Below are 72,089 nucleotides of genomic sequence, written 5' to 3'. Positions count from 1 at the left end.
TGTGTATGTGGCTGACGTTTAAACCAAATTTGACACCTAATTGTAGTTTGTAAAGATCTATAATAGCATCACAGTCGGAGCTATAGAGAGTGTGAAATTAATAAACTATCTCTACTGTTAATTAATAACACACAGTCCGTTCTACAAGTTGTTTAGGCTTCACGACACACTACCACGTGTCTTGACATGTGAACCTTATAACTACATAGAAAAGTTTTAATTCTAGAATAAAAATACAGATCGATAAGATCAATGAGTGATGAATGCACCAAACAGAATGTTTAGTAGAGCAATGTTAATCGATAAGATCAATGAATGATGAGTGCACCAAACAGGATGTTTGGTAGAGCAATGTTAATCGATAAGATCAATGAGTGATGAGTGCACCAAACAGGATGTTTGGTAGAGTAATGTTAAACCATTCTTCTAAGTGGAAACTTTTACTGGAATGTTAAGGAGTGTTGTGTTTGAAACCATTACATTGGTTGTTGTGTTGTGACATCACACTTGTAACGTTAAAATGTTTGTATCCATCATATGGATACATCATATAATACTCATTCACCTCGACCTTGTTGTTCTGTAACCTGTTCAAACTGATGAGCTTTGGAAAGTGGACTAATAAAGAAGAGTAATTACATCAAAATTCGGTGTAAAAAATGAGACGAATAATGTTTTTGTTTGTTAGTGTTTAATTATAAAACGACACAATGGGCTACTTGTGCTGTGTAAATAAACGGGTATCAACACCTTATTTATAATGTTATAAGTCTTCAGACTTACTGCTAAGTCGCTGGGGGTCTGGGCCAATAAAGGTAAAAGCTAGGATATATGGCATAGAGAGAAAGACACCAGTTGTACCTTTCAGTAGTTAAAGTAAATTAAATATTATAATATACTAGCTCTTCTATTGGACCCATAAATAATTACTTGATTATAACTATTGTCAGTGCTATTAAGCTATATTCTCGCAATTATAATTATTGACTATTAAGAAATGATTGGCAAGCTTAAGAATTAAACACCGACACATTGTGTGAATTAGTAACATACTATTCATTAAGAATTTACTTATAGGATCCTAGAAATTTCGTCATATTATATAGGATTTTTTAAAATAAAATAAATAAATGGCGTATATTTGTCTTTATATATTAAATGATCCAATAAGCGCATTATTTCATTAATAAAAGTACCGATACATCACAGTGTGTCTGAGAACCACAAGGATATTGTAAGTTAGTTAAAATCATTTTCAAATTCATTCATGACAAGTGTAACACACGTAACATCACGTATAATTCACTTTGATTATTCATCAAAACGCTGAAAATGCCTTGTTAGTGCAAGAGAACTGATGTTTGTTCTTTATTAAAAGTGCAAGGATTTGAAAATTAATCAAAATGTAATCACAAAAATATAAACAAATAAAAAAACAGATCTGTACTCCAAGAAAAACGTTCTTAACAATGTAAACTGTTTGGTAATTATTATATGGAAAAATCAGTTAGCTTTTAAAATACAAAAACACCTGTTTTTAAATTCCCACATACCTTTCAGATATTATATTTACATTTTACATAATCAAATTATTATTATTCAGGGGAAGAAAATTTACAAATTACATTTTTCTAAAGTGCATTTCCATAAACCTGATAATGACCGAAGAAGGTCGAAACGTTGTTCGTTCCTCTACAAAAAAAAATTTCTCAACCCAAACCAGACGTTTTTGCACATATATATTTCTTTACAAGTGGGTTTTCTCGTCATCACTGATTAATATTTATTTTCATTAATAAGTTTCTATTGTTTTTTTCTAAAAATATGTTTAATGTATAATTTTTTTTTCAATCTGAATTATATTTATGGTTCGTTTTTTGGGGATAATGGATGTATTTTTCAACAAAAATATATTTTGATTTAAACAATCACTATATCGACGTACATTCATATATGCTACTAGTCGAACTACCACATAGTAGTTTTCAAATTTTAATCTGGGGGTCACGGGTTCGAATCTCTGTCACACCAAAATTCTCGCCCTTTCAGCCGTGGGGGCATTATAATGTGAAAGTCAATCCCACTATTCGTTGATAAAAGAGTAGTCTAAGAATTGGCGGTGGGTGGTGACGACTAGCTGCTAAATTAGGGACGGCTAGCGCAGATAGTTCTCGTGTAGCTTTGCGCGAAATTCGAAACAAACCAAATCAAATTTTAAAATTGAATTACTATGAATTCTACGTACATTAACAGTTTATAAAAATAATTAAAATAAACAATTCAGGTAAAGATAATTTATTTCTACCGTAACAAGCATTATTATAATTAGTGGCTAAAGGACCTAGACACGAGTCATGCTTAAATTAGGCTGATTTGGACTCCACAAAGGATGCTATTATTTCAAAGCAGGAACAATCTAAAAAACAAACAAACAAATATCAAAGCTAGATTTTCATGTCACAGACTCCGCATTACTACGTATCACCTATAAATGAAGAGTTATTATTCTTTGACGTTTCTACACAAGGACTTTACTGTGGAATGGAAGTGGCAAGGAAAATAAGTTCGTGCCCTCAAATATTTGATGTAACTATTAACCAATTGCTTGCAGGACGTTGCCAGTAGGGGACCATCTAATACATATTGACATGTGAGTAAAAATACAATTAACTTTGAAATGAATCACGAATTATATGAGGATGTGCAAATAGCTAGAAAGGTGTAGTTAAAAAAAAAGACCTATTACAAAATAATAAACATAGAAACGTCAGGAAATAATCAAAATTTTGTCCTGGGCAGAGGTGTCGCTAGGCACAGGCAAACGGAGCCCATACCTTAACCCTTTTTGATGTAGCCCCGAATCTCAGTTAGTGTGTTAGAAAATCGGAATAGAAAATAACGGTCGATATCGTAACGAAATGACAAAAATTCCAACGCTATTGGACCCGAGCCATGGATTTTTTATGCACACACGAAACAGGATATATGACGATATAATGTAAACCAGTTTTGTTATTACTTAATTTACACAGTATACAGTGTTTCAATAAATATACGTATTGTAAGGTCAACATTATTTTCAAAAGTTTCAGTAATAGGGCATTTGTTAATAGATGTACCTGAAAAGTGTGTAGTTGAAGCGAATTAGGTAATAAATAAGTCTCTCTGAGCAAACGCAGGCACACACATATAATAATAAATAAAGTTAGCTACCTTCTACAACATAGTACATTGAAACAAATTCATGGCCCGGCATGGCCAGGTGATTAAGGCACTCGACTCGTAACAGGGTCGCGGGTTCGAATTCCCGTCACATCAAACATGCTCTCCCCTTCAGCCATGGGGCTTTATAATGCGACGATCAAGCCCACTATTCGTTGGAAAAGAGTAGCCCAAGCGTTGGCAGTGGGTGGCGATGACTAGCTGCTTTCTTTCTGGTTTTACACTTCTAAATTAGGGACGGCTAACGCAGATAACCCTTGTGTAGCTTTGCACAAAATTAAAACAAACAAATTCTAACGTACTTCTATCAATTATTCCAAGGATAGATTTTTTTCTTTAGAACTGATAGTATTTAAGATGTCAGCAAGTTAAACTGTCAATGAATTCCTTTAATCCTTGGTCGTAACAAATGCCTAAGATTTAACTTGCCTTATTTTCATTGCCAGGTGATCCAATATTTGCCTGAAAGCTCAAAATTTTAATGAAGATTAGCAAATCGTTTTGTACGTCATCAGTTACTTGATAAATTAAAGACGTAATGTTCTTATTGCCGTTGTTTTACGTTGAATATTATGCTGAATTGGTGTGTCAGAACAATTACTGGTGTCTCGACTTGACTACCTGATATTTATGGTCACCAGGCATAAACACTAGCGCTAACTACTGTGTTAGTCTTCAAGAGATTAAATTAGGGGGGTGATCTATATTTGTAAGCAGGATATAAATATTCCCGAACATGCTTTAGTCAATGCTTGAGACTAATTTAAGATATTGTACTTGTTTGGTCAAGCATCAGTATCGTCTCTACATTGAGGTAGAGGTAGAGTAGTCAGTGAAATTCAAGAGTTGTACCGAGGTTTTTAGGAGTTGGTTGGCATGAGATATACGTTAATCTCCCATAGAATTCGTGTAATGAGAATTATTACTAACCTGGGCAGTCTAGAGTTAATATAGAATTTTAAAATGACTTAAAAGTATGACATAGTTATAATCAGTTCTGGTTTACTGAGTGAGGAGTTGTTGTTGTTTTATATCCTTTATTCTGCAGGAAGGGTTTAAACCAAACCGTTAAAACTAGACAGCGTGACTATGCAATATTGAGGAAACTAACATCAGACTGTGCAATAAATAAATAAATATATTTTTTGTTTCACTGTGCTTGTTGTCCATGTTGGCCTTCTTCTTCTTTAAGTACGCTTACCGTAATAGTGGACTTGTTATTTAACTGATCCAGTGATTCAATTTTACATATGAAGACAGTATAACAACCACAAAACTCTCTTTCGTCAGATAGTTCTCAGTTATGGAAAATAATAACAGCATAAAGTAGAATATGGAAAACGTTCTGATATTATAACACATAAATTGAATAAATTACATTAAGTCATCAGTTGAATGCCCTTGTTCTTAACAAGGTGGAAAACGGTAAACTTATCACGTATTCTAAAGACGGCTGTCTTGTATGGGTGTTAAAACATCAACATTTCACAAGGTCTGGACATGCTTGGCAGATGCGAATTAAGCCTATTACTAAATATTAAAATAAAATAATACTGAGTCTATCGTCGTCTTGGTTATTATGTCTATGACTGTTGTCAAAGCTTCTATGTTTAAGATGGTAGTTTGTTTGTTTTTTAAAACTTGACAAGAACTTGACAGATGGTAACATTTCCAATGACTGATGTGAAGCTATTTCTAACCTGACAGCAAGAGCTGAGACCGCCTTAAAACTTGCATGTAAGGAATTTGTGTATGGTCAAAGCTAGTAATGTTTTTCTTTGTTTTGTTTTTAAATTTCGCGCAAAGCAACATTAGGACTATCTGCGCTGACCATCCCGAATTTAGCAGCATAAGACTAGATGGAAGATGGCTAATCATCATCTCCGAGCCAGTCATGAACCACAACAGATTTGATGTAATGTTACGTACATTTCTGAAACTTTAAGGAGCCTTGTGTTGTGTTTATCACTTGCTGTCAACTCTTGGGCTTCTCTTTTACCAACGAATAGTGAGATTGACAGTCACATTATAAGGCCCCCACGGATAAAAGAGCGAGCATGTTTAGGGGGATTTGAACCTGCGATCCTCAGATTACGACTCAAAGCCAATAAATACTTACCAGAAATTCCTTTTTTAATAGACTGTAACTGATGGAAATCCCTTTTAAACTTTATAAAACAGTGTTGCAAGCACTTTTGACGGCTAAACTTACGCAGTTTTAATAAAATTGTAGCCAAGTTTATACTTCATGGAGAAAGAGAGAGATTTCCATTACATAAGAGGTAATTAAAAACAATATAGTGGAAATGAAAAATTAAAATAAGCGAATGTACGAATTAATTACATTTTTAACAGAGAAATCAGTGATTTTTAAAACAGAGAAGTGTATGTGCAAGTTGTTGTTATAATCAAGTCGTAGGTTGTTTTGTTGAAATGTATAGTGATGAAACTAGTTTCACTTATTTCATCAGATCATTTGCGTATACTTTGGTGGGAAAACTTTCAAAATGTCAAAAGAAAAAATCAATTGTGAAAGAGCCATTATCGATCAATGCACAAGATCACAACAAATTCAGGTTTGAACCTAAATCCTTTGTAGAATACTAAATAAGGTACCGCAAAGATTGTAGGAGTGTTGAAAAGCTAATTTGTTTCTTTTGCTCTTTTACGTAGGCTAAAAAGTCATAATTCTAGTGTAAACGATGTTGTCGTAACCCCTTGAATTTAGCTTTTGTACAAATATTTGTTATTCCTTTAAGAAACCTAAATACAGGGGATGAAACAGGAATCACCAGCCAATAATAGATGAACTTTAGATGACTGTAACACGTAGATGCTTTGTGCTCTGTACAATCGATGTCTTTAGGCAGCTAACGTCTATGTTATGTATAATGTGAAGGAGTAAAAAAAAACAATGCACATAATATTAAATTTTATTACACACAATCGTAGAATTATTACTTTAAAGACACAAAGGTTTATAAAAGAGTTGTTTCAGACATATATGTTTTATTTGAAAAGACTGCTTTCTTATTTATATAGAGAAAATGTAGTACACAGAAGATATAAATGCTCATTATACTCTTACACAAATCCCAATGATAATCTCCAGCTAAAGCTTAACATTTTACGTCTTCAATTAATGTGATAAAATAGTCAATAGCTACAGTAAATCATCATGAACCATATCAGCTAGCTACTAGCTATGTTTATTATCATCACAATGTATAAAGTTAGCTACCATACCAAGTAATCCTTTGTCAATAGCTGAGCATCAAAAAGCCAACAAACAGGATAAATAAAAAATTGGAAATTTAAAAACATGTAAATAGAGATCACAGAAAGTAAGAAAACAAGGCTGAAGATCTCGATTAATGATATAAAACACTACGAACCCTCCAATGTTACAGCGGTATGTTTTGTTTTTGTTTTTAATTTCGCGCAAAGCTACACGAGGACTATCTGCGCTAGCCGTCCCTAATTTAACAGTGTAAGACGAGAGGGAAGGCATCTAGTCATCACCACTCACCGCCAACTCTTGGGCTACTCTTTTAACAACGAATAGGGGGATTAATCGTCATATTATAACGCTTACACGGCTGAAGGGGCGAGCATATTTGATGTGACGGGGATTAGGATCTGCGACCCTCAGATTACGAGTCAAACGCCTTAACCCACCTGGCCATGCCGGGCCACAGCGGTATGTCTGCGGACTCACACTGCTAGAAACCGAGTTTCGATATACGTGGTGAATAGAGCACAGATAGCCCATTGTTTAGCATTGTGCTTACTCTGAATACTCACCTGAAACACTACGATTTCTTCAACGAAACCTTATATGTTGACGACTGGAACCACTTATTGAAAAATAACTAGGACTAACCATGGCTTTAAAAACAATGATAGCTTACATTTTGGCCAATGTCTGAACAATAACGTGAGTTTGGTCCAAGAAAAACATTTGTTTCTAAAATTACAAAAGCTGAACCTCATAAAACATACCAGTTAAAAGTGGCATTCTTATAATTCCAATTTTTGTAATTTCAGAAATAAATGTTATTCTTCGGCTATATTAGTGTAATGTTAAGACACTGATTAAAGTGTAAAGTATCAGTTAGTCAAACATGATAAATTTGGAACTAAACATTTCTATTCAACCGCATGTTTCAGAGAAAACACTACTTAGTCACTCACTACTTGATGCCAAGAGAGCAAACAGGTAAAGATGCAATAAATTAGAAAACTTAATATGTTTTTTTTAAATGAAAGATATGTTTTTATAATGTTTGTACAAACTATTCAGGTTTTTCTAAGTGCTGTAATGGACAAACATAGTATATTGAATAAATATAAAGCAAGTCTTCGGTCAGTATTTAAATAACTAACGATTTATTTCTCCTATAACTGAAAGAAAAGGTTACGAACACATGACTTGCTTTAGTTGGTTTTTATAAAAGACTTGGATTGAATTAATAATGTGAAGAAATACAGGCATTGGAATATTTTAAACTTAAGTACATGAAAAATAGAAACTACAGGTTTGATAAATCCACTGAAGTTCCATTGAAATAAACATGGATCACGACATCCAGAAACGCATCTTAAGACAAAACAGGTTCCGTAGTGGTCATACTGTTTGAAAAGTTGACTCTACGGTACTCCATAATAAACCCGTAATACACTAAAGTCACTTAAGAGAAATTTATGTTTAAATGATTGACAACTAATGAGCAAGACAAGGTTGTGTACTTTATACCATTAAAAAACAAGACAGATTTATCAAAGCAAACAAGTTTGGAGGGATATCATTTACCTAATATTAATAAAAATGCTCGAAGAACGTCATTCTTCGTTATTAAACCCAGTACTACATAATGTGTTGTACTCGCAGTAGGGACTGAGTCCCACTGTTTAGCGTAATAAACTACCGACCTTACTACTAAACTAACGAACGCACTGTTAGAATGTAAACTTGGTTTAAGTGTCGAATAATATTGTCAGTAGGTGATTAAAACACTGAGACATTAATTATGGAAGGAAAAATCTACCAATACGTCAATATTTGAATCGAGTACTTTATGAACTTTTGATACGATCCACAATATGAACTGGAACAACAGATACAACGTGCGTTTAATTGGGTTACAATATCTCAACTGTTGTACGGTTTTGGTTTTCTTAGTTATAGTATTTGACTTAATTGTGTGCTATCCTTGTCGTCATATAGACTTACTGTAGATTTAGGCTTCCGATCCAAATATATTTCTCTCATTACAGTATACTGTCCGTGATTTATGACATTGTTTTACTTTAACTTCCTACTTCTAACCATATCTTAATTTGTAATTTTATTACTAGACTACTATTAGTTTTACTTATAGTATTGGTGAGTATTTATGAAATTTTCCACCAGCTGGTAAATTACTGACCAATTATACTCCAGATAATTTGTATTATAATCAAGAGTTTCTGGGCACACTCTGTGTCACATTTACACTCTACTTTCATGTATCACTTAAAAAAACAACAACACGATAATTACTAGTATTTGTGAATCTGTTTATGTAAGTAACGTTTTGTGAACATTTCATACTCATTTTTTTAAATGCATAGAAATAATTTTCTCTCATTCAAAGTTATGTTAACAACATTCCAAAGGTAGGTTATTATAATCCCGGATCATGGACTGGTTTCGAAACGACACATACAATTAAAGAGAATGTGGAAACTTCACTGCTGTATTTGTTGTGTGATTCGACGTGTTGTAGACAAAATGCATTTTTATAAATTTTAATAATGTACATATATATATTGTCACGTGTAAGTCTGCTGAGTTAAGGAAATACCTAAGTTTAGCTCCGTATTATCACCTCTAATTTTAGTGATCGCTACTGTTATCACTTTTAACCGCAGCAGTGACTACTAAACCAAACATTATCTTCACTTTATCTCATTTAGGCTAGTATTCTCTACAGTAATCGACAACGTATGTTGACTTAACCATTATCAACAATTTATGTGTATACATTAGCGTTATAATTGCAAACGTCAATAACACATTCAACAATGTCGAGTAGGCTTGAAACGGAATGCTATAAAAATGTATTGTAACAGAAACTGAAAACAAATCTACCATTCAACAGTCATCAGGAAATGGATTTACACGATTTTACAAATGGTCGAGCAAAACCGTCACTAGTCCCAGTTCAGAATTTTCTTTGAACTTTAGATACAACATAGATAATTCAACTTTTTTTGTACAGTGAAAGAGACAAGTTTATTACAACTTTTGTTTCGTAATTATGATTTTATTTCTTCGTATTATGAACGCACTCAACACTTTCTGAAGCATATTGCAAGAAACTAGAATCTTTTTACACGTGACTTTTGGGAACCATAAACAAAATACGATTACGCAATGAAGAAAGAATCAACAGTAGTATTTCGGAACAAAGACCAGAGTCAACTTTGTGACTAAACCAGTTTACTATTTACATGGAAACAAAATTACCTTAGTATGAAGGATATATTTATCACGCTATGTGTAATCTCCTTACGGTTGTAAAACATTTCGCAGTATAAAAATGGGACACTTCCAATACCTGTTGAAAACAGTTTTAAAAACTATCGATGATTTCGCTTAAATGGCTGATAAGATTCGCAGTGAAGGTTAGCATTCTGGCCCGGCATGGCCAGGTGGGTTAAGGCTTTCGACTCCTAATCCGAGGGTCGCGGGTTCGAATCCCCGTAACATTCGCAGTGAAGGTTAGCATTCTGGTCCGGCATGGCCAGGTGGGTTAAGGCTTTCGACTCCTAATGCGAGGGTCGCGGGTTCGAATCCCCGTAACAAACATGCTCGCTCTTTCAGGCGTGAGGTCGTTATAATGTTTCGGTCTATCCTATTATTAGTTGGTAAAACTTACACTGCTAAATTAGGGACGGCTAGCGCAGATAGCCCTCGAATAGCTTTGCGCGAAATAAAAAAAAAAACGCAAACAAATTGCTATAATCTGGAATATTGGTTAATAAGAGTTATATTCCAAGTCTGCTCTGATGATGAAAGTCTAACTTTCAAAGGTTTTTTGCATTATAAGATTTCTTATTTTTTCATCTTTATTTGAGTTTTCGAGCCTGCCTATTTTCATAATTAAAAGTTCAATATTTATCAACAATAGATAGTGAAGAACTCTGAGGGGTTAAAGCATTATAATTATAGCAAATTAATTGGTAAAAGCTAGTAATCAATTTCAAGATGTTAAAAGACTCGACATGACCAAGTAGTAAGGGCTCTCACTCGTAATCTGATGGTCGCGAGTTTGAACCAAACCAAAAATGCTCGCTCTTTCAGCCATGTGAGCGTTATAATGTGACGGTCAATCACATTGTTTGTTGGTAAAAGAGCTAAAGGGGATGGTGATGACTAGCTGCCTTCCCTCTAGTCTTACAATGCTAAATTAAGGACGGCTAGCGCAGATAGCCTTTGTGTAGCTTTGCGTGAAATTCAAAACAAACCAAACCAAGGTGTTAAATCATTATGATTAATACCAATACACTTGATAAAAGCTAATCAATAACTTCGAGATTTAAGTCTTTGCAATTAATAGCAAGTATCTCAATGAAGTCTAGTTAATAATTTTATGGTGTTAAATATTTATAATTAGTAGAAAAGAAAACCCCAGCAACATCTATTTAATAACGTTAAGGTGTTAAATCTAAATAATTAGTATCAATAAATTTACGAAAAGTTAGTTAATAACATTAATGTGTCAAATGTTTATAATTAATATTAATAAACATAGGAAAAGCTAATTAATACCTTTTAGGTGTTAAATTTTTGTAGTTAATATCCGGGCACTTAGAAAAAGATAGCAAACAGATTAAGATGTTAATTATTTAAATTGCTATTAAGTTACTAAGTAAAAGCTAATAATCAACTTTAAGGCATTAAATCTTTATAATTAATTGCAACAAATTTAGTATAAACCAGTAAACAATATTAATATGTTAAATCTTTGTAATTAATATCAAGATATTTAGTAAAAGTTATATAATAACTTTAAGGTGTTAAATATTTGTAATTAATAAAGACATTTAGTAAAAGTTATTTAATAACTTTAAGATGTTAAGTCTTTTTAATTATTATCAAAACAATTAGTAAAAGTTAGTAAATAACTTTAATATCAGATCTTTATAATTAATATCAGGACATTTCGTAAAAAGTAGTAAACAGATAAAAAATACTAAATCTTTGTAATTAGTGACAAACGCTAATTAGAAGCTGGTAAGTAACTCGATAGTGTTAAATATTTATCACTTTTGTCAGGGTAAAAATGTGTAATTATCTCCCATGGGTTAAAGTGGTGAAGATGGTTTGGTTTACGAAGATCATGCACTTTTTGGAATTGACGTCCATTTCTATAGACTTCCCTTGCCATCCACCCCCAAACATTTTCAATGGGATTCAGTTCGGGCGAACACGCTGGATGGTCCAGAAAGAGTAACGTTATTCGCCATAAAAAGGTCCTTCGTCCGGCGGGCATTGTGGATTACAGCGTTGTCCTGCTGAAAGATCCAGTCATTTCCACACAAGCGAGGGCCTTCAGTCAATAAGAATGCTCTCTCCAACATGCCAATGTAGCCAGCCGCTGTTTGACGCCCCTGTATAACCTGAAGCTACATTATTCCATGGAAGGAGAAAGCACCTCAGATCATGATGGAACTTCCTCCACTGTGTCGTGTAGAAAATGTCTCTGGTGGGATATTCTTATCGTGCCAGTAATGTTGGAAGCCATCTGGACCATCCAGGCTAATATTTTTTCTCATCAGAGAACAAAACCTTCGTCCACTTTTCTACGTCCCATGTTTGGTGCTTCTCAGCACAGTTTAACCGAGCTGTTTCGTGGTGTGGAAGGAGGCGTGGCCTTTGAAGACGTTTACGGTTTTTAAAGCCTTTCTCTCGTAGATGCCGTCTTATTGTTCTTGAGCTGCATTCTGCGTCCGTAAGGACCTTAACCTGGTTCGACGATCGGCTGGTGTCTTGCTGGACACTCCGTCGAATCCTCCTTCTCAACGCTGGCGAAATTTTCTTGGACCGACCACTTGAAATTCTCGTTCCGTATCCCTCAGGGTCTTTTAAGAAATTTGCAACAGCAGTTTTACTACGCCCAATCTCACCAGTGATGGCACGTTGAGAGGGACCTTGCTTTTGCAGCTCGACAATTCTTCCACGTTAAAACTCTGTCAACTTTTTAGTCTTTGCCATGTTTTTACCCAATGTAACACAGGAGATGTCAGTAAGAGATGTTGACAACGCTAGTGCTTGAACACAAATGACTGAATTTCGTTGCGTGTTTACCGATTAACGCTTCGTTTCAGAATGGTCTTAAACATTTGACTAGCTAGTATTTAGGCTAATTTCATAGTGTTCACATTTTCCCTGTTAAACGCTAAAAAGGTTTTTTTATTTTTCCTTTTCTTATTTTCATCTTTCGAAGCTCTACTCAAATAAGTATTTGAGTCTCATAACGCAAAATGCATATTTTTTTCTTTATGTTCATTGGCCTTAAGATTTTGGCCAGCAGTGTATATATCTAAATTTTTACGTGTATTTACACAATAGAGCGATAACATCTGTTAGCAACTTTTATGACATTTTTAAAAAATATATGTAAACTTTATTTTGTGATAACTTCAAAAATTTTATCTTACACATAGTTGAACCTTGATCTCTTAAATCTCATATTTCTACTTGTACTTACTTATAAGCTATACACATAACCTAAACATTTTTATAAAGCTGTCAATAGGATCAAATACACACACGTTCTTGAGTAATAATACGCACATCTTGTAGAACTAATAATCAGTGTCTGTGTGTAGGTCTTAAATTATATTAATTTTAAAATATTCTGGTTTATATTATATCAGATAAAAATATAACATTTATTTCTAACATAAATGGAGTTAACAAATCCAACCTAGAACTCAACGTTTAATGCGTGTTTTTTAATAATAAAAATGTGAAATGTAAACAAGAATCTAACGCCTTACCCAAAAAAATGTTTGTTTTCACAGCAACTCACATTGATTAACGTCATACTGAGGAAATACTTCAATAACCAGTAATATTTCGGTAACATTGTTGACAGAATAAACTATAAAAAAGAATAGGTTTCCGTCATTGTTTGTTTAAACAATACATTTGAATAAGCAGTAAACTTGCGTTAGTGTTTCTTGAAAGACATACTCTACCAATTCTGAAGTTTTCCTTTATGTTACTGTAAGAATATAAACCAATAAGCTTTCACCAACATTTTAGTACAAGGCTAATTAGTTATAACTGAATTTGGTTGTATTAACAGTAAACGAGTACTCAACCGAATAATACAAATGTTGGGTCATTGTAAATATTTGCTTGCTACAAGTGTGTGTTAAGGTTCAACTCTCTATATTAATAAAATACACAGAAATGTTTAATAATTGTATATAATATCGACAATTGGTTACTTCTTATATATCATGTCGTTCTTTATTGTGAAATCAACCATTTAATGTTCTTAGACGTTCATTTTGAGATACTGTTTCTCCGACAAAAAGTGTGCATTATGACAATCGTTAGGATTACAAATAAAGTTAACATAAGTATTGACTGATACACGTTACACTTGGAAGACGGAAAGATATTAGTTAGTATATGCTACACTTGAAGGACAGGAAAATATTAATTGGTACATGTTACACTTGGAAGACGGGAAGATGTTAGTTTGTACATGTTGTATTTAGAGGACAGGAAGATATTAGCTGGTACATGCTACACTTGTAAGGCTGGAAGATATTAGTTGCTACATGTTACACTTGGAAGATTGGAAGATATTGGTTGGTACATGCTACACGTGGAAGACTGGAAGATATTAGTTGGTACATGCTACACTTGGAAGGCTAGAAGATATTAGTTGGTACATGCTACACTTGGAAGGCTAAAAGATATTAGTTGGTATATGCTACACTTGAAGGACAGGAAAATATTACAAACTTTGTTTAGTGCCGAAAAAGAGAGAACGAAACGTAACTTTTTTAGAACTAATTTAGTAGCAATCCAGAAATCTCCCAACTTAGACAACATTAAAAGGAATTCAAACATATCGAGACAGTGGTAATACATAACAATAATTTATACAAATACAACACTGCTTATTCATTGACATTTTTCAGTATTAATGATTTTTCTATATATATATATAAACCTATATATATATAAATATGTGATATACATGCAAAACTTGTGTTACCACTAATATCTTCAAGATTAATATTAGTTGAACAATTTTTGTTTCAATATGATAACTGAAGAAGAATTAAAAATATAAAAATATCAGTTGGATTTTTAGAAAATCAGTTGATAAATTAACGTTTTGATGGAATACAAATAAAACAGAAGCAGCTGCAACATTGTAAAGATAAAAATAATTAAAATTATATGACTTAAGCACTTTTTAAAGTAGGTTTATCATTTGATTACTAAATCTAAATCTTAGTTAGTTGCTAAGTACCACTTAGTAACAATATAGTAACTGATTAATAATTAGACCTAAGTGATTGTGTAGGCTACTAACCATGACAGTGCTTGGTATTTAACTTTCATAAATTAACAGTAAGAACTTGAAACTGTTATATATTAAAATAAACGTAAAATGCGTACTCATAAATTGACAAAAATATTTACAAATTTTAAACCCCTTTATACACACAGAAACCGCTAGGTGAACTTATAATTATATCAAATTCTATAAACTATGAATTTCAAGTGACTAGAAAATGGTTTTAATGTTTAAAACATACACGGACAATTTCTCAACCGTACAACACAGATTTGTTAAATATAATGCCCTGTTAGCAATTTTCGTTACTAGATCGATATCTAATTTATATTATGGCAAATGGTCCCAAAAATTAGGCTTAGACCCTTTGTTATTAATGGTTAATATTATAATGTTTTACTTTGAACGTCTAGATCATTATTTTTTCAAGAGATGTCGCTGCGATGCTGTTTGTCTATACGAAATGTTACACCATTCAGTATTAGTATTTTCACAGAGCTTTGGACGATGAAATTTGACTTAGATTCTGCTGTGTACAGCTAATATTATAATGTTTTACTTTGGTTTATAACACTCCCATTTACATCCTCGCAAGATGTCGTTGTAGGCCTACTTGTCAAGGAATCACACTTTGAATCCTCCTGCATATGTAACGACAGATTTGGTACAGTAGCTACGAATGGAGAAGACCTCAGAGGTATTTGCAATGTATTCCGTACAGACAAATTATTGTTGTTATATCCTGAGTTGTTGGCTATGGAACAACCTAGAGAGAGAATAACCAGGTAAACTGTTTGAAAAAAAGTACAAGCTTCTATCATTTATTTAATCTAGCTTAAAATATCACTCGTCATAAAACATGAAATCATAATGTTTACTGTCTTATAGAGCCATATAGAAAGATCTGTTAACAAGAGTTTTTTTTATCTCTTTCCTTAACAACAAAAATTATTTATCATTTACCAGCTGGAAGAACAAAAATGTAACAGACTGTTATAACATTCAGGGGTGTGTTAAACCCACACAGCTGTCTACTAATAAATTAACTTTGATGACATCAGAGAACTTAAACTTACTAAAATAATATCTTTGGAAATATCTTAATAGATAAAGTTTATTTGTTGTCCAAAAAACTTCCAAAGTAAACTATTCATTCAATATGTATATATTGTAACAGATTTACTGTTGTACATTTACTTTAGCGCTTACGTTTGTTTCAGTATAGTATTTTTATGCATGTGACGTATATTGTTGTATGTGTATTGTACAAGTCCCACTTGATCTCTAAATTTGCAGAATATTTATAAGAGTAAGAATCAACAATATTTGTTTTGCGAAAACGTTAGCGCGTTTTTGAACGTTGTTGACATTTCGAGAATCTCGCGCTATTGTTATATAAAATTGACGAGCCTCAAAAACTATATTTTTAATCGAAAAACTACAGAATTTAACTAGAAAAGTTTATAGATTTCAAACATTACAAACTATTCAACTTCTGTGAATTACTTCGAACGTTTTTATTTCTACTAGAACATTAAGTGTCTTTCTCGACAAGAAGTGAGCTTTTAAGCGGTATGAGGCCAGCCAAGAAAAGACAGCTTTAGCTAAGGCGAGATGCAACAATATCAACTCAGAATTACGTTGCTCGTCGTGGATCTGGAGCGTAGATAAAATATTCAATTCTAGACAGGATATAAGACTCAGTATTGTCTGTAAATTTGTAAAACTGTTGCATATGAATCATTATTGGTAATAACTCATTATATATTCTATTGTTGTTTGTATGCTGAAATGCTTTTGTATTAAGAAAGAAAATTATGTATATCTATCTTGTTGGCAAATATCATAAATTTAATATATATTAACATTTAATTAACTTATAAGTTCAAATTCCTGTTTATTTGAAATAGTAATATGTAGCGTACGTAGCATAATAAGTCGGAGACTTGTCCGAAATAAGTTATAATGCGTAACATTATATACAAGGAAAGAGCTGAAGGTTAGAAAATATCAATGAGACACAGTTTTACTTCAGTTTACGTTAACAAGTTTTGAGGAAAATAACTTTACCACTACGATTGTTTTTATCTTTTATGGGCTGAAGTAGGGATTACATGTTTTAAAGAACTTTGTCAGCTGTGAAACCTATGCGCATTGAATAGGATCATATTGGAGTAGTGTCGTAAAATCCTGCAAAAACGACAAATACAGAAAAACAAAAGAAAAACACTCCTTGCTAAACTTTGTAACTTTTCTGTTATGTACTAAAAAGGTTCTGCCAATTCTACTCAGCGGGATACAAATCATACCAATGATTACAGTGAAGCTACGGATTTGACACGAAACTAGTGTGTTAATAATTGTGAATTTCAGTGGATGATGTTCACTGAACCCCAACACCAGTACCATAACAGTTTTACAAGTGGTTAGTTTCGAGTAAAACCATTTAAAAAAGTGTTTTACAATAATGGCAACGTAGGTCTTTTAGGTCCTTTCTTTTGGAAGATGTTTTAAAAGGTTGGTTTTTTGAAACATTGTGAAGCTTGATAAAAAACCAACTGCTAACAAATGTTTCTCAGTATCGTGATCTATTTAGAAGTAAGTGAAATATAGGTTGTTCTTGTTCGCTTCACGTTTGTTTATAGGGTTTCAAAGGAATGCCTTCTGGCTTTTTCTAAAAATATGGCGGACAGCAATTATTTTAAACTTTCTATAAAATGAAATGAATTCAGGTAGCCTTAGAGGGTTTTTAGCAAAAAAAAAGCGAACACTACAACTGCTTGAAGTTCTAGTCTTGTGACCGTTTGAATAAACAAGAGACGGAAATTAAAGTTTACAAGAACATACTAGAATCAGAGCCGAGTTTCGCAGAAGAAAGCCGACAAGTATCCTCTTTCTAATGATAATAAAGCAACAGAACAAAGCAGTATTTTTATTTTATTTTTGACAGAAGGGTCAGCTTACGTAGGTGCTGAATTCCTAAGACTTCACACATATATTGCACAACAGTAGGCTGCCAAGTGGAAAATACTGTGATGAAAGTTACTAAAGGGCTCTTTGACAGATTCAACAGTTTATTCTTACTGTTATAGTCAAAGCCTTTAATGTTTTTACATTGGTTAACATATATGTACTCTTCAATCACAAATGGCTTTCAAAATGTAAGGCTTTGTTTACCTTCGATGACAGAATGAAAAACAGACTAAAACTAGTGAACAATGAAGGCATAATACTTAACTCATACAAGTCAATACATTAACTGTCTCTTTGTAATTAATGAAACATTCCCTCTTCCCCAATAGAACAGTTTGTTTGGTTTGTTTTAATTTCGCGCAAAGCTACTTGAGGGCTATCTGCACTAGCCGTCGGTAATTTAGCAGTGTAAGACTAGAGGGAAGGCAGCTAGTCATCACCACCCACAGCCAACTCTCGGGCTACTATTTTACCAACTAATAGTGGGATTGACCGTAACATTATAACGCCCCCACGGCCGAAAGGGTGAACATGTTTGGTGCGACCGGGATGCGAACCCACGACCCTCAGACTACGAGTCGCTCGCCTTAACCCACCTGGCCATGCCGGGTATTAGCTATTCTAACGCCTAAAAATAGTTTACTATGTTTGTCTGTTGAATTTCACTCAAAACTACAAAAGTTGGTCTGGCATGGCCAGGTGGTTAAGGCACTCGACTCGTCATCCGAGGGTCGCATGTTCGAGTTCCCGTAGCACCAAATATGCTCGCCCTTTCAGCCGTAGGAGCATTATAATGTGCGGTCAATCCCACTATTCGTTAATAAAAGAGTAGCCCAAGAATTGGCGGTGGGTGGTGATGACTCTAGCTGCCTTCCCTCTAGTGTTAAACTACTAAATTAGGGACGGCTAGTGCAGATAGCCCTTGTGTAGCTTTGTGCGAAATCCAAACCAAACCAAAACTACACAAAACTCAGTGTTCCTAATTAGCCGTTCCTAATTTTGAAGTGATGGACGAAAGTGAGAGTAATTATTTAACACCATTCACCGCCAACCCGGGATCTAATCTCATCGAATAATGGGATTTTATCGTCAATTTTTTAATGCACTCACGGCCTTAAAGTTCGGAGCGAGACTGTTTTTGTTTATATTTTGGTGTTAATGGGGCATGAATCATATGACTTCAAGCAAGCCACCTATGTTACACCCGACCATTTTACTGTATATAGAAACAAGTTACCATTTATGAATCTAAAATGTTGGTGAAGATGTGATGTTAGGTGTAATACAAGTTTTAATAGTGCCCACCGCCAACTGTTGGAAAACGTTTTTACCAGTCAATACTGACCGTCAATTCGTCACATTATAACGCCTCTACGGCAGAAAGGGTGATCAGGTTCGATAATGGGTTTCGATTCTACAACTTGCGAATCACGAGTCGAGCACTGTAACTGTTAGGCCCACTCATAAAGGGATCATCTTAGAAGTAACATAACCTTAGGAAGTAATTTGAGTAATGTAATGTGGTAAGACGAAACGATTCCATTTCAATAATATAGAGCCTGACGAAACAAATGTCTTTTAGATTGCTTTTATTTTGTAAAGAGTTAATAAAAGCTGAGTTTTGTTAGCTTCACAAGTTCTGCTAGATCATTCAATGTTGTTTTGTTATAGTTCTATTATATACTCTAATGTTATCACAGGCATGAGAAATAGTGCAGATATTGTACGGCTGAGGCGAACAAGATGTCTATTAAGAGCTCTCATAAAAAGTTGGCAGTCTCAAATAGGCTATACACTGTGATATAGAAATGAGAGAAGTTAATCATATCTTATCGTTTATTTTATACCATATACATCAATGGACGCGCTGTGGTTAGATAGCTCTGTTGCCAGTTCGCGAACACTACACTTTTGTTATCTTTTGCGTCTCACGTGGTTTCTCGAAAGCACTATAACGTATATAATAAACTTGAAATCATATGAATACAGGTTTCTAAAAAAAAACTGCTGTTGATATACTGTTTTTGTTTAAAGTTGTATTGTCTTTTATATCCTCTTGTTCTTATCTACTGAGAAAAATATAATTAATTAATAAAATAAAGACTTATTTATTGAAAGTATTCAAAGAACAAATAGACCAGATACTTTAAATTTACTTTTCATATAAGCTGGTGTAAACGCCAGATTGAGAAAAAAATTGCTTGACCAAAACGTGTAAATAATATATATGTACAAATATTATATAGATTTTGTTTATTCTTTTACAAAATGAAAATTAATATCGCATTGCTATTAATGTTCTACAATTCATTTCTCGATTTTGTCGTTTGATATAACTGCATAAATATGACAATCGATCACTTAATCACTGGATATAGGTTTGTTTGATTAGAACAAATATTATGGTAAAAGTTTTCAAAATGTTTTGTTATAAACGTATTTCGCGAAATAGATGCAAATGATTGTCCAGTTTGAAAGTAATGATATAATAGCTAGAAATAACACCGAATGTATGTGTCTATAAAATCACTGATCAACTCAGTACAACCTTGAAAAACGAAGGTATAAATAAATAATAGTAGCATTTGTAGAAAAGTAGAGAAAAAATATAGACACATAATAGTTGAAAACAAAATTTTTCTATTATACTTACCATCAGTTATGAGTACTGTTGGCGTCAGTTGTCCGAAAGATGAACTCTGTCCAAGACTGGAGCTTCTATTGTGAGGAGACATGACGCTCTTTTTAGTGTTCTTTTCTGGCTTTAGTAGAGCGATGTAGACCTTGGGAGCAAAGAGACAAGCCAACTGGACTGTACCGCTCAAACTGAACAAGAAACTGAGTGTGACTGCCCTGATGGTGGTGCTGGTGCTGAGAACAAACAAAGGAAGGAACGCCAGCCAGATAACACAAGTTGTATAGTTTGTGAACGTTAGGTAACGGGCCTCGTTGAATCCATCTGGGCATTTTCTAGTCTTGAAGGCATAGACGGTACAGAAACCAATTAGAATAAAAGGATAAATCAAGCCAACCAGGTACGAGGCTTTGTCAGAACCATTGCATATGAGAATGTTTTCATTTCGAGTTGGGTAGATGTGACTAACTGCTGGCCGGTCGTACAATAACCAGAAAACTGTGATTACTACTTCTACGGAAACTAACATGGCGGTGATAACTAGCTGAGAGCGTGGGCTCGTGTAGCGAGGTTTCTGACATGGCCTTTGCCTTCGCTGGCTAAAAATTCGTGCAATCCGATTAGTTTTGGTGACGATAGAGGCGTAACAAAGCGTATAGCAAAACCCCAAAAAGAAGCGTGTGAGGCCACATGTCCAGGGCGTTGGCTTAGCCACAATAACAAAGGTCATGCAGTAAGAGAGAAAAATACCAAAGAGCAGAAGATAACTGAGTTCCCTGCCAGCTGCTTTGATAATTGGAGTATCTCCATTCGCCCAGAATACCAAAGCCATGAAGATGCTGGACAGAATTCCAAGACCAGCAAAAGCCATCGTTCCAATTGCCCACGGACTGGTGAAATACAAGAACTCTTCAGGAATTGGTAAACAGTTGGTTTTTGCAGTGCTAGGTAATGTTCCCCAAGGACAGACTCGACAGGTATATTCATCTTCGAGATACTCATACTCTGAACAATCAGTGCATAACCAGCAACATGTGTCTCCCTCTCGCTGTAGCTTCCTTTGACCCTGCTGACACGGTTCACTGCAGAAGGAACGTGGAAAGCCTGGATCTTCCTGTTTAAACCTCAGTTCATTCTCGTGCAGTTTGAGAGAGACTTCGCCTTCTTCACCTACTTCAGGACGCAAAAATTAAAGCTCCATCACCAAACCATATTTAAATAATTCTGGTTTTGGCGAGAATAGAACATAGAAATGAAAACACGCACACACACATCTATATAACTTAAATATTTTAAAGAATGAAACTAAATTTAACTAAGGACAATTCTCTGAATATTTTTACAATTATTCGGTAGCAACTGGACGATGGCCAACTGTGTGTCAGGTGAATTCGACGACAGTAAATTATGTCGAAAGACAGGTCGTTGACCGGACAAGTTGTCAAAATTCAACTAGTTGAAAAATCAACTTGTCGACGATTATGTCATGAGATGGATTTATTATTATTATATTTGCGTTTACTCAGAGGAATGCATGCATGTTTACATGTACATGAATCAGGTTTACAACGTATATGTGCAATTTGTTCATTTTGAATAGATAAATACAAAATACAGTGATTTGAAATAGATGGAACAAGTTTGTGAAGTATTGGATTTATTACTCTAAAAATGAACCAAATAAGAAAATAATATAAAAAGCTACAGTCTTGTCAAAAAGTTGAGTTAATTATTTTACTTCGACGGCCATAAGAACTCACCTAGCCTACTATCAGCAATACTACTGGTATATTCGAAGTATTGGGATGTTAACGAGTCTGTCGGTATGTGTGTGTGTTTTTTTTTAAATAGCAAAGCCATATCGGGCCATCTGCTGAGTCCACCGAGGGGAATCAATTCCCCGATTTTAGTGTTGCATTATTAATCTGAAGACTTACCGCTGTACCAGCGGGAGACATGGTAATATTGTCGGCAAATGGGTTGTCACCGAGTTATCAGTTGGCTGGTAATATTATCAACGAATTGAGTATCATTGAGTTGGCTATCGCCCAATTGATCCCCCTTACAATAATATTTTTTGGAGCATCTATAGAATTCCTATTACAATAAAACCCTTTTTGAGGGATCTCTAAAAGTACTTTTGAGGTTAAAATAAAAGTAAGTTGCTCTTTTCAGATAAGTATTTTGAGATCTTTGTTTTGGAAACACTCTACACACAATATTATTTCTCAGATTTCAAAATAAGATACTCAAATTATTCATTAATAAATAGATTTCAGTAATGTTTGTTTTTGGAATTTCGCACAAAGCTACTCGAGGGCTGTCTGTGCTAGCCATCCCTAATTTAGCAGTGTAAGACTAGATGGAAGGCAGCTAGTCATCACCACCCACCGCCAACTCTTGGGCTACTCTATTACCAACGCATAGTGGGATTGACCGTCACTTATAACGCCCCCACGGCTGGGAGGGCTAGCATGGTTGGCGCGACGTGGGCGCGAACCCGCGACCCTCGGATTACGAGTCGCACGCCTTACGCGCTTGGCCATGCCAGGCCTAGATTCCAGTAAACACTGAAAAAATTATTCTGCTGAGATTTGGTTTGAATTTCGCGCAAAGCTACACGAGGACTATCTGAAGTAGCCGTTCCTAATTTAGCAGTAAGGGAAGGCAGCTAGTCATCACCACCCGCCGCCAACTCTTGGGCTACTCTTTTATCAACAAATAGTGGGATTGACGGCTAAAAGAGCGAAGGGGATTCGAACCCTCGGATGACGAGTCGAATGCCTTAGTCACCTGGCCATGTCTGCTATAGTTATTGAGGGTATTTACATATATAAAAACCTTTGTGAGGAATAAGTACTTAAAATGTGATTATTTCAGTAAATTACTTACTAGTTATCAATTAATATGGAAGAGTTAATACAAGTAGTTGTTTGTTGTTAAATACAAAGATTCTCAATAGTAGTTATTCATATAACCAAAAGGATGCCATCTCATTATTGTTCACCAGGTGAGGGGAGATCAGAGGATACCGTCTGAGGGTTACACAACTACTAAGTAATATGCAGATTATGCTAGTTTGGTTTTATGGATTATATATATTCCCATGCTGTCCTACACGCTTATAACTATGACCTGGAATGAGCGTAACAGTAAATGAGTTCTTGACAAAATATTTTATTTTACACGTGATAACAGTTACTTTAAAGTTTTTCACTTATTAATTTATTTGTACTACAAAGATGGATAAATGAAGGTGTTACTATACTTCCGTAGGAGTGCTACAGGTTTCAAGTTGACTCAACTTATAGCTTTCATTTATATATTTAACTGTAGTATATGTGTTTCTATAGGCGGATAGTGCTACTAACCCATTTAATATCTTGTTAAAAAGTTTTATCTTACATCACAGTTCGCTTTTATAAATATTGAAATAGAAAGTTAATATAGCCGATTGTGTTTTTTTTATGAATTAATACACATTTAACATACTGTATAGTTTTTGTTATATATATTTAATTTGTTCTGCTAAAGTTTTTTAAGGATTTATATGAATAGTTATGTTTAAGTATTACTTTTCTTACCTTTTTGAATATATTTTCACAAATCTTTGTCTAAAGGTTGATTTTTCTTGTTGGTTTGGAATTTTATCCATGAAACTTTATGGTTTGAGTAAAACTTCTAAACTAATTTCTTCGTGTGTAAATCAACACATCTACAATGATTATCTTGAAAAAATTTCTCATTCAAGCTAATACTGTCCAAGAACACCGACTCAAATGTCTTTCATAACTTTGTTTGAAAATACAAAGATCGTCATACAACCTGTCTCTTCTTAAAACTGGTTCAATATAGGTTCAATAACATTGAGAGTAAACGTCTGGAATTAGAAAGTTTTATAATGCGCACATAAATGCAAATATATATATACACACACAACAAAAACAATACTATTGTGGACGATAATTGTAAAAAGTTAGTTATGCAAACTAAATATAGAAGTGAAAACTATTCAATGTCTGTTAAGTCATAAAAAACACAAATGACAACAATAAATTTCTTGTTCAATATTTATATGAATGAAATATGGGATAAAACTTTTCAGCAGGACATCAAATGGGTTAGTAACACTATCCGCCTATAGAAACACATGCAATACAGTTAAATATATAAATGAAAGCTAAAAACAAGCATATGGAAATATGATATCATTGTTTGTCTATAGAAGCGCCATCCACCTTTGTAATACACAATGAAAAGTATAAAGTAATTGTTAACATGTGTCAAATGAAACATTTTATGAATAATTCATTTAGTGTATATGTAATACAAATCATAGTTATAATGGTAGACAAACAGCATAGGAATATATTTAATCCATAAAGCCAAACTAGTGAAATAGTAACATTGTGTGTTATTACATTATTACATGATATTTAGAAATGCTATCACGAAAATCTGTTTTTCAGGATAGATATTTGAAATTAAGGTTTAAAAAACTATTGAATAATCGATTATCTTACGAACTATGGTAACACTGTCCTCAGTAATATCATCCGTCGATAGGAACACTATTCCCGAAAAATTTTGTCAAGGAATAATTTATTGTTAAACACAATACACAGAAATATAATCAATATAAATTATAGATGTTGCTGGCATGTTTACACAACATATGATAAATTCATCATTCGAATGAATTGTTTGCCTAGTAACACCATCCTCCGATACAGACACCATTCTTAGTAATGCGATCCACCTATAGAAACAGTTTAATTTTGTAAAAGGTCCTCACTATTTAGTTAAATAACAAAACTATAATGTTGATTAAAAAAACACGTTCCGATATTGATAATTGTGAGCACTATGATATGCAACTTCAATTAGGTTATTAATTTTAAAACTGGTTGTTACTATAAAGTTAATGTCATGCTGATCCAACTCTATCATCTAATGGTTCGCTCGAAAACTATCTGTGCAATCACAGAACCCAGACGCCCTCTGGTACCACTTTGTGGTAATATGATCCTAACAGCGCGATCTTTGTTGACAATTGCGTAACAGTTATGCAACCATTAGGAGACGACATATTTGCATATCATGTAATAGCTATGTAACCCCCTCGCGGCATCCTTTAATCTCCTTTCATTTAACGATCCCCCACTAAGGCGGCATCTTTTGGGTGCCTAAGTATACGGTAAGTACTCACAATGGGCTTTATATGTTCTACTCATCGGGGGTATCGAAACTCGATTTTTAGGCTATTACAAATGAAAGATAAGATTTTATCCGTGATAAAGAGCGAACGTTAAGGCTGTTTTAGGTACTACAACTTTATTCTGATGCGATACTCGGATTCATCTGCTTTAGCAATAGCATAATGGTTTACCATAATTCGAGACTTATATAAGGTGCAAGTAAAATAATGTGAATATCTTATATCTGTTAAACACTGATCAGACGATCTTACTGTTGTTCCATGTTTGTTTGGTTAACATGAAAATCTTTTACTGATTATCAGAAAATGTCTGATAGATAGCGGAACATTAACCGTATATGAATTCTGAACTACGAAATCGTTTCATAAATTGCTTCTAGTTAGTACTTACGAATATAGGAGCCAACATTGCGCCAGGTATAATTACCTGACCTCTTCTGAAAATTGAAGATACTATATCTGGGTGGAGCGTCACCACTCGGAAGAAATCGGAAAGTCTTGCCATTTTCATCTAAACAAATAACAAATGAAAATTAGGTAAAATAGTTTAGAAGAAAAGAGTGGATTTCAGAAAATGTCTTACTATAAACCTTACTACTGACCATAAACATTGCTGCTAATCGTAAACATTACTATTTATTATAAATATTGCTGCTACCCATAAAAATTTATTACTACTTATTTATAAAGATTTCTACTAGTTATAAACATTACTACTAGCCATAAACATTGCTACTAACCATTAGTATTGTTACAAATCATAAACAATGGTATACACTGAAATCTATCATTTTCGTTCAAAGTTATTGTAAAATATTGTTCTTTATAAAAGGAAAAATAAACAAAATATGTTATTGATAACACGAATTTTGTTCAAGTGAACTACCTTTCCAGTGTTTACATAGTGTAACTTATCAATAATCAATCTAATTGAACCAAAATATCCGCCCGGTAAATCCTTATAATGCTGCAAACTAAACCATCTCAATCAAACCAATTGATAACTGTTAAGATGTATTTATGTAAGCCAGATGGAAAACTATTTGCAATATATAGTTCTATTAAAGAACACCTAGTTTCTTTAGGATTTTAAAACCCTCTTTAATAAAGCATTTAGTACATGTAAAGATTTTAAAGATAAACCACTAATATGTATTTTAATTAATTGAATGCGTTCTTCACTTTCTAAAAGTATTTTATTTTACAACAAATGTAGTAAAAATTTCGAATGGTAATTCGCCAGCCGTCCCTAATTGTGAACTGATATCTTAAACGGGAGGCAGCTAGTCAGTAGAACACATTATAAACTATTGGGCTACTCTTATCTGATCGAATAGTAAGATTTGATTATCATACGTGTAAGTGCAAAGTGTTATTATAATTTTATTTTCAGTAACAGTACACGAACGTTGGACCCGCAGGTCCACAGTCTGGCAAGCTTACCACAGGGACTTAGCGCAACACCTTATTAGATATAATGTCTAGTAAGATTATTCTAATGAACACGTGCAAATAAATCTTTAATAATATTTACTTCACTTTTCATTACGTATTTATCATCACAACTCTGTATGGGGTGGGGGGAATCTTCACTGTGTAGCCTCCTCAAGTTGCAATCGAAACAGAATTTATTTCGGTGTAGTATTAGAAATTATTTATTTCATTAATAATTATTTATTTTGAAAGGATAAGATCATTAACGATGTGTCCTTCGGTGCAAAGTAGCATGTCTTCGGATTTACAAAACTAAAATCAAGGGTTCGATACTCCTCGGTGGACATAGTAGGTAGCCCGATGTGACTTTGCATTAATGATGCACTCAACTTGCTTTGTTCACACTTTAGACGAAATTTCTTGCACAAAAATAATATTATAAAACATTGTATCACTTTACTAAGTAGATTTAGGAACATATATAAACATTTCTCATCATAGTAATATAGAAAATACCAAATACTATTTAACTTTATAATTACCGATCGGCTTTATAAACTATTTATACGTCAGACTGCTTGTGAACCCATGGTTTTGTTGTTTGTAGTACCCCTTGAAACACGATTCATCCATAAAGGTGAAAAAAATATTATAAACATTGCAGTAAATGCCATTAATTACTAATGAGTTTCCTTGTGCATTTTATATAGAGTGATTTCACCCACTGTTTATGGCCAGTTTTTCCCACTGTGTGTTCTGTCAGGAAAACAACAACATAAAATTACTTATTGGCATTGCCAGGTGGTTAGTGTGTTTAACTCGTAATCTGCGGATCATAGGTTCGAATCCCCATACCACCAAACATGCTCATAATGTTATAATGTGTTTGTTTTTGTTTGTTTTTTTAATTTCTCACAAAGCTACACGAGGGCTATCTGTGCTAGCCGTCCCTAATTTAGCAGTGTAAGACTAGAGGGAAGGCAGCTAATCATCACCACCCATTGCCAACTCTTGGGCTACTCTTTTATCAACGAATAGTGGGATTGACCATAACATTCTAACGCCCCCACGGCTGAAAGGGCGAGCATGTTTGGTGTGACGTTAAATTCCTGTATTCATTGGTGAAAGCGTAGCCCAAGAGATGGCGAGGAGTGGTGTTGAATATCGGTCATTCTTCTAGTCTTATACTGTTAAATTCGGGATGACTGGCGACGTTAGCCCTCGTGTATCTTTGCGCAAAATTTACAATACAAACAAACAAAAAACAACATTTAATATAATGCAATTTGTGGACACTACAAAGACAAGTCGGTAATTTGAGGGCGGAAGAGCTTAAAAAAACACTTGAATAGAGTATCTTGTGGTAATACTCAGAGGATTCTGCGATGGGTATAAGAGTAACAGTAAATCCCTTAGTTAGCGTAGATGGTGGGTTATAGCGTATTACATTGCTATAGTAGATATAATGTGTTTGAGATACTGTCGAATTCTTATTTACTTTTACGCATAAGTTTTTATAGTGTAATTTGTATACAGGTTATTTGTTGGTCTATTCATAAAAAAAAGAATAAAGGACAGAAATTTCATTCAGAATTCACGTTTCTGTTCGATTATATCAAGAATTTCCCAGAAAGCTTCTGCTCCTGCCTTACGTGTAGATGAAACTTAATGTAAGAGATTAAAACTTAAGCATTGTAGTAGTCAACATGATACAAGCTAAGACTTCCGTAATACACACAGTCTGCTGTTGCGTGAAACTTAAATCACTATTCTACAAACCTGTTGTTTTAGCTGAAATTACCTTTGAATTTTATTTGCTGTAAGTATCCCTTCAGTGTAGGGCCATCTGTTCGTACCATGGCGTCACAAAGGCCTTCTTCTCCACCACAGACATTTTTATGCAAATCGTGCAGCGCATGCGCAAAGGCATAGGCAGCATCCCGCACAAAATGCAAAGCTGGCGTTTGCGTGTATCCGTTACTCTGCGAGATCCTTTTGTTGTGAGAACACCAGTGTTGGTACTTGTTACTCCATGGTGTTTCGTGCATACCTTGATATTGACAATGGAAATATTCCTCCCAAAATTCCACAAACCAAGGATTGTCCTTGTTATTTTCTGGGGTCAGGTTGGTAAAATACTGGTCAAAACCTCTTATGGAACGCACTAAGGGAGAAATGGTTATAGCACCCTCTAAAGTTTCCTCGATGTTTTCGACCACGCTGTTATGACCGCTCCAGCCATCACTCCCAATCCATACAAATCGTTTGATAACTCCTAATCGCTTTGCTGCTGTCATTACGTTTCTTGTGGTTTGTTTATCGGCAAATACCACAACAACTAAAAATTTAACATAATAATAATTAACCAAAAAATAATCTAATGACAGTAATAAAGTCTGAAAACTGTTAAGTACAAAGTATCTCACGATTATTTAGTTTGTTTATTAAACACTTTATTTCCATCAAGAGAAACCAACTAGGTGGTTTAAAAATATATAATATTAAGAATAGTTTTTAGAAAGTCACTCATCTTTAAACTTTAAGTACTGAACGGCTTTTGCAATGTTAAATAAAAAGACAATAGAAGTAACATGTATCGTAAACAAAGTACAAGATTAAAACCTAATTTGTTCAAGATGGATAAGATATTAGCTCCGATTTGAAAGACTAAATACAAATGCAGTCATTCAATTTTAGTGTAATAACGTTTTTCACAAAATATTTACTTTAATTATCTTTAAATAAACATACCGTTTTCAACTTTGTAGTCGTTCCTTCCCATTTAAGCCAGAATTAACTCATGTAATTAAATACGTTATGATAATACCGTGGCTATACCTGTGCTGGACTCTTCAAATGTATGGATCGTCTTTCAATGTATTATCAAACATTCTGTACAGAGTTTTATTGTGATAAATTAAGAGGAGTTGATTAGTCCTAAAGTACAGATATTTAAAAATCAACTGAAAAATAAAAGATAACAAACTACCTCGGGAATGTTTTTTTTTTCTCTGTGGCTGACTGCAGCATAACATCAAATTATTTAGTGGGTTTTAAATAACTTAATTAGAAAAAAAACAAATATTTATTTTCAGAAAACCTATTATCGTCTAATAATAAGCCTAAAAGAAAGCAAGACGTCTTTTTTTTATTCTTTTAACTCTCAAGTTTTCGATGGATTCAATCTGCTTTTGAACACATTTTTGAAAACTACTTATGCACAAAAAGTTGCTAGAAGATCTATGACTTGCAGGATCTGTAATTACATGGCTCATAATCCAAAAAGTAAACAAACTATCACGAACGTTAAAACTAATTCTTTGTCATTAGAGTTGAGGTCATTTTGTATTTTCTTAGAAAATGAGTATTTTTACCCATTTTGTAAAATTATTTCTTCAAATTGATGGCACGGACTCAGTTAATATGTGCGATATCTTTGGTATTAGTATGAAAACAAGTCGGTTAATTGAGGGTTAATGTTAACAACATTGAGAAGTGTGTTGTGGCTTACCTCTTGCGTTTGTTTTCTGTCTCAGATTCTGAATAACAGAGTCATAGTCGTGGTCAGTGAAGTGATCAGCATTAATACTTTGAGGATTTGAGAAACAGATGTTGTAGTTTGGTGCCAAGTCTTGCAACTTTTCATAACCCTTGTTACCGTAGTCGGTGTTGGAGTAAACAATTGAAACGTACGTCCACCTAAACTTTCTAGAAAGGTTAAAGAAGTCACTTAATAAGCAGACGACAAGTATCTAATTATTAATTTCTTTTCTTTCTCAAAATGTTAATTTCAGTAAAGAAAACAAAAGAGAACGTAGGGGCCTAATTAGTTATTCTTTTATTTACAACTTGTACTACGGCAGACTAGTTTTGCTGAATTCACAGAACATCAGTGTTGATTGGAAGAGCGATGTAGACAAATAAAGTAAGCTTCGTATAGTTGTGTGGAACCTAACTGGTTAATTTCGAATGAAGGCGTGGTTGAATGTGGAAAAACAATTGGCAAAAGGTCATGGTACTCATTAAGAGATCGAGTTCATTAATAACAAAGTTGACCTACTTTTATGAAAAATTCGATTTTTATAGACTCAAAATAAACAGTTTATTAGGGAAACTCTTCCCTAAGAGACTAAGAAATTTCAGAAATATTACTAGTTATTTACAAAAAATAAGCTTCACAATGATGTGAAGTAAGTTAAAAGAAATGCACTTTTTTCACACTATAACACATTAGTATTAACTATAGTATATCACAAAACAGACAAGCAATTCAAAATTCCATCACCAGACTTCTAAATACAAATATATACCGAAACATTTAACTTATATTGTGTTCACATATAAAAAAATATACGCAAAAAAGTGCATGTACAGAGTTTAGTATAAAAACGCAGCAAACAAAACTATACAGATAATCACCCATATTAATACACACACACACACATATATACAAAGATAAGTATATGCACACTGATAGATATAACCACACTGGTAAATATATGCAAATATATGAAGGTTCATTATAATAATTTTTATGCGCAATAATGTGGAGCACACTTAAATATTTGATTGGTTTGTCATCAACTTCCCTATCCATTTTGAGTGATTATATTACACATTCAGGACACATAAGTTTCCCTCTTTACAGTAAGTAATTTCCCTTGTTATCCATTGGAGTGACAATTATCCTTTTCAAGTAACTCAAAACCTTACTTTAAGAGCTTCAAAATAGCATGAGCTTGGTTGACGTCAGAGGGCACTGTACGGAAAAAATACTCGTATTTTTCTTTGTTGCTCAATGTCGGGCTGGTCGATTGGTAACTGATCTGTGTACAGAGAAACAGAACAACAGTAAAAAGAAGGTATTAAGAACAAATATCCTTTTGGATTTATATAAAGTTTATATGCAGAGATTTAATGCAACTAAAAATTAATGTTATAATTCTAATTCACAAAATGCGTTATTTATTGTGGTAAGTTCCTCAGCCAGAGGTTAATAAGTAATTTGTGTAATTATTTCATTATACAATTCTTATTCATCCAACTGTTATAAGTTGTTTGGACTTTAAAAGGTATGTTTTTTAAGCATGAAAATAAAGACATATTCACTAATATAAAATGTCTTAATCGACATTTAAATTACCCGTATGTTGATAGATTACGTATTTCAACTTTTTACGTCTTCACAAAATTGTAATGTTTACCATGAAGTGAGTGAAGCTTTTATAACATGTTACGTGATATATATTTTGTTCGATGATGGTGTCGAAATAAAGCATAGAAACTACCTGGGGGACTTGAAAAAGGCGGAGAATGTTGGCTAACTGGATGGATACAGAACTGGACCGTCCACCGATTATACCCATCATACGGTCAAAGCTACCGTCGCTAAAACTTGGCATTGACCCGTCATGGCATTTAAACTGTTGTTCACGACTGTTACTTCTTGCAATAAAACCTTTAATGAAGTCCAGACTCTGTTCTAAAGCATAGGTGGCGCTGTCGCAGGTGTCCAAAGCGATAACGCCGAGCTTAACCCCAGGAAGGAGCTTCGGGTTTTCGTTAATTTTCTTCAGAGTGAATAAGAGAGCCTCCAGTTGTTGCAAACCTTCTTCCTATAAAGGTAGACAAATATGTGCTGTATGATATATTTAGCTGTTTAAAAGGCCGTAAATCATAAATCATTCGACTAAAGCAACCCAGTTTATTTGTTTTTTTTTCTCACACGTGTTTTACAGAGCGTAACAAACGATGAATTACACGGTGTTGTTGAGAAATTCGTCAGAATATTTATTCTAACGAACAACTAAAACATCAAAAACATGTTTTTATCACCAGTGATCCAGCATGTTCTCCTTAAGAATATCTAATTATCTATGAATATACAACTGATTAATTAAATTGTAATTAATTACAATGCCATTATTGTTAATTATGTTATTACATGAACATTTCATACGCACCAACAGTAATCTTGCTTTAGGATGTTTTTGCATCTTTCACTTTAGAGAAGAAAATGATCATAGTTTCTAAAGATTAACGAGCTTCAGATACATTTTTAATGACGTCTTTTCACAAATGAAAACAATTTATCTGGTTACTGTTTTGTCTTTTTTATTTGGATTACATTTCATAAAAAAGTATTTCATAACTATTTGATATTTTGCAGCTAGAGAGGCACCTTATTTGACGTAGTCGCAAAACGCACGTTAGAAATATGCAGGAACTGCTGTCTCTTACTTGGAGGCCGTCATGGTTAAGGCATTCGACTCATAATTCGAGGGTCGCGGGTTCGAGTCCCAGTCACACCAAACATGCTCGCCCTTTCACCCGGAGGAGCGTTATAATGTAACGGTCAATCCCATTATTCGTTGGTAAAAAACTAGTCCAAGAGTTGGCGGTGGATGGCGATGACTAGCTGCCTTCCCTTTGGTCTTACACTACTAAATTAGGGAAGGCTAGCGCAGATAGCTCATATGTAGCTTTGCGCGAAATTCAAAACAAACCAAACTTTTACCTGGAACGGCTGTGGAAAGGAAGGTTAACCAATCAACAGTTCTTTCTGCTACAGTTTCTCTTCAGCGAATAATGAGGCAGACTGTCATTTTTATAACGCACTCACTCCTGAAAGTTCGGAACATGTTCAGCGGCATACGCGGGATGGAACCTAGGACCTTTGTATCCACAGACCAACACGCTAAATTATTAGTTCATGTCCGTCTTATGCGTATTTGAAGTTTTTTTTGCACATAAGTACAGTGAAAACGTCTGTATTAACAGTCTTGCTTGATCAATTTCAGTAATATTAGGAAAATACGCAGATTCAAATGATCAGTTAAAGCAAAAATAAGAAACCGTTTAACTAGCTTGCCCCTTATGAAGAAAGTTCTACTTTTTAAAAGTAGATTTTTTTCTTTATATGGATTTTTCTCATATTTTAGTAAATTTTCTATATAGAAACAAACTTACCTGCAATCGATTGCATTCCTGATTGCGGTTGCTACGCTCATGGATTGGAAACAGAGCTCCTAAGATGATGTCTCCAGAGACATTCATGCTTCTATAAACTGGCCTTGTTGTAAGAGCGGGATGATGTAGGAGGTTAAAAACAGCTATGTAGAACAGGGTGAAAATCTCTGCATACCACATTATCTTCGAAGTCCAATAGAAACTGTAGAAATGAGATATGCACGAATAAAAGTTAGAAGATTGTTTATTGTTTGTTTGTTTGTTTTGAATTTCGCGCAAAGCTACTCGAGGGCTATCTGCGCTAGACTTCCCTAATTTAGCAGCGTAAGACCAGAGAGAAGGCAGCTAGTAACCACCACCCATCGCCAATTCTTAGGCTGCTCTTTTACCAACGAATAGTGGGATTGACCGTCACAATATAACGCCCCCACGGCTGAAAGGGCGAGCACGTTTGGTGTGACGGGTGCATATTATTATTCACAAAGCTACACAAAGAGCTATCTGTGCTCTACTCACCACAGCTATTGAAACCCGATTTCTAGTATACAGTCTATAGACATGTCATTGTGCTGCTCGGGAGTATGTTAAAAGTAAATAAATTGGTTGTACTATGGGAGAGTATATGCGTTGTGGAGTAGGAAAAGAAATTATATACAATTAAGGGAAGTAAATTTCTGTTTAAATTAAGATTAAATATATATATATATATATTATAACCATAAATGTTTAAGCTATAAAGAAGACACATGAACGTGAAACAAAATACACTGCATATTTGTTTCATGTTAATGTATTTTGTTTAAGCCTTAAAAAGTTATGACTATAATATAATTAACCAGAGATTAGGATTTGCTGTTTTAACGCAGTCCTTCCTCATGATTTTATTTATTCGTTTAGTTTCATTTGGATGTACTTATTTAATTTCACTAATATATATATATATATATACACATACATTTAAAACGTTTATTTGGATTATCATTAATTGTATATTTTTAAAATTTTAAGGCTTATTTTAGGGTATAAAGGAAACTTGTTAACTTCAAATTGCTAAAATTGCTTTTATTATTGTAAGTTTCAGTCTAAACAGCCTTTAAAGCTTACATCAGCGACGACCACAGGTTCAACTGTTTCTAATATTAAACTTTTCACGAGAGGGACGGGAGGAAGCAAGTTAAACACACACATAAATCTATTGATGCAACAAGTACGAATATGTGGCTCCAAAAAATATTCAATTCCATTAATATTTATACAATTTCCTCCCCTATTCTACTAGAGCTAAAATTATTTATTGATAAAAATATGTAATAGCATAGACAAAATACACATGGATTTACAAAAGTAAAGCAATAAAAGCAACAGCAAACAAACAAAACCAATCTAAATGAACGTATATACAACTCTAATACACAACTCAGATTAGTTCACAAGAAGAAGTGTTGTGTTTGTGTTAAGCACAAAGCTACGCAATGGGCTATGTGTGATCTGCTCACGAGAGATACCAATACTAGTTTTAAAGGTTTTTTAAAGTTCGCAGATATACCGCTGTGCCACTGTGCCTGAAGAAAGGAAAGCTGAACCAACACAGCGAAGCAAAGAGAGAGAACAACTAATCAATTTCTTTAAATATTTAATTTGTGGTTTTTAATAAATACATCAATTCTTAATTAGGTCTTTATTAACAAGTATAAACTGACTCTCAAAGTTTTGAGGCATTTACATCTTTTCACTGTTTCAAATTCAAAAATGATAATTTTACCTTGACCAAACGAAGCTAGGTAACTCAGTTTCATTTACTAATATAAACGCACTTGAAGCTAGGCCTACAAACATAATTCAACCAAGGAATAGATATATATTAGGTTGAGGAATAATTCGTGAGCGTTTTTAAATAATTTCATTCAAGCATTACATGCAAGACTATACAATACTTTAATGCATGAACACATTACACCCAAAACATTTATTATGATACTTTATTTCATGTAATACCTAGGTATATAGTATGCATTGTTTTAAACGAAATTGCAAGAAATTAAATGCGAAAAGCAGATGGTGTCGAAAATGCTCGATTTTGTCCACTTGACATTCCATTTAATGAGCTGAAAATGAAAGCAAAAATTAAAGACATATGAAAATCAAACACACCATCTATTAGAGCAAAAAATTATCTACCAAATGACATGAAATATGTTGCGAAAGCGTTTCATTTATGAATATATTTTTTAACTTGAAAAAACGCTCACGAATTATTCCTCAACCCAATATTTTTAATACTCTCATTAAATTAATATAGCACTAAATTATAGCATAGATATATATGTATTATCGTAAATACGAGAAGATAAAATTATGTTATACAGTCACAATATACTTCAGAGTTGTTTTAAAATCACAAACGTAAAAGAAGAGTTTGAAAAGTGTGAATTTTAAAACGTGCAAATGTGGAGGGAAGAACAGTTTTTGTCGCTTGAGAGTTAAATTTATTATTAAGTAACTTAATGATCACAGCAATAAAATAAATACTTTGAAAGAAATCTTGAAATATATTATTTATGAAATCTCATTTTGAAATTAATAACATACACGTAATCAATATTATTTTATTTTTTATATTATATTAGTTACATTTCTGTCTAAATATCTTCCTTTCCTTAATAATATAAACTGGAAAGATATTTTTATTTAAAAAAACGCCTCAGAATTTGTAAGTTTTAAATTTGCCGCTCACACGGAGAGCTCGCCTGGTAACGCAAAAAAAAAAAAAAACTCACAAAAAACAAAGACTATACTCGTATTGTCCAACTGAAGCTCAGAACGTTTTACACACTTTCTGACGTTATGATATTGCAATGCTTAATAAAACAATTGAACTACACAACAAATGCTTTGTAAATAGTTACTTAAGCAAACCTGCGATAAATTATTGTTTCTAAAAATACCAAAGTTAACACTCACGCTTTATGACTATCTAAATCGTAACTCTCATATTAAATTTAAATAAAGCCGTTGTGTATATGCAACGATTACCTCTTAATTTTAGCAGTTTTTCAAATCTAAGTTATTAAAAAAATTATATAAAAAGGTTTTAGTTAAAACACTATAATTTAAAATATGAAATACAAGTGAACTTTCGAAAATGTTTTTGTTATAATTTAAATAAATGAAAGAACATTTTGAAATTAACATAAAAAACTGTTGATAAGAATTCGAAAATGTTGGCTTTAAGTAACACAGTAACTGTTTTTATAATTCTTATTATGAATAGAACATCTTACACTTAATAACAAAACTATAATTTTCGGAATACGAACTGAAAACATCATGGATTTCTTGAGCACTCTATTCAGATTGTTTGTTAGAAATAAAACTAAACTGACCTTTTAAACAAAAGCGTTGTTTTCGTAAACTACAGCAGAAATAAAAACAAATTGTGAATTTAAACAATAACAAGTACTTATAAACTGGATCCAAAAATTACACTAACACTGCAAAAACTAACTGAATTTTAAGTAAATTTCATGTTAGATACTACATTTATTTCAAATGGCTTATCAGTTCTGGAAACACTTGTCGCTATTCTTGATGTTATGTCCAGACATCTAACAAAAGATATTGAAACCACATATATTTTCTGCAGAAAACGTAAATGTATTGGCTACATACGAAAACATTTGTTACGCAAAGGCAGTTTCGAATTAACCCGCACGCTTGTTATGTTAAACTTGTCAGAATATGATTGTTTCTTTGTTTTGAATTTCACGCAAAGCTACACTAGGACTATCTGCGCTAGCCGTCCTTAATTCAGTAGTGTAAGACAAGAGCAGTGGTTCCCAACCAGGGGTGCGAGATAACATTTGTTTTGGCCACCTTCACCTTTATTCTTAAATAAATAATTACTGTGAGGGGTGCGAGAACATATTGAAATTTTTTAGGGGTGCGGGGCATAAAAAAGGTTGGGAACCACTGGACTTGAGGGAAGGCAACTTGTCATCACCACTCACCGCCAACTCTTGGGCTACTCTTTTACCAACAAATAGTGGCATTGACCGTCACATTATAACACTCCCACGGCTGAAAGGGCGAGCATGTTTGATGTGACGGGGATTCGAACCTGGGACTCCCAGATTATGAGTCGAGTACCTTAACCACCTTTTTAGCTTGGTTTTCAAGACAACCGTTATATTGAAAACAAAACAAAACAAAAAACACCTCATAAAAATGATACTAATTACGCCCCTGGTTGCTCAGTGGTAAGTTTGAGGCCTTATGATGTTAAAATTCGGGATTCCAATATCCTGGAGGGTACAACACAGAATTGTCATTGTTTAGCTTAACATCGAACAAACGTGGCAAATTCTGTTCACGGTAACGAGCATTAATCAATACCTTCAAAATCTTGACTATAATGCATGAAGCCTCTTTCGCTGCTCCATAAACCCCATCTCAGAGACGCCGAGCATCATCTATAGTGCCCATAATGCCATCCTGATAACGTTAACATACATAACACACGGAAGTAGAACGTTCTATACGATGCAAGTATACGTAAACATCTTTCACCACGTAGTAGCTTTGCTGTTTTACAAACTAATTGCTTTGCGCTGTTATCTAAATTTATAGATAACAAATAACGTGTTTTGGTCTGACGTTTAAAGTATCGTCTCGTGAAACTGAGCTGAAATTAAAAGGGACATGTGACTATGATATTATAGGTTTCTAAAGATCATAGACGTCCTGTAGTGTTATGAATCCTTTCCAATGCGCTAATGATTTTCATTCATTTACCATTTTCTAACTCAGTCACAAGAACGATGTCAGGTTATACTTCACTGTCATTATATTAATTGTCTAAGGGTTTAACATTAAAGCTAAAAACACTTTTTTGTTAAGCTACTCCTCCCTGTGTGTATTTTCTTATAGCAAAACCACTTTGGGCTATCTGCTGAGTCCATCGAGAGGAATCGAACCCCTGATTTTAGCGTTATAAATCCGAAGACTTACCGCTGTACCAACGAAGGACTCTACTCGTCTCTTTAATTTTTTCTTCTGTAAATTGGTGGGTGAGTTTTAGGAGTGATGGTTAAATGCTACTGTGCGCTCTGAGTGAGCACAAACCTAGTCACGTTGTTTAGCGAGATTTTGTAGCGTAATTACATTTTCACGTGTCTTCAAAGGTTACGTTAGCTACATATCTCATAATTTACGAATCTCTCTTGTAATACGTTTAACTATTTACATACTGGTTAAAGTAGTTTATAGTGGCGATTTCTATATATCTCTTTCTTGCAACGAGTTAATCATTTAATTCAAATAAATTTGTATGTTCAGAATGTTGGTCATATTTTTCTCACTCTCACAACAAATTAACCATTACAATCCGGAAAAGGTTGTTTGTTAGTATGTCGTCCATATTTTATGTCTCATACAAAAATCTCAATCATTTGTTTTTTATTAAGTTTGTTTGTTTGTTCTTTGAATTTCGCGGAAAGCTACACGAGGACTATCTGGGAGAGCCATCCCTAATTTAGCAAGGTAAGACTAGAAGGAAGGCAACTAGTCCTCACCATCCACCATTAACTCTTAGGCTACTCTTTTACCAACGAATAGTTTGATTAACTCTCACCCTAATCACCTGGTCAAAGTTGTTGATTAAGAAGCAGGTAAAATCACTGCTACAAGTAATCGAACTGTTTACGTAAATAGCTTATAGCTTCTTTAACGTGTGAAATCTGCTGACAACGTGCAGAGAAATGAAGAAGTTAAATGATCTACTTGAAGAACTCATTGTGTTGTTTACCTGTAAGGTGTTTTTATATTCCTTACTGGCACCACTAACTTTAACAGACTGGCCTCTTTTTCCTTGTGTTCCCCTCAAACATAACAGTCTTTAACAGATTACTTTCTAACTCATTTCTCTTCTCTACTGATTCAGAAACTCTAACAAGATCTTTGTTTTTAATGACCATATCTTCCTAATCGTTAACAGACTGTTTTCTAATGTTTTACAATCAACTGGCGGCAACTAATCTTATTAACTTTGTCGAAATGATAAGAAATAATAAACTGATTTAAAACGTTTGCAAAGTGTAAAATATTATTCTTTTTATGCGGAGGTGTCTCAATGTTCTAGACACACTCAATGTATTCTGTTATCGAGTTCAAATTCAAGCCTCAAATACTCATAATATAGTAAAGACGTTAAAGTTGTTACCGATAAGCAAACAACAGCTTCATCATACATAATGAATATTTGGACATCAACATTATTTTAACAGTTGAGTCTTCGTGCTACCATCATTCATTTACTACGCACACGTTGTACCAGTTACCAAAAGGTAATTCCAAGTATGCTTTCGTTTCAGTATACGCACGCTATAAACATTTAACCTCTCACTGAGTTCAAACAGCAGGTGGCTATTGATGCTGTGAACATTTTAATGTGAGGTGAATGTAAATATTTTCTTGTGTTTACCTGTAATTCTATGATTTCCACTTTATTTCTGAGAACAGTGGTGAATAACCTTTGAACACCTGACAATATAAGCTAAGATGGGCTGTTATAAAATCAATACGTATGATATTCATCAGATGTGTGTGGTTAACAGACAAAGATGCTTTAAGTGAAAACTTTCAGTCTAATAAGCCTTGTTAACCCAGAATTATATAACCGGGTAGAAATTTCCAGCACTGAACTATTACATTTTTCAAGTAACTGATGCGCTATATTTCCAAAGTATTATTATTTTGATTAGGTACAACTCACACCATACTGTTGACAAAAGTTCAGAGAAAGATCCAGCCTCTAACGTTTATTTAGGTTTAGAAATTAATTTGTTTTCATTTAAAGTATACTCGTATTTTTTTACTTGAACCAAATTCCCCCCATTTAAACTGACTACAATGTTCGTAGCATTGGATTTGCAATTTTTCAATTGAAAACTCAAGCGATTTACGAATACAAAAGAAACCAATTCGGAACAACATATAATTTCAGTATACTCAGGAGTTCAAGAAACGAAGTATACAAATGACTAAAGACTGTTCATTTGTGAGAAAAGAATAGACTCAGAAATATGAATTTTCTGAACAATAATTATTCTTCTGAAAAATCTTGTTTGACATGAGAATTCATAAATAATACAACGAACATCAGGACTAAGTTAATTCGCAGTAAGTTTTTTTATATCAATGGAAAAAGAAAAGAATGAAGCTAAAAATATATAAGCAATGCCTTTTCAGATACCATAAGAAAGTAAAACATTCAAACAATGTCGTCTCAGATACCATAAGAAAATAAAAGATGCAAACAATGTCGTCTCAGATACCATAAGAAAATAAAAGATGCAAACAATGTCGTCTCAGATTCCATAAGAAAATAAAAGATGCAAACAATGTCGTCTCAGATGCCATAAAAAATTTAAAAACATTTAGACCTAATTATTCTTTCATGTTTCGATGTTTTGTTTTTTTTTTCCCTGGGAGTTTATAAATTTGAAATGGATTTTCTTTTATAACATCTTGCAACCTAATAACCGTTACTTTGAAGCCAAGACATTAAGTCCTACATTAGGTTAAACAAAAGTTCAGAGACTTTAAAACTTGTGAAAAACGTCAAAACATTGATAAACTTTTGTGCATTATAAGACTGTAACTGACGGAAATCTTTAGATTTCTCACATCTCATAAGATTATATATGTGAGAAATTATCATATATATAGGAATGCAAAATTGACATGATGGTTAAAAATATACGACAAAATATTTAAAATACGTCAGTCATGAGTACGCTGAAGAAATATGCTAACCTCAGTATTTTATATCATTGCTATGATAAACACTTAGAAACAAAAATTACCTTACAGAAGATGTCTAGAACCTAAAAAATCGAATTTGATATCAACAGGTATTATTTATTTTCTTATAAGTTTTAAAAATAGCTAATTTGTCCAATACATTCGTTCATATAAGAGAGAACAATGTCTAATGGCTGCATAGCTTTGCGACGGAAACCGCAGGTGTTTGGCAAATATGCACAAACTAGTTAAAATTCAACCACAACGCTGTGGCCATGGGGTCTGTGAAGGCGGGGAAAAGGAGGACTTTCCTTCGCATTTAAGTAGCAATTAGTTGCTACTGCTTTTATGTTTATTACTTTTGTGAGTTATAAACGATGCAGCATCGGTTGAAAACTTAAGTAATATAACTCCAGAGCCTTAATGAAGTTTTAATATTCTAGTAACATATTCAAAACGTTTATACAACCCTTTCTAGCCTGCAGTGGCCTAGGAGCTCCTTTTTGTCTTTGTTATCGAACTATAACTTGTCAGTTTTGTTTTGTTTTTGTTTTTTGGATTTTGCACAAAGCTACTCGAGAGCTATCTGTGCTAGCCGTCCCTAATTTAGCAGCGTAAGACTAGAGGGAGGGCAGCTAGTCATCACCACCCACCGCCAACTCTTGGGATACTCTTTTTACAAACGAATAGTGGGATTGACCGTAACATTATAATGCCCTCACGGCTGATATGGCAAGCATGTTCGGTGCGACCGGAATTCGAACCCGCGACTCTCAGATTACGACACGAACGCCTTAACCCACGGCCATGATAGAGTACTAACACTATGCAATAAACACATTTTTTATGATAATGCTAAAGAATGAAATTTAAAATCTCTAAATTGAATATTTTGACTTTGTATTGGTCCCCATAGACAATCTCAGAAAGTGTCATTCTTACATGTCGTTTACTGACCTAAAATATTTTTATTATTTTAAAAGATCATAGTGAGGTGTAAACTCTGCCCCTGCCGACAGTTAATGAAAAAAAGCAATAATCAAAGGTAAAACGCTTTAGTTATTGAATTATATCTCTTCTATACTTACTTGGATCAAAATTAAAAAATAAAGGATTGTTTGTTTTTGAATTTCGCGTAAAGCTACACGAAGGCTATCTGCACTATCTGCATTGTAAGATTAGAGGGAAGGTAGCTAGTCACTATCATCCACCGCCAACTCTTCGGCTACTCTTTTACTAACGAATAGTGAGATTCACCGTCTCTTATAACGCCCCTACGGCTGAAAAGGCAAGCATGTTTGGTGTGACGGGGATTCGAAAAATAAAGGAAAATGAACTAATTTACATAATCTGTCTCTCAGACACAAATTTAAATAGGTAGAATATGTCGTAAGATGTGTTTTGAAATATTTGTTGGTGGAGAACATTCTGGTCACACTTAAAGCAAGCCGTTGTTCACATTAGAATTATGTTATAAATGCAGTTATTAGTAATTTACTGTTACTTCCGGGGGACGCTACGTAAGTAATTAAAACAACGGTTATCCTTTAGCTCTACTGAGTCCATATAGTTTTCTAGTTAGCTGATTGTTACTGAATTGTTGACAACAGCGATAGTATAATTTTTTTGCAGAGACTTGTAAAACGTTCTGCGAAAGATTAACATTAATAAGGATGATTTTACATTTTAGAAAGTTTTTAAATTTATATTTTACGAGGTCTGTTCAAAAAATACGCGGACTGGCGTCATGAAACAAAATGTACTTTATTTAGAAGTTACAGGTCTGGGACCCCTTCAAAGTACTCTCCTCCCCAACGCACACACTTATCCCAACGGTGTTTCCACTTGTTAAAACAGTCCTGGTACGCTTCTTTTGTAATGTCCTCCAGCTCTTTCGTCGCATTTGCCTTAATCTCGGGAATCGTCTCAAATCTTCTTCCTTTCAAGGGTCTTTTGAGTTTGGGGAACAAGAAAAAATCGCAAGGAGCAAGGTCAGGTGAGTAGAGGGGGTGGGAAAGAACAGTGATCGAGTGTTTGGCCAAAAACTCACGAGTTCTGAGGGCTGAATTTCGCAGCAACGTGGTGCATCTTCAAATTTTCGGTCAAAATCTCGTAACAAGATCCAACTGATATCCAACATTCTTCAGCAAGCTCCCTGACAGTCGGACGTCAATTTGCCCGCACCAGGATGTTGATTTTGTCGACGTGTGGGTCGTCAGTTGACGTGGAAGGACGTCCAGGACGCTCATAATCTTCAATGGACTGTCGACCATCCTTAAAACGTTGTGGCCACTTGAAACATGCCGTACGCTTCATAGCAACATCACCGTAAACCGTGTTAAGCATAGCAAAAGTTTAAGTCGCAGATTTTCCAAGTTTAACACAAAATTTCACAGCAAGCCGTTGCTCCTTCAGGTCATTCATTCTGAAATCCGCCAAACGAAAAAATCGCACTTCATTTAAAACCGCGTAGCTAATACACAAATGAAGATATCTGCAATCGGGAAATGGCGTCGTAATTAGCTGATCTGTGCGAACCTAGCGACACCAAGCGGATTCCCCTGGAACCAACTGGAGCCGCGCAAATCAAACAGTCCGCGTATTTTTTGAACAGCCCTCGTATTATCATAAGTATAAAATGCATGTAAATATTTTTCTTTACTTTCTGAAGACTTTGATTTAGGAAAACAATAGAATTTTAAAGACAATTCTTTAGTGTATTTCATATCTTACCTATTCCGATATTTTTGCAAATTACAATCACATTACAGAAAGTTTAAATGCAACATGAATATATATTTAAATACACTCACAAGTATTTTTTCTTAAGTGTCTGGCGAAATCGTCCAGTCGCCGACGATTGGGTTCGAATCCCGGTCGCACCAAACATGCTCGCCCTTTCAGCCGTGGGGGCTTTATAATGTGTCAGTCAATTTCACTATTCGTTGGTAAAAGAATAGCCCAAGAGTTGGCGGTGGTTGGTGATGACTAGCTGCCTTCCCTCTAGTCTTACACTGCTAAATTACGGACGGCTAGCGCAGATAGCCCTCGAGAAGCTTTGCGAGAAATTCAAAAAACAAACAAACAAACGCTTTGCGCCAGGAAACTCCAACATCGAGTCTATCCATAGGTCTTTAATAACATATACTAATTTACGAGCAAATCACACATGTATAGAACTTAATTGACTTTATGACAGTGTTTCTAAGTTGATTGTGTAAAGAACAGTGAAAAAGCAACGTCCAAGAATAATTAATTATTTTAGGAAGAGAACAATGGTCGTTTAATCAAAAATATGACATAATTGTGTACTTTAACTAATATCTCTATAGACTGTAATTAAGGTATTAACTTCAGATATTCAAGAATGTCGAGTGCTGTAAGTAAACAAAGTATTTACAGGGTTAATAATTTTAACAAAACGTAATATTGTTTTACAGAAAATTAATTTATTATACCCACACTAATTAAGAAATGTGAAGAACCCCTTCAGATAGAACACCTATTAATATATATGATTATTTTCGATACTAAATGTACTGGGTGATTAATTTAGATAATTCCTTAGGGCAACAAATTTGATAAAATTTTGTACTTAACAATTCATGGTAGGAAAAAAGATATAGATGGTATATATACATACATGTATATGGGAAGTCTGCTACTTACGATTTTTCAGACTATAAAATATGAAAAGAAGAAAGTATCAATATAATGTGTTATTGTGGCATTGTTGAGACTGAAATCTGATACTGTATGTTATAGTGTAGTGACAGACTAATAGGAATTGTTTGTTTATTTTGTGGATTTCGCGCAAAACTACTCGAGGGCTATCTGCGCTAGTTGTCTCTAATTTAGCAGTGTAAGACCAGAGGGACGGCAGCTACTCATCACCACCCACCGCCAACTCTTGGGCTACTCCTTTACCGAAGAATAATGTGATTGACTGTAACATTATAACGTCCCCACGGCTGAAAGGGCGACCATGTTTGGTGCGAACTGGATTTGAACCTGCGACCCTCGGATTACGAGTCGAACGCCTTTACACACTTGGCCATGCCGGGCCCTAATAGGAATACTTACGCAACAATTTTTTTTTTATCAAAGGTGAGAACTCTTTAACTCAAAATACATGAATAAAGTTGACAATCTACAACCACCTGTCGATTTTGATATGCCGGAGAAATATTTTTTTTTTAATTTTAACCAGAACGCTTGGCCTGTCCTTGTTATTTTACTTAAACATACACACAAAAATTGAACACCTACATTGTAAGCTCTCAACACCTAGTGTTTGTTAGAAATGAGGTAATCTGTATTTGTGTTAATGTAACGTAATAACCAGGATATGATGCGAGATCCTTGAAATGTAACAATAACCTACTCTTTAAATGTGACTACTCCCATAGTTACATCCAATGACTGCTCTATCGGTAATTATAATTATTTTAAAAACAACGAGTTAACAACCAGAAAAGAAAAGTGGAAGAGATAATCATCTTAGATAAACAGTGACATTGATAATTAAACAAAGGCATTTTAATAAGGAACCTAATGTAGAAGTTATATCGTTTTTTTACGAGTAAAATTATCTTCTGTTTATGATGTATGGGGGACGGAAACTGAATGAATCAAATTACTTAAAGTCATGACACAATATTCGATATCTGAAACATATTCACTCTTTAGTATAAGCAACTGGCAATAAAACATTTTATAGTTTTGAAGCTAATTAATACCTATACAATAATTTATTCCTTTTACTATTGTTTCAAAATCCATTGTCCCTCGCTGGGACAGCAGTAAGTCTTCGGACTTACAACCCTGAAATCAGGGTTTCGATTTTCCTCGGTGGCCACAGCAGATAGCCCGACGTAGCTTTGCTATAAGAAAAACCCACACACTGAAAATGTATTAACTTATTTTAGGTAATTGTTTTATAAATTCACTCATTATCAAAGTGAGTATTAAACATATAGATAAAACATATGGTTTTCCGGATTTCATATGTATTTCCTGAGAAAGGTTGACTAAAATTTGTTTTAATAATGTACTGGTCAATCACTTAGTAATATCTAAATGTTAAAATTGTCCCCACAGAGAGATGAGTTAGTTATATGAATACAGTTTCTAATATGCAATTCAACAAGTCATTTGACAACTACGCTGATATAAAATCGCGGTGAAACAGAGCTTATCATAATTACATTTTGAAGTTTTTGATATTACGCAGGTAGTATGATTACACCATAAGTTGACCGATTTTGAAAATGTCACGTAACAGCTCATTTCAATGCATAACATTCATACACGCAAGTTATAAAAATGTGTTCAGATCAGGAAAACAAGAGAGTATGAATCAACTTGAAATACTGAGACCATCGAAAAAAGATCTCAAACAAAGAGTGACTTCTTGTAACAGGTTAAAATGTATAAACACAAAGGTCAGTAGCAAAGGTCGTCCACGAGCCCCAGATATTTTCGTTAAATGAAAACCAATTGTAGAAAACTGTGTGAACGTTATCCAGCTGGGGTAAAATGACAGTACAATGTAACAGTTGACGATGTGTATTTGTACCTTAATGACCTAAGAAGATTTCTACTATTTTCTATCAAACCGTGGGCGGAAGACAATTCCAAAATAGTACGAGGAATATCACGAATCTGCTTCAAAGGAATTCACAATTATCGCTCGATACTGCACCGGTGGTAAGTTACGTATAGTGAAAGTACGTAAAGAAAAAACGTCAAAGTGAATCATGGTTACTATGAAACCAATGTTTTGGACACTCCTAGTTGCTCAACGGAAGTTTGAAGGCTTATAACGCTAAAATCGGGTTTCGATACCCGTGGTGGGTCGACACAGATAGCCTATTGTGTGATTTAGTGCTTAACGTCAAAGAAAAAAAATGTTATGAATCCTTATTACCATACATAAATGAAAGCTTCACACAAACGTGAGGGTTTACCAAGATATGACTACGAAGAAAAATTGATCAAATTGCTTAATGCAATATGTTTGAATTCCTATGCAATTGGACAGCTGAAACTGGCACTGGGAAACTATAGTATTCTTATACTAAATGTATTTTTGAAAGTTTTCAAAAAGAACAGTGTGTTTTGAAGATGAAAGCATTACGACAGTATATTTTACAGTGGAAACTATGTTTCAGGGCTTTTGCCAAGATGCACAGTCATCAGATGATCATACGTGGCGACGTGAACTGTAACGACTTGTGAAGCTTCAAATTAATATAACATACTCAGTCCCCTGCGATAGTGGATACTCATCGAACACTAGCCAAACCTAAACAATATGTTTAGTAGACAGGTATGTTATTTGGTGATAACTACATCTATCCCTTGTCCACAACAGTGATCAATAGGGCCAATCAAGTCTTCTCCATACTGTAATGATACATATTTTAGTAGCAACTAAATGCAAAGTGTTTTTTCTCTTTTAAATAGTGGATAGTCATTTAGGGATAAGCCCAATAACCAATGCGCTGTTCATAGTATGATCAATAATTTATTAATAACCAAATTTAACCGTTTGATTCTTAAGTGACAGATAAGTTTGAATATTATTTATGATAGTGATTGATTTGTAGTTTTAACAAAATCAAATGCATTTTTATAATATTTTAGTAGAGATTAATCGCTCGGTGATAACAAACTCTTAGAAGTACATAAATAGTAATAATCATCTCATCTGATAATAACAACAATCAAAAGCATTACCAACTAACCACTAAATATAACATTATCTACAGCCTTGACCATTGATTTAACGAAAACTAACTCCGAGCATTGTTACCAGAAGTAGTCATTTATCTAATGTTATCTATGTCTGATCTTTGTCTAATGTAGTGGCCATCTAACTAATGTTATCTATGTCTGGTCTTTGTTTAAAGTAGTGGTCAGTCATCTATCGTTAGCTATGTCTGATCTTTGTCTAAATTTGTTGCCGGTCATCTAACGTTATCCATGTCTAGTCTCTGTCTAAAGTAGTGTCCAGTCACCTAACTATAACTAAATCCAACGTTGTTCAGAGTAATAACTAATCATCGATAACTAACTGAAATGTTGTCTATAATGATAGCCTGTTATCTAATAATAACCACTTATTTTCGTCGTCTGTTGTAGTAATTATTCATCTGACGATAATTACGTGTTTTCGTTGTCTGTTGTAGTGATTATTTATCTAACGATAACTAAATTTAAACATAGTTCTATGTTGTCTTAATCTTTTCTTTCAAAGTTTATGGTTCCAAACTACTACGTGGCGATTATCAACAAGCAGTGTTAACAATTATAAAAGTTATGTATTTGTTGTTTGTACAATTAAAATTAAACCTACGTATTGATCAGATTTCAAAATAAAAATAATATGCTATTGAAACTAATATGAGAATTTTTAACAATTGTGTTATATCTATTGCTAAAATAAAACTAAATCTAAAGTTGATGTTGGCTTTTATTTTAATTCAATGGAAACGTTAATTTTTTAAGCCTGCTTGTTTATCTTACAATTAACAAAGAGAACACTTACTTAACTCGTCTACTCTTGTACGCTGAAAACTGTGGTTTCAAAATGGTCAACCCCAATAGGCTGGTCGCTCAATTTCTTAAATTAAAGCTAGCTAATTCACATTTACTTACTAAAGAAGTAATCTAGAAAACTATACAAGATTTAACATGTGTAATGGCAAAACACCGTTTTTAAGTGCACAAACTTCTAAAACTAATCTTTCCTATTATGAAGGAATTCGCTTGTTAGAAATCCGTAAAAATCTGTAAAAGAACAACGCACGCCAAAGAGTTTGTGATTCAACGATCCGAGATTGGATATGAAATTTCACGCTCAGCGGTTGTAATGCACTATCATACATTATAGATGTCGCTAGTTCTCTATTTCCGTCAGCAAGTAATGACCAATATCTATCTGGCATTCTATCGTGCATACTCAATATCTTGGGAAAAAAAGAACCATCAAGGTTAGAGGTAAAACAAAAGGTTAAATAACAAAACTGCCATAGAAATACGCGTAACTGCTGAGATGAATCATATCAATGAACCATCATATTTTATAGAATTATTTCATGAATTCCCGCCATGTATAACACTTCTTTCATTTCATATAGACATACTCTTATTTTTTTAAAATGTTGTAGAACAATTTGATTGTTTTATACCAATTTTAATAAACTAATGAAATAAACTAAAAGTCAGTAATAATAATCTGTGCAAACCATGTATTCTAACCCGAGTTTAAAATGGCGTAATATATTTGTTTATAAATCAATAAGATGTTTACGTTATGTGTATAGGACAATAACTGTAACTAAAGGTATTTTGATCATTAAAACAACTAAAAACAAAATAGTACTACCATAAAATTGAACTCTGTAAAGAAGAATTGGGGGATGAGGTAACATTTCTCAGTACTAAAGACAGCTCTTCAACTGAGACTTTTAACGTAGCCCGTAGTGCAAACGTCTTCGGGATATTTCCTGCTAACTTCAAAAAGGCTTAAGTAAAAATAAAATACATTTAGTTTTGTAGAAAAGAGAAATGGTGAAACATTAATAATTTTAAACATTCGAAAACACATGTATATGTAATTAACGGAAGTCTTGTTTGGCAAGCTGGGTTTATTTTATCAGTTACTAGTTATTGCTGATTAAAAAACAAGAAAAACAATAGTTAAATGACATTTGAAGTACACATTTGAATACATTATATTAAAACAATTATAGATATGTAAATTAGCAGGTCTATATAAAGGTGTAGTAAAACGAAATGTTTTAGCATTACATTCAGGCATTGTTTGATGTTACTTAAGTATTGTTACGAAAAAAAACTTATCGCTTTGAAGAAAAGTACGTAATAATCTTTTCCGATGTAAAAATTAATACATTCAGGTCATAAATATATGTTTAGGTCAGTGATTTACAATTTTAGAGACAGAGATATCCTTTGAAAAACAAAGGAATGTGGATCAACTTCGGACAACAGGATCATCCAACAAAAAAAGACTTGTTACAAGCTGATCACCAACCATGGTAAATAAAGTGCAGAGTTTTGTAACAGGTAAAAATACATGAACACAAAAGTCAATGGCAAAAGCTGTCGACATGTTTTGGGTAACAGTGCGAAACATAATCAAGAAAGATCTTCATCTAAAAATGAGGTCAGCGGGATATGGGCTCACCAAAATAATACTTCGGGTTATACATCAAGCAGCAAGGGTATTGAAACTGATATTCATTCTGTTCCATATGGTCAAGTCTTCTAAGTATTTATTTTTGATAGTATTGTTTAAAAGTACACTAACACCAAGAAGTTGCAGTCTTTGTAATTGAGGTGAATTATAGAAAGCAAGCAGAAAGGAATGATGTGTTTCAGACATGACTTCCTTACCATGAAGCCTTTTGCAATAGGAACTGAATAGTGGTACTGTTTCAAAAGTGCATGGACTGTAAAAATATATGGTGAGACTCTAAAATTGTTTTTATATAGAGTCCTCTACTCTCTCCATATTGTGTTATATGTTATTGCTTCTCATCGTGGTTACCTTGGGCCTTCATTTATGGAGTATATGAGGTACAGGATGTTTGTGCATATATTAAGAAATATATATATATCATTATCAAGCAAATTATGTTTAGAATATTTTTTTCAAAACTAAATTAACGAAATAAAGGACTGGTTGTAACAATATAGTAATTTACATAAAATAAAATATCAATCGTTGTCATAGTCAATCATGATGTCTGATTATTAATTATCATATTTTTTAAATTCATATATTAATTATCAACTACTTTTTTATTATATTCTGCTGACATCTTCATGGAAATTCTAATGGACTATTTTTGTAACGGAATTGATCACCATTCGATTTTGTTTATTTACGATACACTGTTTTATACGCTAACAACTCTTTAAGCTTCGGGGAATATTTTCATAGAGTTAAATTAAGCAACTTGTTGCCAACAACATGTTGTAGCGTTCAAGAAAAATAACTGTTTCCACACCATTGAGCCTTCAAATGGTGGCAGTTCTAATATACGCTAATTCTAAGTAAAACACAATTTTATTCACTCCGAAAGTGAAGGCCCGACATGGCCAGGTGGTTAAGGCACTCGTCTCGTAATCCGAGGATCGCTGGCTTGAATCCCAGTCACACCAAACATGCTCGCCCTTTTAGCCGTAGAGGCGTGACAATGTTACGGTCAATCCTACTATTCGTTGGTAAAAGAGTAGCCCAAGAGTTGGCGGTGGGTGGTGATGATTAGCTGCCTTCCCTCTAGTCTTACACTGCTAAATTAGGGACAACTAGCACAGATACCTCTCGTGTAGTTTTATGCGAAATTGAAAACAAACAAAAAACCGAAAGAGAACTTTTAAACACAATTAGTTGAAAAACCAAAACGTTTCAGCAAAACAATTTTTACGAAGAATAGAGAAAATCTTCATGTTGCTAAATGTTAGGGTCGGTATTGTATGTTATAATTAAAGAGCAAATTTTGTCTTAGTTCTGAGATCGTTTAAAACATTTTATTAATGACAGAAAACATTTGTGGAACATAGACATGGAGTTATAAAGATACATTGAAGATCAGTCTTTCGTGATAAAAGTCTTCGGCTAGCTTACCACAGCATTGGGTCAATAGTAACGCTCAGATTCAAGGACTAGAGAATTTCAATTTTGTTTAGGGAGTTATGTCTAAATGCAGCTTAGTTAACTGCTAGATAAACCTCTATCGAGCTGCTGCTCTATGTACGACGACATGAACAATAAACTAAGTATTATAGTGTACTGACCCTTTCTTTCGAATGCACATGGTTCACTAAACTAATCTTACATGAGTGTTGTTCTATATAGGAACATATGGCTCACTAAACTAACCTTGCTTTAGTGTTGTTCTATATAGGAACACATTGTTCACTAAATTAACCTTATCTTAACGTTCTGTTGTTCATGTTGTGTTTCAACGAAAACCCCCGCTCTCCTTGACCAGACTGCGTATATAATTTTTTTTTTGTTTAAAATTACAATTATTTCCTAGCTTGAGGAAAAGCCTGATGTAAAGGGAAAAGTGTGATACATAAGTGTATTATGAATTTTCTCATAATTAATATAGTACTATATAAAATTAATACAGTACTGTATAAAATTAATACAGTACTATATAAAATTAATGTAGTACTATATAAAATTAATACAGTACTATATAAAATTAATACAGTACTATATAAAATTAATGTAGTACTATATAAAATTAATACAGTACTATATAAAATTAATACAGTACTATATAAAATTAATGTAGTACTATATAAAATTAATATAGTACTATATAAAATTAATACAGTACTATATAAAATTAATGTAGTACTATATAAAATTAACATAGTACTATATAAAATTAATATAGTATTTTTCGGAACTATTAAGTTATTCTAACATGTAAAGTATTCACGTAGCATATTATTAAGGAAGTTATTAAGTTACTTTCTTTTTAACTGCCTTTTTTTCTTGGTAAATTTCTTGAAGTAACTCCTGGTCTGCCAACGAGAGTTACAGCTATAATGTTGTATATTATGCAAAAATGTCTATAGTTGTATCCTCCAACTGTGAGTCATGTGATACTTCGAAGGTTATAACCTTCCTTAAGTTTGAATGAAAATGACTAATCACGTAGTAGCATTAGTCGCTCGGAATATTACCTTAGAAGTAGGTAATAGGTAACATAAGGCTCAAACAATCTGGTATATAGTTCGAATAGAAAGCAATTACTAGCTACTAACAGCGAATGCCTAAGCGTCATAACCAATTATACAGACCATGTTCGTGTTATTAAATAAAGATTATTCACTATGTCTTACATTGTACCTAATCTCTATTTCATTTCACGAACTCAGTTTCAGAAACATAAAAAACTCCGCTGAAATTAATAAATATCTTGTTGACTCTTATGTTATTCAGTGAGCCTATTCCATCCCTCCAAGGAGAACCAGTTTTACTTGAAAATAATATGTAAATAACTATCTTTCGCCGAAATAACCTCTTCCAAGTTGTTCAATAGCGGTAACAACACGAACTTATACATTGTAGAACGATAAAACTTATTTTTAATGTTATGTTTCTTTCTTACATTCTTCGTTTTAAAATAATTGTATCAAAAAAAGAATTATCTGTTTCTATCAAGATAAAATTTGAAGAACAATTGGTTTCAGACGCCTCGAAACCGGAAAGTTGATCAGAATGTGAAAAGCGAATTTTATAAATGAATTCGCGAGTAAAAAAAAAAATCATACACCTTTTGAATTATGCTTAAAATGTACAGTTTGAACAAAAAGTGAAAATATTATTTATAGAAACTGTTAATGCTGTATCGTTCTAAATATATTTTGCTTTGTAAAAGGTAGAAGCCTGTGAGCTTCTTTACTAGGGCTGGTTGGCGCATACAACTCTACTACAGCTTTGTGCGAAATCGAAGTGCTTTTTAGTGAGCCTGTATGGTTAATTGGTAACTTTGGAGACTTACGGTAGTAAAAAATCCAGTTTCCGTAGTCGTGATTGTCAGAGCACAAATAGCTTATTGTTCAGTTCCTGCTTAACAACGACCACGCACAACGTTTTTATTCAGACAGTGCTGTAACTCATGCGTTATGTCGTTTCGTGTCTTAATCTGATAAGTACTGCATTTTAATAAGTAAGGAGGCGTTTATGTACAACAACTTGAAATATAAATAGTGCACACGTGTTATTTGTTGCAATGGATTAATCAGAAATTAGTGTTGCTTTTTTCACTAAAATTAGGCCCGGCATGGTCAGGTGGTTAAGGCGCTCGACTTGTAATATAACGGTCGCGGGTTCGAATCCCCGCCACATCAAACATGCTCGTCCTTTCAGCAGTGGGGACATTATAATGTGACAGTCAATCACGCTATTCGTTGGTAAATGAGTAACCCAAGAGTTAACGATGGGTGATGATAACTAGCTGCCTTCCCTATAGTCTTACACTACTAAATTAGGGATGGCTAGCGCATATAGCCCTCATGTAGCTTTGCGCGAAATAAAAAAACGAACAAACACAACTAAAATGAAGTAAAATATATTCTTCATGACGAGAAACTCACTTGAAATAAAAATGTATCTCAGAACCGCTGGTATGGGTTTTAACTCTTTTACTAATAAGCAGAAAACAACGTTTCGACGTTCCTAGGTCATCTTTAGGTCAATAAAGAGAGTTTGTAACAATGATGAAATTAAAAATGAGTGGACAGAAGGTAAAAAAACTATTACTGAAAAATTAAAATTGATTCTTAATAATTTACCAAGGAAAATTGACTAGAATGTTTATTAGAATGACCAGTTTATTACTTCACGGTTGTAAGGTTCTCAGTCAGAATCTGTTAAACGTGTTTCTGCTTTTCACTTCACATAAAATAAGGAAAGTGTGTGGCATAAAGTGAGTTTTTGATATATTGGAATGTATGGTTTGTTATTTTTCCATCACCTGTAACACTCAAACTTCAATACACAGTTAATGAACTATTCTTTCTCTTCCTTGAGGCTACCTTCATTTCCACATAATTTTCTGCAGGTGACCCACTAGTCTAGCTTTTAGTATTTTATTTATAAAGTTAGTTTTGTTAATAATTTTCACTCAGACAGTAATTCTTAAGCAGAATAGCCCCTTTATTATAAACAGAATGACACAGATCTTTATAAACAGAAAAAAAAATCACTTCCTGATGCTCAGAATGAAGCACCTCTTTACAAATAGATAACTCACTCACTGACACAGAATAACATAGTACATTGTAAACAGAAAATCACATTTACTAACACACAAAATAGCGTAGTACATTATAAACAGAAAATCTCACTCACTGACGCATAAAATAACGTAGTACATTGAAAACAGGAAATCTCACTTACTGACACAAAAAATAACATAGCACATTATAAACAGAAAATATAACTTACTCACGCACACAAAATAACATAATACACTGTAAACAGAAAATCTCACTGACAAACAGAATAACATAGTATATTATAAACAGAAAATCTTACTTACTGACACACAGAATAACATAGCACGTTATAAACAAATAGCTAACTGGCTAGCCAAAAGAGTGATGCAGCTCTTTATAAACAAGATTGTTTAGTTCCTGATAAATATAACAATTCGTCTCCCGACCCGCAATAAAACAAAATTTCCAAGGTATATTAAACAGCTCAGATTCTGCTATACAAAAATTTCCTGACTTTTTGATACACACAAAAATATTGTCTCCCTTTTTCTATAATAACTGCAGACAGTCTTTCAGGTATTGTTGCAACGTATTTCATCAAAACACCCTTTGCAATTTTGCTCCAAATGTCTCTAATACGCACTGTACATTACAAAATATAATAAACACTAAGGAAATACCAGAATAATATGTTGTTCTTTTTCGTTCTTGAACTACATTCCAAGCATTTATCGGTTAAACAGTCTGTAGAGTATCATTGATTTAGGCAAATACATTTATAACCCAGAAAGGCAGCCACTCAACTATACGTAGAAAATGTACATACAATGTATAAACTCGGATTCAACAAATCACAGTATAGGAAACTCTCTTTAAATTGTTACTTCTAGTTTTTCCTTTTGTTCACATAAAATCGGAGGACGTTTTACAACCTTAGTAAGACTAAAAGAATAAACCGAAACTAGACACACAATTTATTTCAACCATACTTCGCCTTATTTTTTTTAATCTCTTCCTTATCTTTCTGCCGCGCTTGACTAACAGAGTCATCTATGAAGCATTAATTGAAACATTTATCAGTTCGAATTTTGCAGAATAAAAATAATTTTCCAATACAATAACATAAACAAGAAATGAATTATAAAATTATACTAAATGAACTATTTCTTGTGTCTTTGCAAAACAGCGTTTTTGATCTCTTCTAGACAAAATGTTTTGTCTGGAAACATAATGGTGAGATTTATATCAAGACAACACGAACTTATACATTGTAGAACGATAAAACTTATTTTTAATGTTATGTTTCTTTCTTACATTCTTCGTTTTAAAAGAATTGTATCAAAAGAAGAATTCTCTGTTTCTATCAAGATAAAATTTGAAGAACAATTGGTTTCAGACGCCTCGAAACCGGAAAGTTGATCAGAATGTGAATAGCGAATTTTATAAGTGAATTCGCGAGTAAAAAAAAAAAATCATACACCTTTTGAAATATGCTTAAAATGTACAGTTTGAACGAAAAGAGAAAATATTATTTATAGAAACTGTTAATGCTGTATCTTTCTAAATGTATTTTGCTTTGTAAAAGGTAGAAGCCTGTGAGCTTCTTTACTAGGGCTGGTTGGCGCATACAACTCTACTACAGCTTTGTGCGAAATCGAAGTGCTTTTCAGTGAGCCTGTATGGTTAAATGGTAACTTTGGAGACTTACGGTAGTAAACAATCCAGTTTCCGTAGTCGTGATTGTCAGAGCACAAATAGCTTATTGTTCAGCTTCCTGCTCAACAACGACCACGCACAACGTTTTTATTCAGACAGTGCTGTAACTCATGCGTTATGTCGTTTCGTGTCTTAATCTGATAAGTACTGCATTTTAATCAGTAAGGAGGCGTTTATGTACAACAACTTGAAATATAAATAGTGCACACGTGTTATTTGTTGCAATGGATTAATACGAAATTAGTGTTGCTTTTTCACTAAAATTAGGCCCGGCATGGTCAGGTGGTTAAGGCGCTCGACTTGTAATATAACGGTCGCGGGTTCGAATCCCCGCCACATCAAACATGCTTGTCCTTTCAGCAGTGTGGATATTATAATATGACAGTCAATCACGGTATTAGTTGGGAAAAGAGTAACCCAAGAGTTAATGATGGGTGATGATAACTAGCTGCCTTCCCTATAGTCTTACACTACTAAATTAGGGATGGCTAGCGCATATAGCCCTCATGTAACTTCGCGCGAAATTAAAAAAGGAACAAACAAAACTAAAATGAAGTAAAATATATTCTTCATGACGAGAAACTCACTTGAAATAAAAATGTATCCCAGAATGGCTGGTATGGGTTTTAACACTTTTACTAATAAGCAGAAAACAACGTTTCGACGTTCCTAGGTCATCTTCAGGTCAATAAAGAGAGTTTGTAACAATGATGAAATTAAAAATGAGTGGACAGAAGGTAATAAAAACTACTACTGAAAAATTAAAATTAATTCTTAATAATTTACCAAGGAAAATTGACTAGAATGTTTATTAGAATGATCAGTTTATTACTTCACGGTTGTAAGGTTCTCAGTCAGAATCTATTAAACGTGTTTCTGCTTTTTACTTCACATGAAATAAGGAAAGTGTGTGGAATAAAGTGAGTTTTTGTGAACAATATCTTGGAATGCATGGTGTGTTAATTTTCCATCACCCTGTAACACTCAAACTTCAATACACAGTTAATGAACTATTCTTTCTTTCCTTGAGGCTACCTTCATTTCCACATAATTTTCTGCAGGTGACCCACTAGTCTAGCTTTTAGTATTTTATTTATAAAGTTAGTTTTGTTAATAATTTTCACTCAGACAGTCATTCTTAAGCGGAATAGCCCCTTTATTATAAACAGAATGACAGAGATTTTTATAAACAGAAAAAAAAATCACTTTTTGATGCTCAGAATGAAGCACCTCTTTACAAATAGATAACTCACTTACTGACACAGAATAACATAGTACATTGTAAACAGAAAATCACACTTACTAACATACAAAATAGCGTAATACATTATAAACAGAAAATCTCACTCACTGACGCATAAAATAACGTCGTACATTGAAAACAGGAAATCTCACTTACTGACACAAAAAATAACATAGAACATTATAAACAGAAAATATAACTTACTCACGCACACAAAATAACATAATACACTGATAACAGAAAAGTTCACTAACAAACAGAATAACATAGTATATTATAAACAGAAAATTTACTTACTGACACACAGAATAACATACCACGTTATAAACAAATAGCTAACTGACTAGCCAAAAGAGTGATGCAGCTCTTTATAAACAAGATTGTTTAGTTCCTGATAAATATAACAATTCGTCTCCCGACCCGCAATAAAACAAAATTTCCAAGGTATATTAAACAGCTCAGATCCTGCTATACAAAAATTTCCTGACTTTTTGATACACACAAAAATATTGTCTCCCTTTTTCTATAATAACTGCAGACAGTCTTTCAGGTATTGTTGCAACGTATTTCATCAAAACACCCTTTGCAATTTTGCTCAAAATGTCTCTCATACACTCCGTACATTACAAAATATAATAAACACTAAGGAAATACCAGAATAATATGTTGTTCTTTTTCGTTCTTGAACTACATTCCAAGCATTTATCGATTAAACTGTCTGTAGAGTATCATTGATTTAGGCAAATACATTTATAACCGAGAAAGGCAGCCACTCAACTATACGTAGAAAATGTACATACAATGTATAAACTCGGATTCAACAAATCACAGTATAGGAAACTCTCTTTAAATTGTTACTTCTAGTTTTTCCTTTTGTTCACATAAAATCGGAGGACGTTTTACAACCTTAGTAAGACTAAAAGAATAAACCGAAACTAGACACACAATTTATTTCAACCATACTTCGCCTTATTTTTTTTATTCTCTTCCTTATCTTTCTGCTGCGCTTGACTAACAGAGTCATCTATGAAGCATTAATTGAAACATTTATCAGTTCGAATTTTGCAGAATAAAAATAATTTTCCAATACAATAACATAAACAAGAAATGAATTATAAAATTGTACTAAATGAACTATTTCTTGTGTCTTTGCAAAACAGCGTTTTTTATCTCTTCCAGACAAAATGTTTTTATCGTTTTGAAATTTCATTTTATTACGCACATAGATCTTACAAAAAGGATATGTTGTGTTAGCGCAAAACTACACAACGAGCAGCTACCTCCGTGCTGTCCACCAGGAGGAAACGAACCTTGGATGTTTTAGTTATGATCTGGTAGACTTTCCGTGATCCACCAGAGGACAGTGGAATATATAAATTAAAGCCATTCCACCAGCTCTTCAAAGGCTCAGTCTTTTACGCTAAAATAGGATTTCGATACCCGTATTGGGTAGAACGCAGATAGTCCTTTGTGTTTGATAACAAACCAACAAAGTAAATTCACTCCATAAAGAAAAACACCTAAAAATAATCTAAATCCAATAAAAGTTTTATAAAATTCCAGCAAAATGTTCATTTCTTTAGTTTTTATTTTGTTTCTTAAAACTTGAAGATTACAGAATGGAAGAACGTCTAAAATTTCAACTGTTTAAAACACTTTTTACTAAAATATACAGTCCCAAAACTAAGGTTTTACATTTTTATCATACTGAGAAGTTTATTGTTAGTAAACACTTTTTTTGTAGATTCTTTTTTCTTTAATGTTTTTGACAAATACAAAAGTATGAACTAACTGTTTAACAGAAAATCTGGTTTTAAAGAAAATACTGAACACATTAATGGTTAATAAATTAAACACAAACTATATTATTTCCACACTTATTCCATGACATATTTATTATGTCTTAGATATGATAAAATATAAAGTGATATTAATTATAGAAATTCATTTTCCTTTCGTTAAGACGATAATTTTTAGCTCATGTCAGAGAGTTAACTATTTTCTGGGATCAGCCACGTCTATATTCCTGTAGAAAACGGTGGGTACGGACGGTCTGTAATGTGTATAGTGTTGAAGAATAATCCCAAGCGTGTTAAGGCGTGAGACTCGTAATCTAAGGGTCGCGGGTTCGCATCCCGGTGGCGCCAAACGTGCTCGCCCTTTCAGCCGTGGGGGCTTTATAAAGTGACGGTCAATTCCACTATTCGTTGGTAAAAGAGTAGCCCAAGAGTTGGCGGTAGATGGTGATGACTAGCTGCCTTCCCTCTAGTCTTACACTGCTAAATTAGGGACGGCTAGCACAGATAGCCCTCGAGTAGCTTTGTGCGAAATTCAAAAACAAACAAACAAACAATTGAAGAATAATTGTGAAAAACATTTCATTGCAAAATATTAAACTCGATTTAAAACCTACCACAAGTCTTTGAAATGGCCCTTTTCATAGTTGTGATTATTGAGCGTTCCATCTACATCTTTAGCCTATCAATGATTCCAAGTGTTTCTTTGAGATTTTGATTTTAGCAGTCAATGAAGGAAAAGATGTGCTCGATGAGAGCAGAAAGTATTGGCCATTCAGATTTCTTATTGTTCATGTGCCATTGAGAATAACGTACACAATCATTTTGAAACCCTTTTGAAATTGATGGATCCGATCCTGTAAAGATATATTTCTACCACACATGAGTGAAAAGCTTCATTAAGGAATGAATAACGTCATTAACCAGTATATGGAGAGGTTTTACTCTTAGCAATCTTTAGTTCAAATAAATGTATGTGTTCGCAAGAAATTCTCGAATTCACGAGAAGTCATGAAATAAATAACATAAAGATTATTGTTAACAGCTCAAGTTAAGCCTGAAGGTAAAAAGCTAGGAGTTCCTCACTACATTAATCCATTGGAATCCTACAGGTATGTAATTACACAGCATTGATGAAAGAGGAAGAAAGTACTTTTGAACACATGTGATTTTCTTCCAAACATATATATTACACCATCTACCAAAGTTTTCAAAAAAGCGGAAAAAAAACTCTTCGTTGTCAAATCTTATAGTCTGTTTTTTTTTTCAGAAAAAAGAAATATACACAAATAACCTTTAAGATCAAATACATATTTTGAAACTTATGAGTTGTATGATCATAAATATGTAGATAACTGAAACTGCTGAAACATTTTATACACTACTTAAAAATATCATATAAGTTACCTAAGCCTATTTTTGTTACACGTGTCTTCAACAATCGCTTACAATACTGCAAACAAATATTGTTGGATAGACGTACTGCGGAAGTTTCTGAAAATTTGTTTACAGAATGTTAGGGAACTCGACGATATTTGATTTTAACATACAAGCTACAGCCAGATAGCCGCTCATCGATGTAACGTGTGCGAAACGTTGGATTTCATGTTTTGAGCGTCTAAAACAACAAAAACAAAAAATATCATGAGGCGCAATGAATCTTTCTTTGTCTATTTTGCATGTACGTGTGTGAGGTTGAAAGGTCCGTGCTTTACTAACCATGAGTAACAATACCGGTAGGTTCATGAAATTAGCCTGTTTTGTTCAGTTTAGAGCAGGTCTACTATTTATTTGTTTTTAAGAAAGCCCCAAGAAATTTTGTTTGCTCGTACATTTTGAATAATGCCATTATGCATTCTCTAGTGGAATTCTAAAGGAAAGTTAAATGAGTTTTGAGCATGCTAACATACCACTCCACGTAACAAGTAAAGAAAAATTATATAATTAATTTAGTATGATAAATACCATGTTATAATACAAATTTGGTATGCAGTCATACCATATGTTCCTATCTCCTTGGCTGATATATATAACTTTTCAAAACTTCTGTGCATATTAAACATTTTAGTCTTAACATGGAAAGTCAGTCAAGGAAGTCACTAAGTTCCTCTCAACCTAATTATTTATTAAACTAGGTCAGTCATCAAGGTTATCACCTATGCTTTGTAGTGGGGAAGACTGTTGTACATTTCACAGAAAGTGACAATGATCTCTTCTGCTGAAAAGTGGGATGATGTTCCATACGTATAATAATTAATTCGAACGAGAATGGTTGTCCATCATGCAGGTTGTGCTTGCACCATGAATAGAATGACATTGTTGTTGTTAGTATATAATTCGACGTTTACCCAGTCTCAACAGATCGTAATAATAATTTAACCTTTTAATAACTTTAAAGAACGTTTAATACTGAAAAACTAACCTGAAATTTTAAACTTGAACTGTTAAAGGCTTCAACTTTACTTAACACCACATGTAAATCATCTTTTGATTTGATTATTGTGTGATTTAAATAAAGATCGTTTTACAACATGAAAGCTTCTGTTCAGTCTCTTTCTTTGTGTTAAACTCAGTCAAAGTCAGGAAAAGGTAGATATTTGTTGTGCAATACTTTTTCCAGTGAGTTTTCAATAATTCTAAGTTGTTTTTTTTCCCATTTACTCGAAAAAAAATCAGAATTATATACAAGTAAGAGAATGTTTGGTAATTATTAGGCTGTCCAACAATAAATGTCGTTTTCCAGCTGTGAAGTTTAAAAAAAAAAACATGCTTTAATCAAAGTAAGCACTATTTGTTTCAACATGCTCTTACCAACGTGTAACGATGTTGTTTTTGTCCCTGTTGTAGAAATCAGAGTTTCTATGGTAAACTTCCAGAAAGCTTCTTCTGCAGCTCTCTGGTTTTGAAAGCGTTCATTGTTCAAAAAGTTGTCAAAGTGATTGGAACAATAAAAAAATATGTAGGGGAAAGGTCTGGATAACAAGGTGGATGAAGCAGAACCTCGATTTCCAATTCGTTCAATTTTTGGAACATCATCCTTGAAAGGTGTCATAACGCCAATTTTGTTGATCTTCAGTCGGCTCATGTAGAACCCACTTATTCAATTTGTTCGTCTTTTAATCGCACTCAGGTTGTTGGAAATATTTAATTTGCTTGTGCCTAGCTTTTCTGCCAGCTCAAGTACTGTTATGCGAGGATCTGTCTCAACTGTTTCTCTTAATGTGTTTTCATCCAAGGATGGCTTCCTTCCATGATATTCGCGGTCTTTAAGACTTTTATCTCCATGTATAAACTTGTACGTTCAGTAACAGATCCATAGCCGAATGTCTGGTTAATGTTCCGTGTAATTTCGGTAGCTTTTTGTCCAAGTTTGAAGTCGTATAGGAAAATCAGACGAAAGTTATTTTTCTCCATGCTATCTTGGGGGTTGCGAAACTTTCTCTGAGTAGAGGTGAAACAGCAGACAATTAAGGCACAATATAAGCGACAAACTTCGATTAAATCAACCAACCAACCAACGATAAGTTACTCAATATTCAGCTTCTATATGTCATCGTGAGAATTCTGACATTATGGACAACCTAATATTTCATTATGATAACATAGTATGCCACATTATAAGTAAGGGAATGTAAGATAATCCGTTCAATGTGGTAACACACCATTTTATACCGCAAGTAAAAGAACATTAGATATCTCTTTGAGTATGGCAACAAACCATGTTACATCACAAGCCGCGTCCGGTGGTGGTTTGAGAAACTTTATGTCCAGATGTCCAGAGTTTTCCTTAGCAAGTTCAAAGAATCGACAAGATTACAATTGTTTTGAGACGTTTTAGAACGTCAATTAAGAAACAGACCATGAAATAATACACTTGGCGCTGATTTGTAAGAGAAGTGGCGATCCATTCCACTAGACTGGTATCAATGGTGGATGACAGGTGCTTGTAGATCCAGGTTTGATTAACACCAAATGTGAATCTTCGAATTATATTTCTGAAATCTGAAAACAGTTTAAAACATACTAATGTTGACTACTAGCATTGGATTAAATATTATAACCAGTCAAAATGTGGTAGAAAAATACCACAAAATAAAACTACGTTTCACCACCATGACAATATTGTCACTTTAGTCTTTAATAACGTTTGTACCACCCCTTTTTTGAACTACAAAATCTAATGTAAAGTAATAATACTATACTACGAATATTCGAACGAGAAATTTAATTTTCTCAGGCTTGAATCTTTTCTGTCCAGTTGTTAGAATGTGAGATGCATTTGTCACGCACACCTCTAACATACTCTGTTTGAGAATTAGCCAATAAATAACTTTAATGTTTTACCTCATCTAAATTATTTCCAATAAAAAACTTTTAATTTATGAATGGTGTGTCAATTCAAGTAGTGTTTGTTGTTGCTCTTTTACTATGATGTAAATGATATAACTCATTTACTCATGTAAAGTTTCTCTTCAAAAGTAAAGTAATCTCATGTATTTCTGTATAAAGTAGACTGGGGGAAACATAATGGTGAGATTTATGTCAAGACAACACGAACTTATACATTGTAGAACGATAAAACTTATTTTTAATGTTATGTTTCTTTCTTACATTCTTCGTTTTAAAAGAATTGTATCTAAAGAAGAATTCTCTGTTTCTATCAAGATAAAATTTGAAGAACAATTGGTTTCAGACGCCTCGAAACCGGAAAGTTGATCAGAATGTGAAAAGCGAATTTTATAAATGAATTCGCGAGTAAAAAAAAAATAAATCATACACCTTTTTGAAATATGCTTAAAATGTACAGTTAGAACGAAAAGAGAAGATATTATTTATAGAAACTGTTAATGCTGTATCGTTCTAAATATATTTTGCTTTGTAAAAGGTAGAAGCCTGTGAGCTTCTTTACTAGGGCTGGTTGGCACATACAACTCTACTACAGCTTTGTGCGAAATCGAAGTGCTTTTCAGTGAGCCTGTATGGTTAAATGGTAACTTTGGAGACTTACGGTAGTAAAAAATCCAGTTTCCGTAGTCGTGATTGTCAGAGCACAAATAGCTTATTGTTCAGTTCCTGCTCAACAACGACCACGCACAACGTTTTTATTCAGACAGTGCTGTAACTCATGCGTTATGTCGTTTCGTGTCATAATCTGATAAGTACTGCATTTTAATCAGTAAGTAGGCGTTTTTGTACAACAACTTGAAATATAAATAGTGCACACGTGTTATTTGTTGCAATGGATTAATACGAAATTAGTGTTGCTTTTTCACTAAAATTAGGCCCGGCATGGTCAGGTGGTTAAGGCGCTCGACTTGTAATATAACGGTCGCGGGTTCGAATCCTCGCCACATCAAACATGCTCGTCCTTTCAGCAGTGGGGACATTATAATGTGACAGTCAATCACGCTATTCGTTGGTAAATGAGTAACCCAAGAGTTAACGATGGGTGATGATAACTAGCTGCCTTCCCTATAGTCTTACACTACTAAATTAGGGATGGCTAGCGCATATAGCCCTCATGTAGCTTCGCGCGAAATTAAAAAAAACGAACAAACAAAACTAAAACGAAGTGAAATATATTTTTCATGACGAGAAACTCACTTGAAATAAAAATGTATCTCAGAACGGATGGTATGGGTTTTAACACTTTTACTAATAAGCAGAAAACAACGTTTCGACGTTCCTAGGTCATCTTCAGGTCAATAAAGAGAGTTTGTAACAATGATGAAATTAAAAATGAGTGGACAGAAGGTAAAAAAAACTATTACTGAAAAATTAAAATTGATTCTTAATAATTTACCAAGGAAAATTGACTAGAATGTTTATTAAAATGACCAGTTTATTACTTCACGGTTGTAAGGTTCTCAGTCAGAATCTGTTAAACGTGTTTCTGCTTTTTACTTCACATGAAATAAGGTAAGTGTGTGGAATAAAGTGAGTTTTTGTGAACGATATATTGGAATGCATGGTGTGATAATTTTCCATCACCCTGTAACATGAAACATTCAAACTTCAATACACAGATAATGAACTATTCTTTCTTTCCTTGAGGCTACCTTCATTTCCACATAATTTACTGCAGGTGACCCACTAGTCGAGCTTTTAGTATTTTATTTATAAAGTTAGTTTTGTTAATAATTTTCACTCAGACAGTCATTCTTAAGCGGAATAGCCCCTTTATTATAAACAGAATGACACAGATCTTTATAAACAGAAAAAAATCACTTTTTGATGCTCAGAATGAAGCACCTCTTTACAAATAGATAACTCACTCACTGACACAGAATAACATAGTACATTGTAAACAGAAAATCACACTTACTAACACACAAAATAGCGTAGTACATTATAAACAGAAAATCTCACTCACTGACACATAAAATAACGTCGAACATTGAAAACAGGAAATCTCACTTACTGACACAAAAAATAACATAGCACATTATAAACAGAAAATATAACTTACTCACGCACACAAAATAACATAATACACTGTAAACAGAAAATCTCACTGACAAACAGAATAACATAGTATATTATAAACAGAAAATCCTACTTACTGACACACAGAATAACATAGCACGTTATAAACAAATAGCTAACTGGCTAGCCAAAAGAGTGATGCAGCTCTTTATAAACAAGATTGTTTAGTTCCTGATAAATATAACAATTCGTCTCCCGACCCGCAATAAAACAAAATTTCCAAGGTATGGTGAACAGCTCAGATCCTGCTATACAAAAATTTCCTGACTTTTTGATACACACAAAAATATTGTCTCCCTTTTTCTATAATAACTGCAGACAGTCTTTCAGGTATTGTTGCAACGTATTTCATCAAAACACCCTTTGGAATTTTGCTCCAAATTCGAGAATTTCTTGCGAACACATATATTTATTTGAACTAAAGATTGCTAAGAGTAAAACCTCTCCATATACTGGTTAATGACGTTATTCATTCCTTAATGAAGCTTTTCACTCATGTGTGGTAGAAATATATCTTTACAGGATCAACGAACAAACAAAACTAAAATGAAGTAAAATATATTCTTCATGACGAGAAACGCACTTGAAATAAAAAAGGAATCTCACAACGGCTGGTATGGGTTTTAACACTTTTACTAATAAGCAGAAAACAACGTTTCGACGTTCCTAGGTCATCTTCAGGTCAATAAAGAGAGTTTGTAACAATGATGAAATTAAAAATGAGTAGACAGAAGGTAATAAAAACTACTACTGAAAAATTAAAATTGATTCTTAATAATTTACCAAGGAAAATTGACTAGAATGTTTATTAGAATGACCAGTTTATTACTTCACGGTTTTAAGGTTCTCAGTCAGAATCTGTTAAACGTGTTTTTGGTTTTCACTTCACATAAAATAAGGAAAGTGTGTGGCATAAAGTGAGTTTTTGATATATTGGAATGTATGGTTTGTTATTTTTCCATCACCTGTAACACTTAAACTTCAATACACAGTTAATGAACTATTCTTTCTCTTCCTTGAGGCTACCTTCATTTCCACATAATTTTCTGCAGGTGACCCACTCGCCTAGCTTTTAGTATTTTATTTATAAAGTTAGTTTTGTTGATAATTTTCACTCAGACAGTCATTCTTAAGCGGAATAGCCCCTTTATTATAAACAGAATGACACAGATCTTAAAAAACAGAAAAAAAATCACTTTTTGATGCTCAGAATGAAGCACTTCTTTACAAATAGATAACTCACTTACTGACACAGAATAACATAGTACACTGTAAACAGAAAATCTCACTGACAAACAGAATAACATAGTATATTATAAACAGAAAATTTACTTACTGACACACAGAATAACATACCACGTTATAAACAAATAGCTAACTGGCTAGCCAAAAGAGTGATGCAGCTCTTTATAAACAAGATTGTTTAGTTCCTGATAAATATAACAATTCGTCTCCCAACCCGCAATAAAACAAAATTTCCAAGGTATATTAAACAGCTCAGATCCTGCTATACAATAATTTCCTAACTTTTTGATACACACAAAAATATTATCTCCCTTTTTCCATAATAACTGCAGACAGTCTTTCAGGTATTGTTGCAACGTATTTCATCAAAACACCCTTTGCAATTTTGCTCAAAATGTCTCTCATGCACACTGTACATTACAAAATATAATAAACACTAAGGAAATACCAGAATAATATGTTGATCTTTTTCGTTCTTGAACTACATTCCAAGCATTTATCGGTTAAACAGTCTGTAGAGTATCATTGAGTTAGGCAAATACATTTATAACCTAGAAAGGCAGCCACTCAACTATACGTAGAAAATGTACATACAATGTATAAACTCGGATTCAACAAATCACAGTATAGGAAACTCTCTTTAAATTGTTACTTCTAGTTTTTCCTTTTGTTCACATAAAATCGGAGGAAGTTTTACAACCTTAGTAAGGCTAAAAGAATAAACCGAAACTAGACACACGGTTTATTTCAACCATACTTCGCCTTATTTTTTTTATTTTCTTCCTTATCCTTCTGCCGCGCTAGACTAACAGAGTCATCTATGAAGCATTAATTGAAACATTTATCAGTTCGAATTTTGCAGAATAAAAATAATTTTCCAATACACTAACATAAACAAGAAATGAATTATAAAATTGTACTAAATGAACTATTTCTTGTGTCTTTGCAAAACAGCGTTTTTGATCTCTTCCAGACAAAATGTTTTTATCGCTTTGAAATTTCATTTTATTACGCACATAGAGCTTACAAAAAGGATATGTTGTTTTAGCGCAAAACTACACAACGAGCAGCTACCTCCGTGCTGTCCACCAGGAGGAAACGAACTCTGGATGTTTTAGTTATGATCTGGTAGACTTTCCGTGATCCACCAGAGGACAGTGGAATATATAAATTAAAGCCATTCCACCAGCTCTTCAAAGGCCCAGTCTTTTACGCCAAAATAGGATCTCGATACCCGTATTGGGTAGAACGCAGATAGTCCTTTGTGTTTGACAACAAACCAACAAAGTAAATTCCCTCCATAAAGAAAAACACCTAAAAAATAATCTAAATCCAATAAAAGTTTTATAAAATTCCAGCAAAATGTTCATTTCTTTAGTTTTTATTTTGTTTCTTAAAACTTCAAGATTACAGAATGGAAGAACGTCTAAAATTTCAACTGTTTAAAAACACTTTTTTACTAAAATATACAGTCCCAAAACTAAGGTTTTACATTTTTATCATACTGAGAAGTTTATTGTTAGTAAACACTTTTTTTGTAGATTCTTTTTTCTTTAATGTTTTTGACAAATACAAAAGTATGAACTAACTGTCTAACAGAAAAGCTGGTTTTAAAGAAAATACTGAACACATTAATGGTTAATAAATTAAACACAAACTATATTATTTCCACACTTATTCCATGACATATTTATTATGTCTTAGATATGATAAAATATAAAGTGATATTAATTATAGAAATTCATTTTCCTTTCGTTAAGACGATAATTTTTAGCTCATGTCAGAGAGTTAACTATTTTCTGGGATCAGCCACGTCTATATTCCTGTAGAAAACGGTGGGTACGGACGGTCTGTAATGTGTATAGTGTTGAAGAATAATCCCAAGCGTGTTAAGGCGTGCGACTCGTAATCCGAGGGTCGCGGGTTCGCGCCCGCGTCGCGCTAAACGTGCTCGCCCTCCTAGCCGTGGGGGTGTATAATGTGACGGTCAATCCCATTATTCGTTGGTAAAAGAGTAGCCCAAGAGGTGGCGGTGGGTGGTGATGACTAGCTTCCTTCCCTCTAGTCTTACACTGCTAAATTAGGGACGGCTAGCACAGATAGCCCTCGAGTAGCTTTGTGCGAAATTCCAAAAACAAACAAACAAACTATATGGTTAAGTGGTAACTTTGGAGACTTACGGTAGTAGAAAATCCAATTTCCGTAGTCGTGATTGTCAGAGCAGAAATAGCTTATTGTTCAGCTTTCTGCTTAACAACGACCACGCACAACGTTTTTATTCAGACAGTGCTGTAACTCATGCGTTATGTCGTTTCGTGTCTTAATCTGATAAGTACTGCATTTTAATCAGTAAGGAGGCATTTATGTATAGCAACTTGAAATACAAGTAGTGCACACGTGTTATCTGTTGCAATGGATTAATACGAAATTAGTGTTGCCTTTTCACTAAAATTAGGCCCGGCATGGTCAGGTGGTTAAGGCGCTCGACTTGTAATATAACGGTCCCGGGTTCGAATCCCCGCCACATCAAACATGCTCGTCCCCACCGCTATTCGTTGGGAAAAGAGTAACCCAAGAGTTAACGATGGGTGATGATAACTAACTGCCTTCCCTATAGTCTTATAGTACTAAATTATGGATGGTTAGCGCATATAGCCCTCATGTAGCTTCGCGCGAAATTAAAAAACGAACAAACAAAACTAAAATGAAATAAAATATATTCTTCATGACAAGAAACGCACTTGAAATAAAAATGTATCTGAGAACGGCTGGTATGGGTTTTAACACTTTTACTAATAAGCAGAAAACAACGTTTCGACGTTCCTAGGTCATCTTCAGGTCAATAAAGAGAGTTTGTAACAATGATGAAATTAAAAATGAGTGGACAGAAGGTAAAAAAAACTATTACTGAAAAATTAAAATTGATTCTTAATAATTTACCAAGGAAAATTGACTAGAATGTTTATTAAAATGACCAGTTTATTACTTCACGGTTGTAAGGTTCTCAGTCAGAATCTGTTAAACGTGTTTCTGCTTTTTACTTCACATGAAATAAGGTAAGTGTGTGGCATAAAGTGAGTTTTTGTGAACGATATATTGGAATGCATGGTGTGATAATTTTCCATCACCCTGTAACATGAAACATTCAAACTTCAATACACAGATAATGAACTATTCTTTCTCTACCTTGAGGCTACCTTCATTTCCACATAATTTACTGCAGGTGACCCACTAGTCGAGCTTCCAGTATTTTATTTATAAAGTTAGTTTTGTTAATAATTTTCACCCAGACAGTCATTCTTAAGCGGAATAGCCCCTTTATTATAAACAGAATGACACAGATCTTTATAAACAGAAAAAAAAATCACTTCCTGATGCTGAGAATGAAGCAGCTCCTTACAAATAGACAACTCACTTACTGACACAGAATAACGTAGTACATTGTAAACAGAAAATCTCACTTACTAACACACAAAAGTGCGTAGTACATTATAAACAGAAAATCTCACTCTCTGACGCATAAAATAATGTAGTACATTGAAAACAGAAAATCTCACTTACTGACACATAAAATAACATAGCACATTATAAACAGAAAATATAACTTACTCACGCACACAAAATAACATAATACACTGTAAACAGAAAATCTCACTGACAAACAGAATAACATAGCACATTATAAACAGAAAATATAACTTACTCACGCACACAAAATAACATAATACACTGTAAACAGAAAATCTCACTGACAAACAGAATAACATAGTACATTATAAACAGAAAATCTTACTTACTGACACACAGAATAACATAGCACGTTATAAACAAATAGCTAACTGACTAGCCAAAAGAGTGATGCAGCTATTTATAAACAAGATTGTTTAGTTCCTGATAAATATAACAATCCGTCTCCCGACCCGCAATAAAACAAAATTTCCAAGGTATATTAAACAGCTCAGATCCTGCTACACAAAAA

At 33.6% G+C, this 72,089-nt stretch overlaps 1 protein-coding gene across 1 annotated transcript; it reads right to left on the bottom strand.

Moving 5' to 3' along the window:
• Positions 1 to 14,378: 14,378 nt before the first annotated feature.
• Positions 14,379 to 49,662, bottom strand: LOC143252554 (metabotropic glutamate receptor 3-like). The gene is made up of 9 exons (XM_076504889.1): positions 49,401 to 49,662; positions 34,049 to 34,250; positions 32,368 to 32,694; positions 31,793 to 31,905; positions 30,591 to 30,787; positions 28,881 to 29,417; positions 26,037 to 26,156; positions 20,446 to 21,600; positions 14,379 to 15,585 (listed from the first exon to the last, which is right to left on the bottom strand). Exons 2-9 carry the CDS (start codon positions 34,226 to 34,228, stop codon positions 15,365 to 15,367), a joined length of 2,850 nt encoding a protein of 949 aa, XP_076361004.1. The 5' UTR covers positions 34,229 to 34,250; positions 49,401 to 49,662; the 3' UTR covers positions 14,379 to 15,364.
• Positions 49,663 to 72,089: the final 22,427 nt, after the last annotated feature.

The sequence above is a fragment of the Tachypleus tridentatus genome, chromosome 1, assembly GCF_004210375.1.
Source record: "Tachypleus tridentatus isolate NWPU-2018 chromosome 1, ASM421037v1, whole genome shotgun sequence".
Taxonomy (NCBI): Eukaryota; Metazoa; Arthropoda; class Merostomata; order Xiphosura; family Limulidae; genus Tachypleus; species Tachypleus tridentatus.
Note: the sequence above shows the minus strand (reverse complement) of the source record. Positions and strands in the feature narration are given on the sequence as shown.

Coding starts and splice junctions, on each gene's coding strand:
- LOC143252554 (XM_076504889.1), bottom strand. CDS start 34,228: ATGTGGTATGCAGAGATTTTCACCCTGTTCTACATAGCTGTTTTTAAC. Junction 32,695..34,048: donor AGGAATGCAATCGATTGCAG/GTAAGTTTGTTT, acceptor CTACCTTTATAG/GAAGAAGGTTTGCAACAACT. Junction 21,601..26,036: donor CAATGTTGGCTCCTATATTC/GTAAGTACTAAC, acceptor TGCGTCCTGAAG/TAGGTGAAGAAGGCGAAGTC.